General features: G+C 39.6%; 2 protein-coding genes across 4 annotated transcripts; one reads left to right on the top strand and one right to left on the bottom strand.

The window, feature by feature from the left end:
* Positions 1-13,258: 13,258 nt before the first annotated feature.
* LOC124776973 (BAG domain-containing protein Samui-like) lies at positions 13,259-25,584 on the bottom strand. Of its 2 annotated transcripts, none has more exons than XM_047252214.1 (2): positions 25,318-25,584; positions 13,259-15,800 (listed from the first exon to the last, which is right to left on the bottom strand). In XM_047252214.1, exons 1-2 carry the CDS (start codon positions 25,486-25,488, stop codon positions 13,710-13,712), a joined length of 2,262 nt encoding a protein of 753 aa, XP_047108170.1. In that variant the 5' UTR covers positions 25,489-25,584; the 3' UTR covers positions 13,259-13,709. The 2 variants fall into 2 exon arrangements, with proteins under 2 accessions (XP_047108170.1, XP_047108171.1); XM_047252215.1 differs by lacking the exon at positions 25,318-25,584 and adding an exon at positions 23,984-24,141.
* Positions 25,585-26,160: 576 nt separating this feature from the next.
* LOC124777055 (zinc finger protein 850-like) lies at positions 26,161-29,255 on the top strand. 2 transcript variants are annotated; one of them, XM_047252326.1, is made up of 2 exons: positions 26,161-26,458; positions 26,627-29,255. In XM_047252326.1, the coding sequence occupies exon 2, from the start codon at positions 26,670-26,672 to the stop codon at positions 28,542-28,544; it is 1,875 nt and encodes a 624-aa protein (XP_047108282.1). In that variant the 5' UTR covers positions 26,161-26,458; positions 26,627-26,669; the 3' UTR covers positions 28,545-29,255. The 2 variants fall into 2 exon arrangements, with proteins under 2 accessions (XP_047108282.1, XP_047108281.1); XM_047252325.1 differs by having other exon boundaries at positions 26,544-29,255.
* The last annotated feature ends 42,834 nt before the right edge of the window (positions 29,256-72,089 follow it).

Here is a 72,089-nt window from a genome sequence, read left to right as displayed (position 1 = left end):
TTTTCAGCACATCAGGGATATACCCCACTCTGCATAATATCAATGCCATACAAAACCACCCCCCAAAGATGCCAAACAACTTAGGTCCATGTTAAGTCAACTGAACTATTACAGAAAATTCATTCCTCGTGCAGCAGCTATTGCTGAACCATCACTTCACAAGAATATTAAATGGCATTGGTCCTCCACTTGCGACAAGCTTTTTGAGACCTCATGGCATACAGTCCTTCCCAGCCCATGCTGGTAGTGACCGATCTATCTGACTATGGCTTGGGGACCATTCTTCCTCACAAAATTCACATAAATGAGTGCCCAATTGCATTTGTTTCCAAGATGTTACTGCAGGTACAGTGAAATTACAGTCAACTCAATACGGAAGTCTTAGCTATCATTTTATCATTGAAGAATTTTCACAGTTATGTGTAACAGACAGCAATTTATCTTGTCAAGAGATCATACATCTCTGTTACCACTGTTCAACACCAATGCTAATACTGCAACCAGGACAGCACAGTGACTGCAGAGATGGGCGCTGTTCCTCTCGGGGTACTGCTATGATAGTCATTATCAGCCCACAGTGTTAGCACAGACATCTTATAAAGATTCTCAGTGGGGCAAGATCCCGAGTCTGATGTGACTTCTAAAGTCTGCTTTCACTCTGATGTTGAAGCCAAGGTATCAGTGGCCAGCTTTCCCATTGATGCCACAGTCATTGCCAGCCATTTGCCAGAGAAGCCAGTCCTCCAAGAAGTCATCCAATTAGTGAAAAATGGTTGGCTAGCACATCGCTTCACTTCAACAACTGTATGTTCAGGCCTACTGATACTGCTGATACGAGTTGTCCACTATGAATTGCATCCTCTTGCTCGAAGGAGATAATGGCCACAACAGAGTGGTCAGGGCGCACAAGCACTCGACATTCCTTCACGAAGGCTGCTAGGAAATTGTCCTTACTAAACAGCTGGCTTGCCACAATGTCTTCTTCAGAGGCACCAGTAAAGGTATAGAACGTATATTTGTGGTGTGCATGACATTTTAAAGCAAGCAGGCAACACCAGCTCATAGGTGTTTTCCTTCGCCTGATCTGACATCATCATGGTCTTGCATTCATCTAGATTTTACAGGGCCCTTTCTGAGCTACTTGTGGTTGATCATAATAGATGCTGACAGTGGTTTTCCATATGTTTCATAGATGCACTCAACATCATCAACAAAAACCATCCAGGCCTTATTTCATATTGTCTCAGTTGAAGAACTCCCAGAAACTACTATGGCAAATAGCAGCCCTAAGTTCACTTAAACAGAATTTCGTAGTTTTTGTGTGGAGAGTGACATAGCTCTGGTATTTTTGGTGCTGTTCCATCCCACATCCAACGGACTGGTAGAGAGGTTCATCCACACATTTAAAACTCAACCGGTAATATTGCTCCGACATCTGATGTCAAAAGAGTGCTCAGTTTATTTCTTGCCTTCTACTTCTTCTCTCCACAGTACAGAACCAGCTAGCTGCAAAATTCCACGGTCAACTGCATCAGTCACGATTGCCTATCATCCTTACCACCAATCTCCTGCCCCTCACACAGCACCCATGTCATCACTGCTGTGCTCTTCAGGATGCAATTTGGACACTAGTATTTTCAGTACCAACAATAGGTACTGGTTCATGTCACACATCTCTTGCATATAGTGATGACCGAAATCCAGCTGCCTGATGGCTCCTGTTGCAGAAATCATACCAACCAGAAGCGCCCCCAGAGGGTGTTGTCTGCCCAGATGGAAGAATTCCCACAATTCTTTGTTCCAGAGATGGCCCCCAAGGCAACCATGAGCACTGACCCCGACCACTGGCTGCCTCAATCACAGGTTCCACAGTCCGCAGGACCCAAGATCACAAGCCTTCTGGCAGGCCAGGCACCCATTCCCATGGATGTCGACAGCAGCCTCTCTGTTTTTCAACCAGCATACTGGCAGCAGCACCACCACACCATCACCTTCTGGCATGCCAAGCTGCTTCAAGCTCTCTTCAAAGGAGGGGAGGAGTGGTATGTTGGGCCTCATAGACATCCAGCCTAACAGCACTGCAACACATGTGACCCACTCCAAGAATCACAGGGGCTACAATGGCGAACAACACCACTGTATTCCAAGGGCATGCCTTGTGGACAGGCAGTGGCGGCAGGAGCAGCATCACTCCAAGAGGCCACTGTCTTCAGAAAAATCACTTGCTGGAAAATAGGTCTCACTGTATCCTGTTGCCAAATAGTATTTAGGCTGGCGTGCAGCTATGGCTACTCAGTTCTCAATGGACAAGCTCTCTGAGCTTTACCCTGACTGCTGCTGCAGTTCCTGAATCAGTAGCTCTCCTAAAATCATCTTGCGACCTGTTGTCCAATGCCATTCTATCTGCCTCGAGTCTTTACCTCTGATGCTTTGTGGAACCACCAGCAGTCATCCTCCAGCTAAGCCAAGACTTGGCCTTCACACCACAGACCTCTGGGACTTTGGTGCTTTGGCATAGCATAGTGTCTGTGTAAGTAAAAATAATCAGTTCCTCCTGAACCAATACTTTGACTGTAATAATTGTGATTCAGTTCGTGGCTGACGCCCAAGTGACTTAAGCATCTCACTCACTTCACAGACAGAGACATAATTATGAAATATTTCTTGTTTAGTTAATTACACTCTGAAGAAGTAGGATCGATGTTTTATGTTCATTTCGACACATTTGCTTTCAATCTGACATGGGACACTTCAAATCTTACATAGCAAAGACGAAACATCACACCAAATAATACGAGTCATTCTACGGTTGATGTATGCACAATCTTTTCTGCATGGTCGACTCTGTGGTGGTTCCCTACAGCCATGGGTTCTCACTCAGATAAGCCAGCCCTTAAAACCCCGGTCACAGTAAGAGCAAGAGGCGTAATCAACATCATCCTATTGTAAGAGCCATTTTGCAGCATTGATGATCTACATGGAAGGAGATTGGTGTTGCAACTCATCAGGGTGGCAGGGGTTGGGGGGTATGGAGGGTTCGTTCCTGCTCATGAAAAGTGAACTTTGGTGGTGCAGTGTGTAACTTGTCTGGTGCTAATCGCTGGCCTTGTGTAAGATAGAAAGTCTCAGTGCAGTACTGGTTTTAAGCACTGTTTTGCCTCTGACACCTCTCACTCTGGAAAAAGGTGCAAACACAACAAAAAATCCTCATCCAGCAATGACTCACTGACCTCCGCAATGGGGAAGTTCCAAGTGAAGGGTGTTATGCTATTGTATCGTACAGTTTCATAGGTGTATCATTGACAGCTCATAGCTGTAGCAGAGATTTGTGACAAAGTAGCTGTCTTCAGGATTGTGCTCACTCCAAAACCATGTTGATGAGGAGATACTGATGCGATTTTTTTTCTTTTTTTGAGAACATATAACCTGGAATTGTTCTGGGAGATATGAGCAAAACTAGTCTAGGTACCTCATTTGGGATGTTGTGGCTCTTGAAATGTGTTGCACATGGAGTTTTGATGTAACTAAGGCGCAGAAGATTTGCAAGTGCGACTCCCAAAACCGGCATGAAATCAGCATCAATGTGCCCTCTCTTGGCTATGGTTAGTATTCTGGTCCTCATCGAGTGCAAGCTGTCCTGCCACAGACAGCTGATGGTTCGGATTCCCATGAGTGGTGCATCATTGACCTGCACTGTCACTGCTGTATGCCATTGCGTCGTAGTAGTGGCACCTTTGTGTGAGTGCAAAACTCCGATCAGCCATGACCAGCCTTCATGAGAAATCATGGAAATGTGTATATGCAGGCAATTTACTTGGCCACATAACCCAGAGTGTGTCATCTAGCATAAGCAGAGGATCAGTTACTTCAAGCAGATGCCTCCAGAGCTGGAAGGACGTTCTGCCATACAGCCTCTCAGAATAAATCACCCACTATATCTGTTGATCAGGTTATGTGAACAAACATAGTCAGACGGCCTCTGCTGCTCTTGACTGGGCTAATGAATCATGTCACGCATTTGGAATGCATGGCCACAAACACTCCTTAAAAAGTTGGAAAATTTTGACATGTTTACGATGTCATGGCTAGACAGAAGAGTCTCTGCAGTAGCACACTCTGTCCATGAATGTTCCTGTTCAAACGGAGGTAACCCTGTTGGCAGGTGTTGTAGTGCCAAGTCGTCGTGGAAAACGTGTTCATATTGGGCTATATTATGTGATTCGACACGGATTGCGTTTAAAACCCCCTTCTTCAATCTCGGTGTGAGAGAAAAACCGAAATTCTGGTCCTACGGCCCAACCAGCTGAGTTTCACATGGCAAGAGAAATGGATTCATTTGTGTTGTTTGCAGTATGGAAGCATAAAGAGCTGGTTGTGGGGTATTGCCTTGATGCTATGGACTCAGAAACCAGAGTTGGTCACAGGAATACTGTCTTGTACTCGGTTAATCTTCTTGGTAAAGTCGATGAGATTAACAGATTGTGCCACACTGTTGGCAACATATACAGGAAGTACATTAAGTTATCACTAGATACGTCGTCTATCCCATATTGTTCACCATGTGCTGAGATCCATTAAGAATGTCACCCTGTAGGTGTTGTTCGATGGAATGATACGTTGTTCTGGTGGAGCACTCAATTGCACATTTTGGATGTAGCTGAAAAATTAGCATACTCGTTGCAGGTCACCACTGTAGGAAATCGGCGTGATCAGATAGCCAGAATAACACTTGCAGGGGAGAGGACGAACTTCTGATACTCAATTACTGTTAGTGTGGACAGCCATACAGACATGTCAGCATAAATCAGATATGAGGAACAGACTAAACCAGTCTTATATAGCGTAAATGAAAGATCACACCAAAGAAAACTAGTCACTCTAAGATTCATGCGTGCTCAATCGATTATCAGTCGGTTCAAAATCTCCACATTCTGTCAGTGAAAAATAAATGAATCTGATTATAAAGTTCTTAAATTATTGCTGATTTTGTATAAATTGTGATAAATATATTCCTGTGGACCACATTTGTCTGCCTTTATCTTGGAAAATGGGTTTGAAAACATAAACAATATATTTTATATCTCCAAGAATATTTCATCCTCTGACGAAATTTTTAAGCTTTCCTCGCGTCAGTTCAGCTGACTAACGCGCTGTTGTATGGTGTAAGTCGCAACACTGTGTGTCCATGGGCTTCAAATATTTTACGAATTTCAAATACTTTGTCTTTCAGTTTACGTTGTATAATTAAGCCAAATGATATTTCTCATTGACAAGTCAGCATCTACATTATTTTTAGATTCCATTTTAGCATTTCCCTTTTGTTCGAGAAGCTAGTTGGAGACTCGTTATGTTACATGTTTTGGTATGAAGCATTATCCATAATTATTTTGGATGGTAGTTTCGGAATTACTTTCCCCGAGCTCAATTCGAAATATTTTTGTCATTCATTTGTCTGTGCTAGTGCTCTGTTGTACAACCCACTTTGTAAATGAAATGTGTGCTCTGCAAAAAGCCAGCTTCAGATCCAATATTCACCACCACAATCCTGTTGCTTCCACTAACAATGTCCATGATGCCTAAACTCCAGAGCCCTGACAACATTTTCTGTAAGTAATGTTGTTGTCCACCCAAGTTTCGTATTCGGGACTTTCCGCCTTGCGCCCTTAATTTCTTTAGTTGTATTAAGAGTTTGCGTTGTCAGTCAGTTACTTCAGTCCTCTACCAGAGTCTATCTTTTATTTACAGATCTCTTCCAGATAAATCCCATTTCACCCACTGTGATGCTAAACAGCTTTCTGCCAAGAAAAATGGATTATTTGTTTTACAGCAAAAAGTTATTTGCCTAATGCCAACACTATTTTTTTTTTTTAGTAATGTAAAAGTGCTCCATCGTCTGTCGAATTACCAACTTCTAAAGTTCTCTAAAGTGGTGGGTTTCCTCCCAAAATTCTTAGGCCTCTTTCTGGTCAAGTGCAGTGAACTAAATGGTTTATTTCCATGTTCCTATTGCAGATAGGCTGCCTTTGTATAAATCGCAGACTTTTGATAGGCACTGTACATTGTAGACGACCTAACAGTCGGTAAACGCAAAAGCCTCTTCTTCGTACTTTGCACATGTAGAACACGCTATCCATCGATTCTGAGTAACATAAGCATATCACTAAATATACTAACTAAGCTAGCTGATGCAGGTAACTAAAATAACAAGAGAGAACGACGTCAATCACCGCAGGTTGTACTACACCACGATACAGGTAATGGGCAATTTTTTTTTTTTTTTTGTGCCCCTGTAGGGCAGTAGCAGCGGTTCTTCCCCCACCAAAAGCGCTTCTAGATTACCGACAGACTACAGGCCCACCGCACACGGAGCAACTGGTCGCTTGCGAATCACCTCCTGCGTTATTAAACGAGGCTCTGCAGACGGTGCGACTGCAGAGCGTCTCATCAATAAATCTCTTTCAACGAGTTATCAACCAATTGTCAGTGACGCGGCGTCCGTGTTGCCAAGCGATCTGAGTTGCGTCGTGTCGTCTACCACAGCTCTGTATTCGTTCCATTTGAAAATAACGAGCGGGTTTTGAACATTGGCTTTGAAAGGGTAATGGAAAAACATCCCACTTGCATGTTTATCGCCCCTCCTCCCACACAGAGAGACAGGAGGGTGGGAGACTGAAGAATTTCGGCATAACAATAATTTTTACTTACAGGTAGCATGTAACAGAGTTCAAAAATGCATTAAGCCTGGAATTAAAGGAGCGTGCGACTTATGTTATGCCTTCATTTCATTGCTTTTTGTTTCCTTTTTTTGGCATAGGATTTGCGATAAAAGTGCAATAAAGCATGACGCCGTTTATCGTTTCTTACTCGCTATGCAGGTAAAGTTAAATATTTTACTTTGTGAAAAATTTGTAAATTTCTAGTGCTGCATTCAGGCTCGCACAATCGGATATTTTCAGAAATAAATCTGCTTTCTTTTCCTAGTTAGTAAGTAATACTGCCACCCCTCACTATAAACAGCATTATTTGAAGCTCTACGTTTCGATTTTCCATCATCAGGCTTCTTACAGTCCGTACATTTGTTGTTCTATGCGCCTTGGCATTTCTCCAAAGTCCTCTTGTTGGCAAATAGTACCTTGCGTCCTATTTGGCGTTTTTATCAGGAACCAGCGTATTTCTGTCATAATATAGCACTTCACCTCTTGTCGAAAGTCACAGTGCGTAATCCTTAAGGTACCAATATTATGAATGTGTAACTCACCTTTTGAGTCCTGCATCACAGAATCGAATTTGATGTAGTTTGGTATGGGTATAGTTTGAACTCTGAGGAGGAACATAAAAAAAAGAGTACCTGAAAAAATTATATCAGTAGGCAGAAGTGAATAGTCGATAATAGTGAATCAAAGCAGCAAAGAATTTGTAATTTTTTTTTTTTTTTTTACAACAGGTTGCGTAGGCAATTAGAGTGATGCCAAATTGGAAAGTACAAAACCCACTCAAAAAGATCTCCACAAAAATCCGCGACGATATAAGCTTATTTTTACGGTTCGCCCCAAATAGTCATATATATATATATAATTTCTTTTGATTGCACCTGGCGCAGCGAATCCGAAAGAGACCACAAAGATGGTGATCAAGGGTGAACCCTAAAAGATAAACATATGTTCTTGAGAAATTTTTGTAGATATTTGAGATCTACCTATTAGGATGACATCAAATTATGTACCACATATTGATTAGGCAGCGTGTTGTTGCCGGCAAACTCTACTTACAAGTAACAGATTACATTTAAACGGCTGAATAAACTTTCATCAAACATTTTTCACATTTCTTATTAAACTAGCCTTCAAAATTACGCGAACGAAGCCGCAGATAAAAGGTAATTGAATATGTAGATAAATAGACACTTTCACTCATCGATGGAGAACTTTCGGAAAAGCTTGCAGGTGGTATACTGCTTACGTAGCAATGTGCAGCCATGCATTAAACACACCAACAGACAATTTTCAGACAACCTGTAGAAGAGTATTGCCATCTGTCTTTGTTCATACCTTACCTCGATCATTTGTTAAATGAAACATTCCCTAAAACTCAGCTACAAAGAATCGGATATCCACAAAAATTGTCGGAAAACTTTTGTGATGAAGATATTGAGCACGTTTTGCAAAGTCTTGAACAATACAAAGGCGACTGCTTTGTTATGCATCTTTGAAGGGAAAACCATAAATCTGGTAACATATGGTTGAACATATGAAAATATCTCTAGTAGATATCCATAAAACGGCAATGGCACATATTAGTTTTCTGTCAGTTGTTGGGCACCTTTCCCATCACAAGCAGCACTGTTAAGAGATCATTCTAACTTTAAGCCATGCCAAGAAGTACACTCCTGGAAATTGAAATAAGAACACCGTGAATTCATTGTCCCAGGAAGGGGAAACTTTATTGACACATTCCTGGGGTCAGATACATCACATGATCACACTGACAGAACCACAGGCACATAGACACAGGCAACAGAGCATGCACAATGTCGGCACTAGTACAGTGTATATCCACCTTTCGCAGCAACGCAGGCTGCTATTCTCCCATGGAGACGATCGTAGAGATGCTGGATGTAGTCCTGTGGAACGGCTTGCCATGCCATTTCCACCTGGCGCCTCAGTTGGACCAGCGTTCGTGCTGGACGTGCAGACCGCGTGAGACGACGCTTCATCCAGTCCCAAACATGCTCAATGGGGGACAGATCCGGAGATCTTGCTGGCCAGGGTAGTTGACTTACACCTTCTAGAGCACGTTGGGTGGCACGGGATACATGCGGACGTGCATTGTCCTGTTGGAACAGCAAGTTCCCTTGCCGGTCTAGGAATGGTAGAACGATGGGTTCGACGACGGTTTGGATGTACCGTGCACTATTCAGTGTCCCCTCGACGATCACCAGTGGTGTACGGCCAGTGTAGGAGATCGGTCCCCACACCATGATGTCGGGTGTTGGCCCTGTGTGCCTCGGTCGTATGCAGTCCTGATTGTGGCACTCACCTGCACGGCGCCAAACACGCATACGACCATCATTGGCACCAAGGCAGAAGCGACTCTCATCGCTGAAGACGACACGTCTCCATTCGTCCCTCCATTCACGCCTGTCGCGACACCACTGGAGGCGGGCTGCACGATGTTGGGGCGTGAGCGGAAGACGGCCTAACGGTGTGCGGGACCGTAGCCCAGCTTCATGGAGACGGTTGCGAATGGTCCTCGCCGATACCCCAGGAGCAACAGTGTCCCTAATTTGCTGGGAAGTGGCGGTGCGGTCCCCTACGGCACTGCGTAGGATCCTACGGTCTTGGCGTGCATCCGTGCGTCGCTGCGGTCCGGTCCCAGGTCGACGGGCACGTGCACCTTCCGCCGACCACTGGCGACAACATCGATGTACTGTGGAGACCTCACGCCCCACGTGTTGAGCAATTCGGCGGTACGTCCACCCGGCCTCCCGCATGTCCACTATACGCCCTCACTCAAAGTCCGTCAGCTGCACATACGGTTCACGTCCACGCTGTCGCGGCATGCTACCAGTGTTAAAGACTGCGACGGCAAACTGGCTGACACTGACGGCGGCGGTGCACAAATGCTGCGCAGCTAGCGCCATTCGACGGCCAACACCGCGGTTCCTGGTGTGTCCGCTGTGCCGTGCGTGTGATCATTGCTTGTACAGCCCTCTCGCAGTGTCCGGAGCAAGTATGGTGGGTCTGACACACCGGTGTCAATGTGTTCTTTTTTCCATTTCCAGGAGTGTATTTCCGCATCGGGTGACAGAAGCTCGTTAAAATGGCCTGGCACCGATGCATATCCATCAAGAAACTGCGTCAACGAACACAGAGAAAGTGTTGGATATCTTCCGAAGGAAACACGAGAAGAAACTTTCATTGCCTCACATGTGACAAACGTGTGTGTGTGTGTGTGTGTGTGTGTCGCAAAACGTATTCACCCTTCTAATCCTTGTGCGCCACTTTTCCCGCCCTACCAACGCCGCCTCACATGAATCTAAAGAAAATACATTGCTATGGGATACCTATAGTACTCAGACTGGACGGAGAATTTTCTGACAGGCAGAGAGCAGCACGTTATCCTGGCTGGAGAGTCATCTATGCTGAAGTAATATGTAGTGTCCTAATGGGAGTGTGAGGACTCTTGCCATTCGTATTATAAACTAATGCTGTTGGGGTACTTTTCTGTCCTACAATTTGCACACAGAATTTGTAAAAAGACATTTTTGTTATCAAAGCAATTGCAGCACCAAAATTTAATAGTTGAAACAAATTATTCAATAGTACTTACTGCCTAAAAGTAGGTAATGCTGTCATAAACCAGAAGTCCAGTTCGGAACAAGTCACTGCCAGAGGTGACTGAGCCACACAATTTACAATCCACAATTTTAAATCTGCTGTTCTGGTGCAGACAAATTCACCACCCTAATGACTTCAAGGCCAGAGGCATGACCCACTACAGCACCATTAAATGTCACATTGGGCTAAACATTGTACACAGCCTCCATCCTATGATGGCATTAACAGACAGACACAAATCAATGTGACTGGCACAAATTCAGATTAATGATTTTCAGGTGAGTTACTGATTATATAAAGCTTGTCACAAACATGTGACAACCAGTAAGATACCACAGTGTTCTATTTAAATTGGAGCAGGCATGCTAATGAAAAATTGTTCCCTACTATGTGCCATTTTTCCCACAGTTTCTATTTTCCACTAATACAAAAATACATAGTTTCTGTGCAAACTGGGCAGGGATGTCTGTAAGCATGTCAGCAGAATTGCTGTACCAAAATATGCAATGACTACGTCTCCTCACACTTGGCATAATCAGTTGCTCTTAACTACTTCAAACAATTCACAATACATTTGTGGGAATTTAGTATCTATGCCTCACTTCAAGCTTTTTTGTTGCTTTTACGAAACTATGGACAGTGTCCTTTACTCTTTAGTATCTTGTACTAATTTTTTTTAAACGTCTGCTGTAAATGATGATATGCTATTTTCAGGAAATGTCCATGAGAGCAACAGTCTTCAAACACATACTAAGTGAAAAATTCAAGCTGAAACATCTTTGTGATGGCAATAACTTAGTTATCTAAATTACTAGGAACTACAAAGAAAGTAGTTTGTGGAGAGATCATGCACACTACACAAAGCAAATTATCAGTCAGTGCTGAGGAGGGTAGCCTGATATCCACACCACTGAACAAAACCAAGTGTTCACCTCTGACAAGAGGCCAAAAACAGACCAAGAGCAAGAAGCTATGAACTACTGCCTAGTGTGAAACAATAGGCAGTTTAATGTATGCTCTACAAGTGTAAAGGCCATACCTAGCCTGCTTGATAAGCATTGTCAGCCACTTCCCCACACTTGCAGACAGTAAAAAATTTTAAGGTATTAACAGTACTACATTACTGTTTTCAAAAGAAGAAATATGCCATATAATTGGTTATTGTGGTGCAGATTGGACCTGATACTCCCAAGTCAGGACGTTGGCAGCTAGAGATTTGTTTAAATCCCACGAAGCAACGACACCCTTGCAAAGTAAGGAACAGCCAACAGTAGTCTTATTCAAATATGAGACAATATATAGTCTTGACTGTAGCATGTTAGGAAGGTCTATGGTTCTAAGATCTGACAGCGAGATTTGCTAAATTTAAGAAAGATGCTATCAAGCTACTGTGTGACACGACAATTTACTTGTCTAAGGCTATCGGCCACTATAGTTGCAGACACCTCATAAGACAAAAAATAGTCAGCTCAAGTCATTAGAGCACATACCTTCAGACCTAACACTGATATGTGATGGCACAGCCTTATCTGCCATCACCATACCACTGAAACACTATTACAGACAGAAGATTCATACTTACCTGATGTGTTCAAATGTGTGCTTTCAGTCACTGAAACCTACACCAGCAATAATCTCATCTCCACCTTCTGGTGGGTGTACCTCTCCTGGGAGGGATTTCCAGTTACAGCATATCCAAAAGTCTCTCTCCCTGCCCCCCCCCCCCCCAGGACTTTCTTCCTCCAGTATGTCCCCATTTAATGAAATCTATAAATAAAACCACTACCCCACCTCTTTTCTTTGACACATTCAATGTAAAAATCTGAAATTTATAAACAGAAATCTAATTTCCAATTACTCTAAACTCATTTTTGTTTTTCTCTGTATATTACTTTGTCAAAACTGGAGCATCCGTGATTGAGATTACAGTTTCCCCAATTATGCCATTGCTGAGAAGATGAAATAAATCATTGTAAACTTTTATTATTAATTATTACTGAGGAATTCTTTCCAAAATTACAATTTGCTTTCAGCAAGTGATTCATAATAAGGCTGCAACTATAGGTGAAGTACCCATCTTTCTGAAACTTTTATACGCAACATTGCTTTTATAAAGAAACATGAGTACACACCAGCTTGCAGTATATTGATACACAATAAGAACTTTCATATCACAGTGCCGGAGAACCAAAGGTAAGGGAGGTGGAACACACCATAAGCAAGGTGGTAATGTGCTCCTGCACTGTGTGCTAGTAGTGCATCAAAGTAACAGTACCTTGCTTATTGTGTGCTCACTTTATTGTAATGGTCATCTGACAGTAACACGGTTACAAGCTGCCAATTTGCTATCAATATTTTTATGTCAATACATTTTCACATATTGAAGTAGTGCTGCTCGAGGTTGGGCAGGGTGAATGTTTAAGTCCATTATAATATCTTTTACTGATACCTCTACCACTATTATATTTAGAACTTATTTTAGCAAAAACATAGTAGTACCACATTTATGTAGCTGCTGTCTTACATTTTAAACAAATAAAAATATTAATAATAATAATAATTATTATTATTCCACCTCTTCTGCATTTCAGTTCTGTAAATACTGATGACTACATATAGATTTGCTGATAAAGTCAATAGAACTGTAAATCACTAAATGTGGAGAATATCCACAATGTATTTCAATTTATAAATATGAAAATTTTCCCCTCAAGCAGTGACACTGAAAAAATTATATTAAAGCAATAATCATGTGAAGATTTTTTCCTACTAACAGTGGAGGACAGGTAGAGTTTGGACCGGGGTGCCAAGTCAATATGTCTAAACTACTGGCTTCACTTATAATGTATTATGGTGCGGAGTACTCCTAAACTTGGCCAAGGGAGGATGACTCAGGGAAAACTAATTTCATTACATATGGATACAAGAATTTTTACTATTTATTTACATTTAAATATTTGTACATATAATTATAAAAGTGCTATAGGCTTATTCAATGCTTAATTTACAGAGAAAATTTATAAGAACAAATATTCATTTCATACATAGTTTAAAAGTTTAGAAATTATCACAGCTCAAAGAAACTGATCCAGTTACAACAAAAACATCTGACATATCTTTGGCAAGATTATCCACATTATATACATCACTTAAAAGTATGAAGTGATTGAAGACACATTCAGTACCAAGGAACAACTGAAGTAGAAATAAAAACGGGTATCACTCACATCCATGAGACAACAGCACCAGAAATCAACATAAATAAATCTATACACATTAATGAGAATAATACTTTCCAACATTTTACATGTCTCTGCAGTCTTTATTAAAATACTCTTAAATAAGTTATTTTTTTAAAAAGTTCTCAAAAAATTAACTTTTTTGTGCTTCTTCTGAACTAGAAATTGTATCTGCCTTGCTACTAGAACCTTGTTTAGGATGTTTTTTGGATGGGGATTTCACTTTTTTACCAGTCTTCTTTTTCTTTGTATCAACTTCTGGTTTTGGATCCTTATCAGAGGTTAGTTCAGAACTGGCATTTTCTTTTGCCGATTCTTGCTGTGTTTCACCTAATTCTTCAGCTTTTGGAGGGTTTGTTATTTCCGACCCAGCTGGTATCGGTTCAATTTGCATCACAGATGTCTCATCTACAGTCTTTGGTTCAGCTTCTTTTGAATTCTCTGGTGTAGCACTAACATTTTCTTGCACTTCTGTCTCCTTCGTTGTCTGTGGTAAGCGTGGTTCTTTAACGTCACCTTCCTTCTGAACTTCCACATCTGTTTTTACTGCCACATCTTTCTGTGGAAGAGCCTCTGCCTCCATCTGTACCAGATCAGTCTGATTTGATGCAGGTGGTTCTACTTCCATATCACTTTTATCTATCTTCTCTGAAGGCTTCTCACTTGCAACCTGATTAGTTGATTCAGTCAATGGAGCCTCAGGTGTCACTACCATGTCCATTGTCAGCTGTGTATCAGCTGATTCTCCCTTATGTTCACCATTTTCATTTCTGTTAGTTTCAGTTACTTCTGCTGAAGGCTGAGATTCACCTTTTGTTTCTATCAGACTTGATTCTGTCTCTGACTGTTGTGTTGGTGCTGAGTGCTCAACATCCATTTTCTCAATATGTTCCTCAGTCTCTTTAACATCTGGCTCCATTTTCTCACCTGCATTTTCCAGCACTGGAGGCTCAGGCGCAACTATGTCAGCCTCCATCTCTTCTGCTGGATTTTCTTCTCTCAGTTCAGTTGTGTCACTATTATCTACTGACTGCATCCCTTCTGTGTCTTCTGAAACTGCATTTTCATTCTGTTCCTCTGGTGCTGGCACCTTAGATTCCAGAATACTGATACATTTCTGTATACTGCGTATTGCTTCCTTGCGTGCTTGCCTCACGTTTTCCTTACCCTCTGTATCAATATCATCTAGCTTTAATAAATTCCTTGTTAACATTTCATCAAGGTATATATACTGCTTATCTTTTCTGGAGGTTCCAGCAAAATTTTCCACCATTCTCTGAAGATTTTCCACATCCTTCTGGACAGCTTGGACACGATGAATTGGATCATTAGGCTGTGGAGGCTTTGCCTGCTGAGGCTTAGGTTGTTGTGATGGCTTCGGCATCTCCTTTGGTTGCTGTGCTGCTGGCTGCTGCATACTTGGAGCTGAATTCTGTTGAGAAAATATTGTTTCAGGTTTTGAGTGTGGTACATTCTGCTGTGGACGAGTATATTCTGTCCGTGCTGACTGTGGTGGAGAATAAAAACGCTGTTGTGGCTGGAACTGATGATGCGATGTGTACGTCTGTGGTTTTGAAAATGTCTGTTGAGGCTGTGGAGGAATCCTCTGTGAAAACACTTGTTCTGGAGGTGGTTCTTCAGAAGCCAGATTTTTAGGAAGAATAGGTTCATCTCTCCCTTCAACAAAAATAGGTATATGCCTCACATTGCTAGACGATTGCTGTGGTGACTGCGGTTTCTGAGGTGCAACAGGTGGTTTTCCTGGTGTTATGTTAACTCTGGAAACATATCTTTGAGGCTGAGGTGTTTGCTGAGGTTGATTTTGAGGCTGGGGTGGTTGCTGATTTCTAGCATCAGGAGGTGCAGACATGGAACGATGGCCACGATTCCCACCATCATCTCGACCAGCTTCTCCTTGCTGAGGGAAAGGGTTTCTGCCTCTGTTATCCTCTGGCTTTGGAGATGATGTGCCCATTTCACTTTCCACATTGCTGCCACTACTGCTGCTTCTTGCCTGTGTGTGTGGTTCAGCTTCACTTGACCCACGTCTATTCTGTCCCCAGGTGCCAGTATGTGATGGTGATCCACTCATTTCTCCAGCCCAAGGAGGACACCGAAGTTGGTCTGCAAATTCTGGATGTCGCTGTGCCAGATCATCTAGATGGGCACGAATATCCTGTCGTCCACTCCTGGGCATCATGTCGTCGTCAAACGGAAAGCCGGTCTGAAAGAAGCAACTCATAAATATTTGTAGTACTTAAACATGTGGGCGAATCTTACAGATACCTTGACTAGATTACATTAAGAATAAATCATTGCAAGTTACTAGCAGTGTTCAACAACACTCAACAGACATTACAACTACTTTATCATCAGATATTTAAAAACAATGATTTTTCATAGTTGTCCCCAAAACTACTAAATTTAAGGCTCTGGGCCCTGTTCCGTGTACCTGCAGCCTCTCAGGTGTCACTGATTGTGACATGACGGGAGTCCATAACAATAAACAGTATCTGTTACATGTATTGTATCCATTACTGATAGTCTACTTCCCAGCATTTCAAATCACAACCTTAACTACCGTAAAACTAAACACACTGATCTGCACGAAGTTTATTTTGGCTTATATTTCCTCCCAGAGATTGGAGCATTTGGATGTGACTCTAGTGTGCTATACTGCTTGGGAACATGAATGCAGGCATTATTAAGGTTCCAGTTGACCCACCTGACCACAAGGGAGGTGAACACAATTTGCATCAAGCACATCATAAACCCTTCACACCTGCATGTGCCATCCAAGAACAAGTAATGGGCTACTTGCTCTATTCCACCATCCCACACTGCTGGTCAGAGATTAGTGGCAGCCTGATCAGGGGATCAACATACCATGCATAGGCTGCCATGAACACCACAAACTGCTGCTTTTGGACTGGTGCATAACTGGAAAGCATGGATTGCTGATAGAGTCATACTGTGCTCAGTAATTAAACACAGTTCTGCAATACCCTGGATGAACATTATCTACAAGTATGGCAGCAACCGGGGGAAATGCCCCATTCCTCCAATGTTTAGGAGAGGCACAGATGTGTTACTTCTGGCATCAAATTTTGGGGAACTATTGAGGACAATACTCATCCCACATGGCACATGTGCCTACAAACACCTGCATGAAAAGACATTCCTTTGGCCCAGACCTGTCCCAAATAGAAAGTGTGAGATCAGCTTGGGCACTAACTGTCCCAGTGCCAGTATTCTGGCTATCAAGGACTAGTTAAAATTATTGGAGGCCAGCTTGCCTTAGTAGAGGCTAAAATGGCTCATGACACCCTTGTCAACAAAATCAATGCAGTCAGGCAAGAAAGACCACAAGATAGAGGGGTGGAGGATGCAACATCGCAGTGATAAGTGGCCACATACTACCCCAGTTCTTTGACACAATTTTGTAATCATCAAAATAATATAATCACACCCTCACAATCTGTGAAGTTTTCTTTCATTTTCTCCTCTCCTTATGGGTGCTAGACATTTCTTGTGGGACTGGGAATTTTTTTCATATTTTGCTCTATGCAGTAAAATATATTGAAGATACTACTGGTAAAATATGCATTCTATTTTCTTTTGTCCCACTACCTTTCTGGTCACACTCTCAGCTCCTCTGAATAGAACATCTCCACTTCCTAAGACATTGTCTAAGTGAATGCCTTTCACCATTTTACACAGAATGTGATATGACATGTAAAACAGATATACAATCAAACAATGTGCAATAGTTATCAGGTATCTAACATCTGTCTGAGGGCTGTAGGCTGTTTAGGGTGTACCTTGGTTTAAAACTTTCATATGGCATTTGTTTCTTTTTTCAAAGATTAAGAAAGACACAAGCAGAAAAGTTAAAATGTTCACACTGAGGTAAGTAGAATATAGCCTCTTGCTAAACCAAGCACACCATCTCCATTTACTCTCAAACATGACAACACAATCACCTGCTACTGGGAGCTCTGTATCCACCGCCATTATTTCACACAGACCCATCCGACTCCCTATCAAGATGTCTAACGCATACTTGTGTGGAGAATTATATCATGAGGAACCAATAGATGACTGAAATCCTGATAATTTCACCTGCAGGATTTGGCCAGTAAGTACAGGTCATATCTTGGTGTAAAATTCTTGAACCAAACTTACAAGATCACATGGGAACTGGATTTTTGTATTTTTTGTATTTACGGTGCATGAAGTTCAGAACAAATATCAATCCACCAAAGCAGTTACATGAAACTCCCATAAATTCTCAAGAAAATAGACTTTGATGTTTTCCGAAACCTGTAATTCCCTAAACTCAGGTAAATTTTCTGAAGAACGTTGTGGGTCTGTGGTAGAATGCTCACTCACTCACTATATGAGTGTTCTGGGTTTCATTCTCAAATGTTCCATTTTTTAAAGAAAGAGGCTTGTTCAACAAGCATTATGATGAAGTGCAAAATACATAAAGAGGGAAAAAATTAATTTGTAATGGTTTTGAATCGAAACAACCCTTAGTAACATTCTTTTACAAAAGATCAGTATTTTGGCAATGAAAACTGGATTTTCATGTGCAATACACAATTGGAAATACAATAGTGTGCATTTTCATAAATAAGACAATTAGGCAAGTGAATTAGCATATATTTCATGAGTTCTATTTTAAATGATCTAGGTATTCAAATTTAATGGAAAAAAGAAAAAAATAACTGAAATAAGGCTAACTAGCAATCTTAAGTCTTAAGCACTGCCCATATATCATTGAGGTGTTATTTTACACATCACAGAAATACTCTCAGAACATCCATTAATGAGTTATATCCAGGAATCAAACCAACATCCCCCATATGGCATGTTAACTTTCTACCACATGACAACTTGGACCTTGATTTTGGGGATTAAAGACACTTGGAAATGTCTATTTTCTCAAAAATTCTTTGCGAGTTGCATCACATTGTTCTGGCAGACATGCACACCATAAATATAAAAAAATTACAAAAATTAAATTTCTGAGTGCACTACTACTTAGTACCAATGCCCCAGATGCAATTCCAAGACTCTTTCCACAGTGTTACGAAGAATGTGTGTGTGTGTGTGTGTGTGTGTGTGTGTGTGTGTGTGTGTGTGTGTGTGTGTGTGGGCACGCGCGCTACTCACTCGCCAGTCTACACAAAACTAGTTTAATTCACACATTACATGCAAGTGACTGACCCAAATGGCATTAAACAGGTCATGAACCAGAACAATAGATACAGCACCAAAAATATGAAACATCTAGTGCAGCAATATTTCAGTTTCTTTTCATTCCATTAAATATATTGATAATTTTGTACACACAGGGTCTGTAAACAAGTAAAACATATTCCAAAGAGGGTAACAAAAACATTTAATGTTCCACAAAATGATCTGACATTATTTCTTACATTTTGTCGCACGATATTTCAATGGCACTTTAACATGTGTATGTAAAGTAAGCAGAAAGGAGTGTGCACTCACAGTAACTTAATAAAAGTCATGTAGACCAAAATTTAGATTAAGCCAATATCTGTCTTGTCAACATTTCAACTAGTTCCACCATGAATCACTAAAACAAAGCCTTTAAAAACCTCAACATTTATCTCAGTCATCATTTAGAATTCTAGCTTTTCTAACTGTTATCCAGTCAGTCACTGTCTAATTAGTTGGACGGATATGAGGCAACAGACACGCTATTTTGAGCTTTAGTTACTGTCTAATGTGTTATATTTGCTACAAATTTGGAAGACTAAGTATATGTTTCCAGAAGTAACGACTTGCATTCACAAGCTGACATACATACAATCATGTACGCAGTTTGAGGCTGGGGAGCACAATGACAGGGTTCTTTGATTTCATGAGCAACCATGACACATTAACAAGTCCTTGATGCCTTAGCTAAACAGTAAAGTGGTCCCTACATTGCCTGTTGCAGACGCTACTACTTAATCCTTTTTTTTATATGGGCAACAATTCTAACATAAATGGATGAAATACTAACAGAAAGTTTGTACTGTTCATTTTTTATTAAACCTCTATGTCCTATTACCAGTGAAATCTTTCAGCAAGCCATAGTTAGACAAGTCTGCTATAGCTTTAATGAGTCAGCCCAGGAAAATCTGAAGCAACTTCAGGATGCCACAGAAAACTAAAATGAAGGTGTCTGGGCAGGGATTTGACTGTGTATATACAAGTATTTCAATGCTACCGACTGGCATCCCTGGTCACACACTCGCCTGTATTTTAACTAAGTATTGGTATCCCCAAACATGTTGGTTTTAAGTAGGAATGTTCGAACATACCATAAACTCAAAAATATCTAACCACAACAGGAATATGGGATTTTCACTGGATATAAAATATAATTATGGAATGGGGCGGGGGCAGAGGGGAGGGGAGAGGGATGTAACATTTGACGTCTATAGGCTTTGCCAACACACAGCAAAACCATCTTCCAACCACACCTACCCTACAGGTCAGCCTGTCCCCTCAACATCCACATATTTTAAAAACAACCTATGACAACTTCACTGACCATAACAGAACATTCATCAATACCTTTAATACACCCTCACAGCACCAATTAACCTACTTTAATATTTTTCCACTAGAATCCATATGAATAATCAATGCTTTCAAATGAACACACATTTTAGAATGCAATGAATGTTAATAAGCAGCTTACAACATTCTGAGACAGTAGTATGTTCAGGATGTGAGACAGTACTGTTGCAGTAGACATTTCATAAAAAGGCAATATTTCCCTACAACACCCAATTGGGGTAGTATTCAAAACAAATTATTACTGCACAATTAAAAATGGCCTGTTCATGTAATTTAACTAACATAATGAATAATACACAATAAGGTTTCTGAATAATTTCTTTTATGCCACTTAGTCTAATAAAATTCTTTAAGATAATTTTTAAAGATAATGTGATCATCTCTTCATTCCAGATGCTACTTTTAACTTTTGTTGGAAACAGAAGCTGTGCCACAAAACTGCGCAAGTGCTTAGAATGCACATAATTTTCAGATACTGCAGACAACACTGCACACAAAAGTGCATTTCCCCCTTTTATAAATCCATTCATTCACTAGCAAGTGTGTTCAATTACTTTTTCCAACACCTTTGAACATTTTTTGCTCACACTAAAAACTTACAAAAGCTTGTAATAACATTTCTTGTGCTACAGAGTTTAACTGGTAACTGCACACACTCAGGACTTATGTTCCCATAACAGATCTGCAACCGTACTTCATTGTGTCCCTGAGAAGCACAACTTCACTGGGTAACATTGCGTTACACCCTATTTGGGCATTTTATCAATAAGAGAAACAATAGTTTTTATCAACTATACCAAAAATTATCAGAAATACACAATGACGACACTTCCCACCAATCTGTATTACTACCAATGATTGCTTCACTAAGTTCACTATGAAAAACATAGTTATATAGAGGACCAACCTGACAAGTATTCCCTTTAATTGCCCAGAATGTTCTCCAAACCAATTGCGAAAAATCGTTGCACAATGACATAGCGGATCATCATCCATAAAAATTCCATCTTTGTTTCGGAACATTTCAGTCTATGAATGGTTGCAAATGGTCGATGATTGGTGAAAATGGACCAGAGGACCAGTTCATTCCACGTAAACACAGTGCACACAATTATGGAGCCACCACCAGTTTGCACAGCATCTCATGACAACCTGGATCCATGTCTTTGCGGGGTCTGTGCCACACTAATCCTACCATCAATTCTCACCAACTGAAATCTTGACTCATCAGACCAGGCCACCATTTTCCAGTTGTCTAAGGACCAAATAATATGGCCACAAGCCCAAGAGAGGCACTGCAGGTGATATGCTGGTAGCACAGGCAATCACATCGATCGTTTGGTGCTACAGCCCATTAATGGCAAATTTCACCAAACTGTCCTGATGGTTACATTTATCATATGTTCCACATTTATTTCTGTGGTTATTCCATGCAGTGTTGTTAGTCTGTTAGTACTGGTAACTCTAGAGGAATACTGTTGCTCTCTGTCATGTGAATGCCATTGACCATTGCATTGTCCGTGGCAAGAGGTAATACCTGAAATTTGGTATGCTTGGCACACACTAACCACTCCAGATCTCAGAATATTGAATCCCATAATGATTTCGGAAACGGAATGTCCTGTACACCCAGCTCCAACTATCTTCCGCGTGCAAAGTCTGAAGTCCATTCGTGTGGCCATAATCAAGTCTTACACTTTTTTCATGTGAATCACCCAAGTACAAATGAAAGCTCCGCCAATGCACTTCCCTTTTATACCTTATGTAAGCGATATTACCATCGCCTCTGTGTGCGTATCGCCATCACATGCCTTGCCACATCGGTGTATGTAGAGTGTATGCACTTAATATGAATCTAAATACTTTAATGTGTAATGGTAAGACTTACTAACCAGAAGGTACTTTCAGAGAGTACAATTGCAAGTGGTAATTCCCAGCCTTCTTTCAGACTTATCCACACATTTATAGGAGAATTTACAATTTAATGTGGCATCTGTACAAGAATGCAAATTGTCATAATTTTACATTAACAATTCAATGCTGCAAGTGAAACAACTGGCAATTAGGTCAAATAAACAATAAGTGATAAGTTCATTGACAGACTGGAATCAAATTCCATACCTCTGGATTGACAGCCTTACTTCTACTAGCCAATCTGTCACATTTGTCAATAATGCAATACAGCATTTCTGAATTTACCTGGTAGAAATAAGCATCCATGAATAACAATTGTCAAATCTTAAGCAGACATTGCTAATGATGTAGACCTTCTGGTTAGGCTACACATTTCTCAGTCATCACAATTTTTTTATTTCATATTGACATTTGTTTGTGTGGGAGTGGAGAGTGGTCAAAGGCCCTAATACACTGAAACGACGTATAGCAAAATGTTTCAAATGTGTCATGAGCAATAGAAAATCATCCTAGAAGCACCCTATTAAGGGCTACACAAATTTGAAGAAAAAATTTTATATAAAAATTCCTCAGAATTCCAAGAGTCAAGAGGAAGATGGTGTCAAGAAGCTCGCAATAAATTAATGGCGAGTGGAATTGGGGGTGGGGGGTGGGGGTGGGCAACATACCCCAATGACTTTTCTTCCCTCTCAGCTAAGGTATTTAACAGCCATAAGCAGTAGTTCAACAGCGGTTTTTAAAACATCAGTAATTTTTATGGAATAATATTCATGTAATTACCACGTGCTGAAATATTAAGTATTATAAAATTTGTGATTTATAATACTCAATAAAATTAAGTTTCTTTCCTAGCTTAACAGCCACAGAATTCCCCGAGAACTCCAGGTTTTCCAAAAGAATCGCTGCCCTGGCTATTGCAGCTTATACTCTTTAACTCAAATGACTCCATAAACTCAATCTCAAGATGAAATCTGGGCATTCCTAAAATGCAATATGGAGAAAAAGAAATTCCATGCCATTTCAGTACGCCGTAACACCTTACACGTTGCAAACAGTAAAAACTTGTGTGTCGTATATACCAATAACTTGCTTTCATTGTTTTAAATGGGGGTAAATTCCTTCTTTTTAGGAAGTGGACTTCCAGTTCTATTATAAGGTTTAAATACATTAACACTTCGACTGACAAACCATAATGTAGACAGTACTTTGCTGAAAAACTTGAGCCTTTGATAAATAAGTTATCAACATTGTTTCCTTTCATGAAGCACAATGCTAAGAGAGAGGGGAGGAAAAAAAAAACACACCAAAGCAATGAGTGGTGAGTCCTTTTCAGCTGCTCAAATTGCACTCAACTTTCCATGTCATTTTGCCATTCTTTGACAATGTTGTAGACAGTACATTACTGTTACTTTGGATCTTCAGTTCAGGAAAGTGTTACGCCCTATAACACCATGTGAATTGGTCTCAACATACTGAACCACATTAGCTCAAAACAATTTTCAAGCTATTTGAATCTTACCCCATTTTCTATGTACACAAATTTTAACAACAATCTTATCAACATAACCTGTAACAATGTTTATTTCAACATACGGTGATACCTATGCAGCACAATTCATTATAATTAGAACCACAATTTCACCTAACCGAACTACAACTGTTGTTATGTTTGGTAATCCTAGGTCACTTGCCCCTTAGATGTATAATTATACCACAGCATTTCAATTTCCTCCTTAACCTAACACACACACACACACACACACACACACACACACACACACAAGCCGATAGTACAAGGGAAAAAGATCTCATTAAATCTTGCTGTTCAAAAATAAACGGCCGGTGATAGCCAGAAAGGTGAAACGTACAAGAAACCTGTTATTTTTACCTCACCTGCATGTAAGTAACAGGTCCACGAGAACTCTGCGATTCCATCGTTATACCAACGGAGCACACGTTTAATACACCACTCCAGTATCTGTAACGCTACTGCGACGACCGCAAGGCAAACCGGACTTAAATACAAGGGCTGCTGACTCAGCAGCCACGGCCATTTGGGGCTATTTCAGTTGAACGATGCGCCAACTACGTCACAAGCAAAGTCTGTGGGTGTGATACGTGAATAGCTTGCCCTCCCCACACGTGTTGAAGCCTGGAATATTCCCCAACTCCCAACAATCTCTGAACCAACTGACCAAAACATAACTACTAGTAATGTAAATCACCACAAAAATGTGCACAAACCATACATACATCTGAAACAGCGAGGTCGGGCTGAAACTCAACATTTCCTTCCCAAAGTGTCACGTCATACTTACAAGAGAACCCTAATATTGTATCGCTGATTCTGATAATGCCCCGTGAAAGATTAACCGAAGTTGACTACTGTCAACGTATCTATAAAAACAATTTCTTTCCTATGACAAATTGGTACACTACTAATTTCTTCTTTCTAGAGCGTCTCTTCAACCAAAACAGGCAGAAAACTATCATCAGGTCTCCCGTAAATCACCTGTGCGTAACAGCAACACACCGTTCGTGAAAACGGAAACAAATAATTTCACCGAATGTCACACGATTTCGCTTGACTAAACGTAGGGCTACTACTAAAAAGGTTTTTTGTGGTTAAGTATGCACACCAGGAAACAAAAAAACGCCATGATATATCTAAAATTTGTTTCTGCAAACCGATATCTAACAGCACTCTCAAATGCTGGAAAAGTCCATGTCACAACAAGACATTTGCAAAAAAAGACATGCGGCTTACATCCACAGCAACTCAACGAACTCCCTCATTCCTTACTGTTGACGTATCACTATAACTGCGAGAATTCCAGTACAACTTCTAGCGGAGCGGAAAAAAACGTTTTGCAACTGACATTTTTTTCCGGGTTGTGTAGCACCGAAGTGTTTATATGTGGTATCAAGTACTTTATTTCCGCAGAAAGTTTCAGAGTATACTGAAGAGCAACACTGCCGGCTACTTCCAAAACAAGAAAGTGGAATTACGCCAGTCGTTAAATCCATATAACCCATATAATGCACTTTAGTATTAAAACCTACATAACGCTTACTTGGATATACGGTTGCCTTAACTTTGCAAATGGGGTCACACTTACTTTACGCCAACCTCCTTTACAGTTAAGTAGGTAAACAAATTGTGATTGAACACACGGTATCTTATAAACAACATGTGTTGATACAATTGTTGATATAAGCACACTTACCCTAGAAGAGAAAGATCCCGACGGGTGAACAGATCCCCAATTTGGAGCAGTATCAAAGAACATCTTCCGCTCTTGGTCAATATGATTTTTTAATTCGTTGATTAAATCATCACCAGATTTACCACGAAGCCGTTCACTGAGTCTCGGTTTGTCACGAAACGAAAATGACATACTAAGAGATACCTTGGCGAGGCTGAATATATACACTCAGATCTGCCACCCACAAACCACCAGAACATTCTCCCACGACAAGCTCGAATCCACCAATAAGCGACGCGGTACGGTGCATCTCGTGTCGAAACGTATACGATAATCGATGCCTGAGAACAGTGGCGTAGTTTCTAGAAACATCGAGATCTTTCAGATGTTCAAAACCCAAACTAGTACAATAACATGAAAATATACCACATTTTCCTAAAGTAAATAAAACCATTGAATTTCGTAAAGCAAAATGCGGTTGTAAATCATTTCTCTTACCCAATAACGTAACATTTTGTAATAACTTTGAATTGATCTAATTGTTTACCGACCTGTGAATAAAGCCAACGTAATTTATTTTTGCAAAAATAAGAGAATGATAAACGTTTTGCTACCTGAGATTGTGTTACTAACAGATCTGCTCATGACATATGCGAAGTATGATAAACTATGTTTTCTAAAAAAAAAAATAAAGATGCTTAATTCCACGCGTTAGATTTTTTATGTACTATAAAAAACTTTTGTTCAAGTTTTTTTAATTATTTTCTACTCTGGAATGTATAGAATGCATTGTTGTTGTATCTATGGAATCTTCGTAGTAAAATATCTTCAGCGAGAGCAATTGGTGAGAAACAATGAAAAAATTGAGCGCGTAATTTGTTTTCGTGAAGTCTAAAATTTCAGTGCGTGGTAAAGATAAATTCTTGGTCAATTTTGTATGTGCTACTTCCAGTTATTTTTTGGCTTGTACCGCGTAAAACCTCTATCACTACGGTACTATTACCGTTGAAAGTAAATACGTCGTTTCATTCGAAAACTTAAGAGTCGGCGTAATTAATTAGCCTTATAAATGTGGTAACTTGATTTATCATTGCGAATAATTGAATGAAACTACAGACTTTTCATGGAGGCGGCCCCTCACACGGACTGTGGAGATAGTAAGGTACTATTTCATATATTTAATGTAGGTGCTGTTGTGAAACTATCACTCAAATCTAATACCTCCGTAAATTATATTTCCTTCATAGATGCCTCTATTGAAAGGAACGACAGCAAATTATATTTGTCATATTTGTCGGCAATCTCATGAAAATCTCATAACTCTTCACAGGCACCATGTGTCTGCTCATACCTCAGAGGAACTTTCCTTCGCCATGATTGCCTTAAATGGTTGGACATTTACGAGCAGTGACGGAAAAGTGATTGAAGGTAGTGTAGATTCTGTAACTCACGACGGAATATGTGGTGAAAATGACTCCACGGCGACGGAAACGGTGAAACAATCCGATGAATGTCTATCAGACATTTCATTACCAGCGACATCCTTGGCTGATGACGGTCCAGTCAATTTAGTTCCTTTCTACAACGAAAACTCTCCTTTTAAATTATCAGATGTACCATTGGATATGAGCATTTTACATGACAGTGGTAGCGTTAGTGAAAGAAGTGTGAAGCCAGCAAAGAGTGCACAGCCACTGTATGGTGGAAATAATTTAAATGTACCCGTGATGCTTCAAGACAAACAAAGGACTGCGGTAAGTGGTATAAATGAACGATGTGATCACTCAGCTTCTGCATTCTCGAGTGATGATTTCAGTGGTTCTGAAACTGAAACTGATATAGAGGTTAATGGAAGTGGACGATTATTCGATAGTGACTATGATATCAAGATAGATATTTTTGATGAATATGAAGACCTAGAAATAGAAGAAGGTAGCAGACCTCTTAGCCCAACCAGAAATGAGGATAGTATCAACAATTTGACAGTTGCTGAAAATAGCAGTATGGAATGCAGTAGTAGATGCGTTTTAGGAGCGGCAAGTTCCCAGAATAAAGTGGTGAAGAAAGAATGCATAAATGACTCTTTAGCTTGTGTTACAGAAGACCTGAATAATACTTTTGAAAATGAAATTATGCCCTGTACAAGTGATAAGAATTGCACGTTGGCATGTACAGATACACATTCTCACAAAAATAATCAGTCTGTATTTGATGACACAAACAAAGTGAATGATAAATGCAGTGAGATTACAGCCTCAGATCACAATGTTGTGGAGTTTTCAAAAACACTTACCTGCAGTGCAGAGTACAATGATTCAGCTGATTTGGGTAACAGTGTGGACTGTCACAAGGGAAACCGTACTCTACAAGAGGTATTTGTACCTTTGGTAGAAACTGGCAGTGCAGAATACAGGCATGGTATCTGTGGTATTGCTGTAACAAACATGTCAACGGTTGATGAACTGAGCTCCCTGCACAGAAATTCAAGCCCCCTATGTAAAATATCTGAAAAGGAAGAACTCTTAGAAAACAGCAAAATTTATTGTGGGGTTAAATCTGTCTGTAACCCAGCACCTAAAATGAAAATTGAAAGACTTGATCCAAATAGTCTCACTGTTTGTACTTCTGCTTCAGAAATTATTTCCAACCAAATAATCAGAAAAGACACTGTTCCAGTTTACAGGTGTGCAATTACATGTGTTACGCGCTCAGGTGGTTTCTTTAAAGCAAAAGTTGATCCAGGTCCTTTGAAAGATGCAACCATTAGTAAAGTAGCAGAAAGGCGTTTCTTTTGTGAATCTTGTGGTAAGGGTTATAAAAAGAAATCGCATCTCGAAAGGCATTTGCGAGCTCATACTGGAGAGCGCCCATTTCAGTGTTCGTACTGTACCAAACGATTTGCTGTAAGATCGATATTGAAACAGCATGTCCGCATCCATACAGGTGAGAAACCATACTGTTGTTCGGTTTGCCTACAGCGCTTTCCCCAAAAATCTGGCTTGATGACACATATGATGCTCCACACTGGGAAACCATTCAAATGTGATCTATGTGAGAAATCATTTGTGTCAAACCACAAGCTGTTGCAACATTTAAAATCACATGAAAGCCAAAATATTTATTCCTGCTCAGAGTGCAAAACAAAGTTTTTCACAGAAGGAGCATTGCGGGAACATGGGAAGATACACAGTGAAGCAAAGCTTGAGCGTCCTGCATGGCAAGTGGATTTTTTGCAAAAAGATTTCTGATTTGTTGAAACATCTGTAACATAACCTGACTGAAGTTGTTTGTTTCTTGTGTTTTATGTGTGATGTGTGTTGAAAACAATGGTAAGGTCAGAAAATTTATATTAGGCCTATTATTTGTTAAAAATGTGTCATTTTTGTATATCTAATGAAATGTTACTATCTACTACTCTGTTTCTGATTGCCTGGGAACATGTGCACTGTGCAGCAGTGAGTTGTTTACTTTCAGTGCTGTCTTTCGCAGTTTGTTATATGGTATTGATTTTAGGGAATCTGCTTGGTTGCATTTACTTTGTAAAATATGTTTTTGCCCTTGTACATTTATTTTCTTTTTAATATTTTGAATATGTTATTTTGTTGCAGATGTGTATCACAATTGTTTTTTTTCCCCCACTATAGTGATGTCTATGTTAAACATCTTTGAAACCTAGAAAAGAAATATAAAATTAAATTTCTGAATGTGAACAAACTGAGTGGTACTTGTCTTCAAAATAAGTCTATATTGTGATATGTATTGTATATTGTTTCATTTAAACCAAGCAGTGTGTCTACGTGAGATCTGTGGGCCAATTCATATCTTAGATATGTTTGTTGCACATGGAATTTGTTCATGTATTCTTTAATGAAGAATGTGATTTTTCTTATCTGTGATCATTACTGTGCGAAGATGTTATTCTTCTTGTAAATGTATTTTTTGAAAACCTCTTTATCAATTCTTAGCCTCTTAATAAAACAGGTAGCTGACTTTCATATGTACGCAAAATATTTACCACTACCCCCCAAGTCCCACAGCTGGCTTGCCATCCTTGTGTGTGTGTGTGTGTGTGTGTGTGTGTGTGTGTGTGTGTGTGTGTGTGTGTGTGTGTGGCGCGCGCTCGCCAAGTGGAAGTTCCTTCACACCTTCTTCTGCCTGGAAGCATGATGAATGTTATGTGTGCATGATATTGATTAATTTGTCCTTAGATGTTTTTGCATAATGATTTTCTACTTGTCAAATAATTATAGAAATAGTGGCATGTAATAACAAGCATATTTGTCTTAGATACTAACTTCACTGAAACAAATTACATCCATATTTACAATAATAGCTACATTACACCACTAATCTATTTTCGCTTTATCACTCTTCTTTACTTGCCAGTGTTCCTTCAGCAAGATCCAGTATATATTAATGTGTCAAAAACAGAAGAACAACAGCAGAAATCCTCTTTTGTAAATTATACAGTAAAATCTAGTCTTCTGCTATCTGTATGTAAATAAATGTGGAAAAATATGCTGGGGATTTGCATAAGTCTGTTGACAACATTTTCAGCAGGAGTGTTAAAACATTTCTCAAGAAGAAATGTTTTATTATTATTTTATTTTTCTCATTCTATCACTTGATATCAAATGGTATTTCATTGTGAAGTACGATTTTAGTATGGCCCAGGTCTTTCAGTGGGTTTACCTTGTATTCATTGCTTTACACATTATAACTATGATAGTCTACATTTGTTTGTTAATCTCCATTGTTCACTCTGATTAACAGAATTCCCCTGTGTGTGTGTGTGTGTGTGTGTGTGTGTGTGTGTGTGTGTGTGTAGGGAAGATGCTGTAATTATACGTAACTTTGTGAACTGGGGTTTGTGAACTGTGGAGAATTGTGGTATATAAGTCAAATCTCTCACTTCCTGTAATAAAAAAAATTGCTTCAAACCATTTGTTGGTTTTACTCCAAAATATTATTCTACAAGTTTCAAGAGAAGATCTATATTCAGGAAATGCCAAAAGGTTTTATGTGTGGGTGGGGGGGGATGGGGGGGGAGGCATTTTTTGTGTTACGCTGTTGCCTTCTTTGAATGTCAGCATTGGAGTATGAGCATTATGAAAATGAAATGATTTTGATTTTTATTGATCCCATAAGTTAACATTTCTACATCTTACATATGTGTCCTTGTAACATAGGACATGTCATTATGCTTACATTCTAGACAATGTGTATATAATAGGTTACACAGTAAAAACATATAATAGATTACACAGTATATGCATTTTTTGTTGTTGTGGTCTTCAGTCCTGAGACTGGTTTGATGCAGCTCTCCATGCTACTCTATCCTGTGCAAGCTTCTTCATCTCCCAGTACTTACTGCATCCTACATCCTTCTGAATCTGCTCAGTTTATTCATCTCTTTGTCTCCCTCTATGATTTTTACCCTCCACGCTGCCCTCCAATGCTAAATTTGTGATCCCTTGATGCCTCAGAACATGTCCTACCAACCGATCCCTTCATCTTGTCAAGTTGTGCCACAAACTCCTCTTCTCCCCAATTCTATTCAATACCTCCTCATTAGTTACGTGATCTACCCATCTAATCTTCAGCATTCTTCTGTAGCACCACATTTCGAAAGCTTCTATTCTCTTCTTGTCCAAACTATTTATCATCCATGTTTCACTTCCATACATGCCTACATTCCACACAAATACTTTCAGAAACAACTTCCTGACACTTAAATCTATACTCAATGTTAACAAATTTCTCTTCTTCAGAAACGCTTTCCTTGCCATTGCCAGTCTACATTTTGTATCTTCTCTACTTCGACCATCAGCAGTTATTTTGCTCACCAAATAGCAAAATTCCTTTATTACTTTAAGTGTCTCATTTCCTAATCTAATTCCCTCAGCATCACCCGACTTAATTTGACTACATTCCATTATCCTCGTTTTGCTTTTGTTGATGTTCATATTATATCTTCCTTTCAAGACACTGTCCATTCCGTACAACTGCTCTTCCAAGTCCTTTGCAGTCTCTGACAGAATTACAATGTCATCGGTGAACCTCAAAGTTTTTATTTCTTCTCCATGGATTTTAATACCTACTCCGAATTTTTCTTTTGTTTCCTGTACTGCTTGCTCAATATACAGATTGAATAACATTGGGCAGAGGCTACAACCCTGTCTCATTCCCTTCCCAACCACTGCTTCCCTTTCATGCCCCTCGACTCTTATAACTGCCATCTGGTTTCTGTACAAATTGTAAATAGCCTTTTGCTCCCTGTATTTTATCCCTGCAACCTTTAGAATTTGAAAGAGAGTATTCCAGTCAACATTGTCAAAAGCTTTCTCTAAGTCTGCAAATGCTAGAAATGTAGGTTTGCCTTTCCTTAATTTTTCTTCTAAGATAAGTCGTAAGGTCAGTATTGCCTCACGTGTTCCAGTGTTTCTACGGAATCCAAACTGATCTTCCCTGAGGTCGGCTTCTACCAGTTTTTCAATTCGTCTGTAAAGAATTCGTGTTAGTATTTTGCAGCTGTGACTTATTAAACTGATAGTTCAGTAATTTTCACATCTGTCAACACCTGCTTTCTTTGGGTTTGGAATTATTATATTCTTCTTGCAGTCTGAGGGTATTTCGCTTGTCTTATACATCTTGCTCACCAGTTGGTAGAGTTTTGTCAGGACTGGCCCTCCCAATGCCGTCAGTAGTTCTAATGGAATGTTGTCTACTCCTGGGGCCTTGTTTTGACTCAGGTCTTTCAGTGCTCTGTCATACTCTTCACACAGTATCATATCTCCCATTTCATCTTCATCTACATCCTCTTCCGTTTCCACAATACTGTCGTCAAGTACATCGCCCTTGTATAGACCCTCTATACACTCCTTCCACCTTTCTGCTTCCCCTTCTTTGCTTGGAACTGGGTTTCCATCTGAGCTCTTGATATTCATACAAGTGGTTCTCTTCCCTCCAAAGGTCTCTTTAATTTTCCTGTAGGCAGTATCTATCTTACCCCTAGTGAGATAAGCCTCTACATCCTTACATTTGTCCTCTAGCCATCCCTGCTTAGCCATTTTGCACTTCCTATTGATCTCATTTTTGAGACGTTTGTATTCCTTTTTGCCTGCTTCATGTACTGCATTTTTATATAGTCTCCTTTTATCAATTAAATTCAATATTTCTTCTGTTATCCAAGGAATTCTACTAGCCCTTGTGAGGGCTAGTATGTGCATAATGTTACATAATGCACAATGATTTACAATATGTACACCAGAGCTAAAAAATATAATTTCGCAACAACATTATCTTATGTTGTACATGAGTAGTTTTAGTACTAGTTTACTTTCTAATTCTAGTTTCTCATAATGTGGTACATGAAATTTATGACTCTCAGGACGAACTGTTACTTACTGTCTGCTCATGTACTCAGCCACACTATAGAATTCTTCTTCTATTGGAAACTTTTTTAGGGTTGCAGGTAATATCATCTCAGTTTTGAGGTTTTGTAGGCCTCTTTGCAATGCTTCTAATAACTTGATACTGAAGGATTGAGGTCATTTTTCGAAAATGTGGAGTCTTTGTGAAATGCACCATAATTGTTTCCTGTTTCTTGTGTTATGTGGATGAACAGTCTCATTGGTTCCAGTTTTGTAGGATCTCCTAATGCATCACAGTAGTCTTGAATATATACAGTGATGGACATGTCAAAATATTAAGATCTTTGAAACAGTTTCTACAAGATTCTTTTTGCTTCATTTTCGATTTAATTCGAATGGCTTTCTTCTGTAGTATGAATATTCTTTTCCTTCCATTCATTGAATTCCCCCATTCTCTGATTTCATATTGCTTGTATGGTTCAAAGAGTCCATGAAAAACTGTGATGCTTCTCTTAAGCTACACATTTGATCTACGAACTTGTGTCTGGAAATGGACAGTGTTTGCAGCAACTATGAGTCGTCTTGGAACACAATACAGAGCTGTATCATATCCATGTCACAACGGGTGTTCAAAGTGACCTGCGTGGTAGTGGTTGTCATGCAGGATACACATAATTGTACTTTGCCCTACACCATATTTGGGGGGCCACTTTCCTGGAGTTTGCGCTAGTGTCTGTCTCAATATCCCGTAGAACTCTGTCCTCCAGATCTCGTGTACACACAGTCCACAGCCTCCATGCATGTTCATCTTTCTGAAAGAACTCATGATCATACAAATGCCCAAAAAGGGCAGGTTGTGTGATGTGGTTGGTGTCCGTGAGGGTACTTGTGGTAGAGCTGTGCTGCCTCGTGACCGTTTCCATCTGCGTAGCCATATGCAAACACCATCTCAGTTTGTTCGCTACATGAATACCAGACCATTCTGCTGCTTGCAGTGCACTGCATCAGTCATACAGCCTGCAATGCATGAGGAACACGTGGCACTCGTCAGAGAAAAGTTCTTTCATCAGTGCCATCTACCACGGTAACAATGCATTTCCAGACATGTTCATAGGACCTTTCCTCCTCTATTTCCAGTCAGGAATCTGTCCCTGCAGTTTGTTGGTTTTATTACTAATCACCCCCCCCCCCCCCCTCTCTCTCTCTCTCTCTCTCTCTCTCTCTCTCTCTCTCTCTCTCTCTCTGTGTGTGTGTGTGTGTGTGTGTGTGTGTGTGTGTGTGTGTGTGTGTGTGTGTTTTTGTCATTTGACTGGTTTGATGCGACCTGCCATGAATTACTCTCCTGCGCCAACTTCATCTCCTAAGAGCACTTGCAACCTACATTCTCTATTATTAGCTGGCTATATCCCAATCTCTACCTTCAGTTACAGTTTTTGTCTTCTACAGCTCCCTCTAGTACCATGAGGTTATTCTGTGATGTCCTAACATTCGTCCTACCATCCGTTCCTTTCTTCTTAGTGTTTTCCATGTATTCCTTTCCTCGCGCCGACTCTGCAGGGAACCTCCTCATTCCTTACCATATCAGTCCACCTGATTTTCAACATTCTTTTGTAGTACCACATCTCAAATCCTTCGATCTCTTCTTTTCCAGTTTTCCCACAGTCCATGTTTCACTGCAATACGTTGCTGTGCTTCAAACATACATTCTCAGAAACTTTTTCCTCAAATTAAGGCCAATGTATGATACCAGTAGACTTATCTTGGTTAGGAATGCCCTTTTTGCCAGTGCTAGTGTGCTTTTTGTATCGTCCTCGCTCCATCCATCACGTGTTATTTTGCTGCCTAGATAGCAGAATTCCTTAATTTCACCTACTTCGTGGTGACCAATCCTGCTATTAAGTTTCTCACTGTTCTCATTTCTGCTACTTCTCATTACTTTAGTCCTCCTTCAATTTATCCTCGATCCATATTCTATAATCATTAGATGCTTCAGTCCTTCAGCAGATCCAGTAATTCTTCAAATGGCTCTAAGAACTATGGGATTTAACATCTGAGGTCATCAGTCCCCTATACTTAGAACTACTTAAACCTAACTAACCTAAGGACATCACACACATCCACGCCCGAGGCAGGAGTCGAACCTGCAACTGTAGCAGCAGTACGATTCTGGACTGAAGTGCCTAGAACCGATCGGCCACAGCGGCCGGCAGTAACTCTTCATTTTCACTCAGGACTGCAATGTCATCAGCGAATCTTATCATTGATAACCTTTCACCTTGAATTTTAATTACACTCTTGAACCACTGAACCACTTTTTATTTCCATCATTGAATCTTCAGTGCATAGATTGAACAATAGGGGCGAAAGACTCTATCCCTGCCTTACACCCTTTTTAATCCGAGCACTGTGTTCTTGGTCTTCCTCTTATTGGTCCCTCGTGGGTCTTGTACATACTGTATATGCTTATTCTTTCCTTATAGCTTATCCCTATTTTTCTCAGAATTTCAAACATCTTGCACCATTTGACAGCATTGACAAATCCTATGAACATGTCTTGATTCTTCTTTAGCCTTGTTTCCGCTATCAGGCTCAACATCAAAAAAGTGCATCTCTGGTGCCTTTACCTTTCCTAAAGCCAAACTGATTGCCATCTAATATATCCTCAGTTTTCTTTTCCATTCTTCTATATATTATTCTTGTCAGCAACTTGAATGATTGAGCTGTTAAGTTAATTGTTTTTTGACACTTCCTACCAGTGGTTTTAGAAATTCTGATAAAATGTTATCTGTACCTCTCCCTTATTCTATTCTAAGTTTTTCAAAGCTCTTTTAAATTCTGACTGTAATACTTAATCCTCTATCTCATTTATATTAACTATTTCTTCTTCTGTCACATCATCAGACAAGTCTTTCCCCTCATAGAGTCATTCAGTGTACTCTTTCGATCTATCTGCTCTCTCCTCAGCTTTTGACAGTGGAACTCCCATTGCAATTGTAATGTTATCACCCTTGCTTTTAATTTCACCTAAGCTTGTTTTGACTTTTTTATACGCCGGGTCAGTCCTTCCGACAATCATTGCTTTTTCAATTTCTTCCCATTTTTCATGTAGCCGTTTCATTCCCTAAACATTCTTGTACTTACTCCTTTCATCGGTCATTTGAAGTATTACTTCTGTTACCCACTGTTTCTGCACAGTTACCTTCTTTGTACCTACATCTTTCTTTCCAATTTCTGATTGCCCATCTTAGAGATTACCATTCTTTTTCAACTGAACTGCGTATCACAGTATCTATAACCCCAGAGAACTTGAAGCATATCTCCTCATTCCGTAGTAGTTCTATATCCCACATCTTTTGTGTTTTGATTCTTCCTGACTAGTTTCTTAAAAACTTCAGCCTTCTCTTCATCACTACTAATTTGTGATTCTGGGTACGCCTTACAACGCAGTATCTGATTTCAGAATCTCTGCCTGGCCAAGATGTAATCTAACTGAAATCCTGTCATATCTCCCAGTCTTTTACAATTGTACTTTTGTTCTCTTGTGATTCTTGAACATAGTACTTGCTATTACTAGCTGGAATGCATTGCAGAACTCAATTAGTCTTTCCCTCTCTCATTCCTTCTACCAATCCCATATTGTCCTGTAACCCTTTCTTCTGCTCCTTCTCCTACAACATATTCCAGTCCTCAACTATTAGATTTTCATCTTGCTTCATATACTGAATTACCTTTTCAGTATACTTTGTCTACCTCTTCATATTCTGAACAGCATTCCTTGCCCAGTGGCTGCAGTGTATTCACTGCAGAGCTGGTGGCCGTCTCTCGTGCACTACAGTATATCCATTCATCGGAGAATCGTTTCTTCTGTGTACTGACTCCTTGAGCAAGCTGTTTAACAGTGCTACCCTTGCCATCCTTTGGTAGTGTGCATCCAGGAGTCCATCTATGCCCTGGACCAGACCCATCGTTCAGTGGTGTTTGTGTGGACCCCAGGACATGTTGGCATCCCAGGCAATGATCTTGCCAACAGGCTACGCGGAAACTGCTTCTGGAGATGGCCATCTCTGAACCTGACCTGCATTCTGATTAATGCCGTAGGGTCTTTCGGCTTTGGGAGACAAAATGGCATAACAGTACACACAACAAACTGTGTGTCATTAAGGAGACTACGAATGTGTGGAAGACTTCCAAGCAGGCCTCTCACAGGGAATCAGTTGTCCTCTGCTGGCTCTGCATTGGCCACGCTTGGGCGACCCATGGTTACTTCCTGCACCGTGCAGACCCGCCTGGGTGTCAGTGCAGTGCCCAGTTGGCACTGGCCCGTATTCTGGTGCACTGTCCCACTTTGACTGCCCAGTGACGAAATCTTGGGTTACAGGACTGGTTGCCACTACTTTTACCGGCTGATTTAGTTTTACGTTTTATTGATGAGGTTGTGTCTTATCATTTGATCTACGTTTTAGCACATGTCTTTTGTCCCTCTGTGTCCTCCTCCCTAGAGCTTGTGGGGTGGAGGTTTTAATGTGTTGCAGAGTGTCTGGCTTCTCCTTTTTTGTTCTGATGGTCAGCTAGCCATGGTAATCGGCTTTGTTGTTTTAATCTCTTCATCCTGTTTCTTGCATTTCTGTCCCCTTTTGTCCATTTACATGTTTGTTGCCCTTCATCGTTCTTGTGGTTTTTCCTTTCATTCCGTTATGAGTTGTAATCTTGTTTGTTTTATTCTCACACTTGTGGCATTGTTTTATTTGGAACAAGGGACTGATGACCTCATAGTTTGGTCTCTTTCATCTTTGGCTTGTGACATCAGCATGCGTATCTGAACCATCATTATTGGTGTTGGTTTGCTGTGAATTCTGATGGGAATAATGCTATCACTGAACTGTTCAGTTACTCACTCTCTCCCCTAACTTCCTATTCATAATGAATCCTACTTCAATTGTACCATTTTTGCTGCTGTTGATATTACCCTATACTCATCTCACTAGAAATCCTTGTCTTCTTTCCATTTCACTACCCTGACCTACACTATATCTACATTGAGCTTTAGCATTTCCCTTTTCAGATTTTCTAGCTTCCCTATCACATTCAAACTTCTAACATTCCATGCCCCACCTCTTAGAATGCCATCCTTTTATTGGTTATTCAATCTTTTTCATGGTCACCTCCCCCTTGGCAGTCCTGTGCCAGAGATCTGAATGGGGGGCTGTTCCAGAATCTTTGGCCAATGGAGAGATCATCATGACACTTTTTCAGTTATAGGCTGCATGTCCTGTGGATACACATTGTGTGTCTTTAATGCAGTGGTTTCCATTGCCGCTGCATCCTCATTCCATTGATCACAGCTGATTCTTCCACATTTTATCGGCTGTTTCCCACCCCAAGGGCGAGAGAGTGCCTGAACATTCATCTGCTCCTATGCCCTCTTTGACAAGGCCATTAGCTGAATGAGGGTTACTTCTTGTGCTGGAAGTCTTTTGGCCACCTTTGCTGATGATTCTTATTCAAAATTTAAGTGATGACGGGGCTCGATTCCAGGACTGAGGATGTTTTGATTACTAATCAAATGCATTACACTTAGACCATGGGTGCACTGGAGAAGGGCATAAACACCCATAATAAAGGAGAGTCTGAAAATGGTAGCGCTAGATATTTGAGAGCTATGGTATGTTGAGTAGATTTAGCAATTTAAGACAATCCAAAAAATGGCTGCACTTTAAGCAGTGACTTGTGGGTCTCCAAGAACATGTATCACTGTGGTAACCAAGAAACCTCACTAATATTTTAATATGGCATCATCAGTAAGATATTAAAGCCACGCATGTTGCTCAGTTATTTTGGCATGGCCATCTGAATCAATGTAAATCAATATTGTCTCTTGAGCATATTCTGATGTCTGGGCTACATAGGTATCAAATAAGAGTTGCTAATTGTAAGCGAACCATTAGGTTACTACATGTAAAACATATACCAAATACTCAAGATTACTATGCTTTTAAAGTTGCAATGATCATGCTTTCCCTTCACAAGTTTCTCTTTGTTTATTATGGTATAGTATTTTAAGTGTCACACTGTTAATGCCTCAACTGAAGGAACTTTGCCATGTTGCCTGGGTAAAGGTTTGACAAACCCTGAGTTACTCAACTGAAGGCTGGTCATCATCAACAATCCTTTCTTATTGTAGACTGCAGACATACTTCAGAGATCAACATTTAGCATGACAGTGGGACATTATTTGTCATTGGGAACAGGGATTATGTGTCATTGTTTGGACTGTGACTTTGGTACAGATATAAAAATCCTTTGGCACAGCCCATACTGAGTAGCCTTTGAAACACCTACCGCATCCAAGTTGTATTAAGACTCTTCAGATATTCAGAGCCTATCCCCAGTCAGCCTATATATCCATAGCATCTGGTTGGACACCTGTGGAGATCACTGACACGTCAATGTTGAAATGTGCAACATCCTTAAAAACTTATCAAGCGAGATAACACACTGGACTCGCATTCGGGAGGACAACAGTTCAAACCCGTGTCCGGCCATCCTGATTTAGGTTTTCCATGATTTCCGTAAATTGCTTCAGGCAAATGCCGGGACGGTTACTCTGAAAGGGCAGGGCTGACTTCCTTCCCCACCCTTCCCTAATCTGATGGGACTGATGACCTTGTAGATTGGTCCCCTCCAAATCTATCAATCTACCTTAAAAACTTGAAATTCATCATCTTCTTCCGACTTCACCCTGCAGTTGATCGTGCCAGACTTGCTCCATTTCAGTGACTCAAGGAAATGCTAATATTTAGCCTCTAAATACAGTTAGTAGTATTTTGGAAACAAATGTTAGTTTTTCACATGATGTATTACTGTATAACATTTTTTCCTCTTATGTCTACATATTCTCAATATAAGTCTTTATATCTCTCTCTGTGTGGTCAGTTTAGCAAGCCCTTGTGTAGATCATTGCAGATGTATCTTTTATTGTTTTGTTGAGTACTGAGGACCACATCCCAATTTCAGTTCTTTTTAATCTGTTGTTTCCTCTTCCTTCCTTACCATATAATTTCAGCCTTTCAGTGTTTCTTTCTCCTCTTGCTCATCCGCTTTGAACTAGTTTTCTTTTCCATCTTGTAATCATACCATCTGTGATACCTTTGTTTTGAAACTGTCTTATCTATTGTTTGGGTTATATTGTGCTGTTTCTTTTTAAATGTTTGTTAAAATTAGCTTTTTGTTGACTCCTTTCACCATGGATATATGATGATTTGGTAAATCTGTTAGCATCCACTCTATACAAATGAGATGGCCACTCTTCATGCAGTTCAGATGTCTTTTTTATTGTTATATTCATGATCATCATTAGGATTACAACATTCTTCTGCAAAGTTAACAAATTCTATGTACATAAATCTCAGATTTCTGCACTTACAGTGATCACATGTATCTAACCAATCTTCATTTCAACTAATTGACTGGCATCTAGGCCTATTACTGTTGTACCCTACCTCAATTGTACTTGTACGGATTATAGCATCGTAAATGATATATTCCTGACAATTTAAAGCAAGTGTTGTCATTCTGTATCATAGTACTAACATATTAGAATACCAAGAGATACTACATATCCAGCCCCCCCCCCCCCCCCCCCAAGTTACCAGTCAACAACCCATTGTGATGCATTGTTTTGTTATGTTACAGACCATAATGAGGGGCAAGCTAAACAGAATAGGATAGCCTTACACATTAAGGATAAAATGTCCAATGTAAAATTTAATGCTGCCAATTCATTTTACCCCTAATTCTCCATTTTATCTTTAATTGATTTCTGACCTCAGAATTAGACAAAATGTGAACATTTTTGCTGTTTCCATGTATTAGGGTTGTTGCAGTTATAGTACACAAGTATAATTTAAATTTAAAAACAAAATTTTCAGAAAATGTAAAGAAAAAGCGTTTTTATTATCAGCAGAGGCACACAAAAAAGAACTTGAATATAGTAGTTCAGCTTATTCTTCAGATTACTCAGAAAGATGCAGTTACATGTTCTGAGTACTGCAGTCTAGTAGGTGACTAGTTCTCACGGGTGATGAGAATAGGATCTGAGTGTGTGAGGAGGAGGGAGAGTTAGAGAGAGAGAGAGAGAGAGAGAGAGAGAGAGAGAGAGAGAGAGAGAGAGAGAGAGAGAGGACAGCAGCAGATATGTACATAGCAGTAGAGAAAGCAAACCCTGGTGTAGGTGGGGATAATAATGGGAGAGTGGGTGGCTGTTCATAAGTTCATAAACCTAATTAAGTAGGAGGGAGTCGGATAGAACATTATTGAGGATAAATAGATTGGGAGGGGGAGGGTAGTCCAGTGATACGTGTAGGACAGAAAGGGAGATATTGCTATTAGGTGATCTGTAGGACTAAACTAAAGGTAACTGGCTGTGAAATAGTCATTGCAGTTCACCATGGGCTCAGGAGCCTTCACAAGTGGCGTAGTCTTTCCAGGCATATGATATATCAGGGATAGGACTACAATAAGCTGCACCGAGATGACAAGTTTCATACTGATGTGACTCTTAACAAAGACTTGAAAGATGGTTGGCACGAGGGTGGACCAGTATATTTAGCAGGTGGATGGGTGATGGAATACCACCTAGGGGAATTGCCAGAAGGCATATATCCTGAAATGCAGAATGTTCTCCGCAACATGGTATTCTTTGACTTGACCGACTCAGAAATACGTTGATTGATCGATATGCTTCCAGCTGCTAGCCTTGTGGATCATATGTCTGTGAAAGCACTAGCAGCACTCATTTATTGTGTTCCAGAGATCCCACCAAAGTGGAGAATCTACTGTGATCCAATAACAAAAGACAAGCAATTCGTAGGAACTTAATCTGTGCACTGTATTAACAATTAACTGTTAGTACAGTGCTTAAAGGATGATGACCTTTAGCCAGCTAAATTTAAAGTAATAAATTAGATAGAATGCTGCCACTTTGAAGAAAACTGCTACAACCTCAGTTACATTTAAACTTGTTGTATATCTCCTTGCCATGTATCTAACAGAACTGCCCAATCCTTGAATCAAAATATTCAGGTAATTCGTAGGCGTGTTTAACAGGGCACAGTTTTAATTTTTGATTTTAATTGGTTGGTATTCCCAATTTCTTGCATAATGTTAGATGGGGACTTGCGCCAGAGTACACAACCCCACTCTCAGGCAGTCTACATGAAAATTAAAATATATTGTGATTGTGTAGATCACAGTTTAGTTGGAAGTCACTTTGATTATAGCAGCAAAACCTATTAATGCATAAATGAGCTGGTTGGCAAAGCTTATAGGTGACAGCATAGGTGGGGTTGGTGGGATCACTCATGGGAAAATTCCTACAGTAGTGGGTGTTGGAGCTGCACCTTTTTTAGATTGAAGTCAGCTGATAGGTATTCCTGCTTAAGGGAAGTCTCTCTAACAAAGGAACCACTTTTGACAAAGCTTAGGTATCTGAGTAATGAGGGAATTAGTATATTTCATCAAAATATACAAGGTATTAGAGATAAAGTTAGTAAACTGCTTATAGATCTTGACTCTGAAATTATTGATATATCTGAACACTTCTTAAATAAGGAGATAATTCAGAAGCTTCCTTTACCAGGATACAGGTTGGCTGGCAGCTTTTCGAGGAGCTCTTTGCGGTGTGGGGGAGTAGCCATGTATGTGAAAAATGGCATCCCATTTGAGTCAATTGATGTTTCAAAGTACTGCACTGAAAATGTGTTTGAATGTTGTGCAGGTGTGGTTAAATTTAACAGAGCTAAACTTCTAACTGTTGTTATTTATAGATCCCCAGACTCCGATTTCACAACACTTTTGCTAAAGCTAGAGGAGGTTCTTGGTTCACTTTATAGGAAATACAAAAAGTTAGTTATATGTGGTGACTTCAATATTAATTGTATAAGTGATTGTGCAAGGAAGGGGATGCTGGTAGACCTCCTTAATTCATATAATCTTATGCAAACCGTATTCTTTCCAACGAGAGTGCAAGGGAACAGTAGAACAACCATAGACAACATTTTTGTTCATTCCTCATTACTAGAAGGGCATTCTGTTAGCAAAAAGGTGAATAACCTTTCAGATCATGATGCACAAATTTTAACTTTAAAAGATTTTTGTGCTGCAACACGTGTTAAATATAGTCATCAACTGTTTAGGTAAGCTGATCCAGTTTCTGTAGAGACCTTTGTAAACCTTATCAAGGAACAAGAGTGGCAAGATGTTTATAGCGCTGATACAGTAGACGATAAATACAATGCTTTTCTCAAGACTTTTCTCATGCTCTTTGAAAGTTGCTTTCCGTTAGAACGTTCAAAACAGGGTACTAGCACAAACAGGCAGCCTGGGTGGCTGACTAGAGGGATAAGAATATCTTGTAGAACAAAGTGGCAATTATATCAAAACGTTAGAAACAGTCAAAATCTAAATGCAGCAGCCCATTACAAACAGTATTTTAAGGTGCTTAAAAATGTTATTAGGAAGGCAAAAAGTATGTGGTATGCAGATAGAATAGCTAAGTCTCAGGATAAATTTAAAACCATATGGTCAGTCGTAAAGGAAGTGGCTGGTCTGCGGAGACAGGTCGAGGATATAGAATCAGTGCGTAATGGGAATGTTCGTGTTACTGATAAGTCGCATATATGTACAGTATTTAATAATCACTTTCTGAATATAGCAGGTGAACTAAGTAGAAACCTAGTCCCAACAGGGAATCATATAGCGCTCTTAGAAAAAAGTGTTCCGAGACTGTTACCTGAAATGCTCCTCCGTGATACTGACAAGAGGGAGATTGAGTTAATAATTAAATCACTAAAGACCAAGAACTCTCATGGATATGACGGGGTATCTAGCAGAATACTGAAGTATTGTTCTATGTATGTTAGTACTTAGCCATATCTGTAACTTTTCCTTTAGGAGTGCTCGGTTTCCTGACCGATTAAAGTACTCGGTAGTGAAGCCACTTTATAAAAAGGGAGATAGGGATAATGTTGACAATTTTAGACCTATTTCTATGCCATCGGTGTTTGCTAAAGTTATCGAGAAGGTTGTATATACAAGGTTACTGGAGCATTTAAATTCACATAATTTGCTGTCAAATGTTCAGTTTGGTTTTAGAAATGGTTTAACAACTGAAAATGCTATATTCTCTTTTCTCTGTGAGGTTTTGGACGGATTAAATAAAAGGTTGCAAATGCTAGGTGTTTTCTTTGATTTAACAAAGGCTTTTGACTGTGTTGACCACAAAATGTTACTGCAGAAGTTGGACCATTATGGAGTAAGGGGAGTAGCTTACAATTGGTTTGCCTCTTACTTTAAGAACAGAAAGCAGAAGGTAATTCTCCGCAATATTGAGAGTGGTTGTGATGTTCAGTCCCAATGGGGCACTGTTAAGTGGGGCGTTCCCCAAGGGTCGGTGCTGGGGCCACTGCTGTTTCTTATTTATATAAATGATATGCCTTCTAGTATTATAGGCGATTCAAAAATATATTTGTTTGCTGATGACACCAGCTTGATAGTGAAGGATCTTGTGTGTAATATTGAAACAGTATCAAATAACGTAGTTCATGAAATAAGTTCGTGGTTTGTGGAAAATAATTTGATGCTAAATCACAGTAAGACTCAGTTTTTACAGTTTCTAACTCACAATTCAACAAGAACCAGTATTTTGATCAGACAGAATGGGCATATTATAAGCGAGACGGAGCAGTTAAAGTTCCTAGGCGTTCGGATAGATAGTAAGCTGTTGTGGAAAGCCCATGTTCGGGATCTTGTTCAGAAACTAAATGCTGCTTTATTTACCATTAGAACAGTATCTGAAATACGAAAAGTAGTCTACTTCGCATATTTTCATATGCTTATGTCGTATGGTATTATTTTTTGGGGTAATTCTTCTGATTCAAAAAGGGTATTTTTGGCTCAAAAACGGGCTGTTCGAGCTATATGTGGTGTAAGTTCGAGAACCTCTTGTCAACCCCTATTCAATAGTCTGGGAATTCTGACATTGCCCTCACAGTATATATTTTCTTTAATGTCATTTGTTGTTAGCAATATTAGCCTATTCCCAAGAGTTAGCAGCTTTCACTCAGTTAATACTAGGCAGGAATCCAATCTGCATGTGGAATGCACTTCCTTGACTCTTGTGAAGAAAGGAGTGCAGTATTCTGCTGCATCCATTTTCAATAAGCTACCACAAGAACTCAAAAATCTTAGCAGTAGCCCAAACTCTTTAAGTCTAAACTGAAGAGTTTCCTCATGGCTCACTCCTTCTATTCTGTCGAGGAGCTCCTGGAAGAGCTAAAAAATTAAGCAAATTCCAGTGTTACATTGTTGATTTTCTTTATTTAAATTTACAACTTGTCACCTGAATATGTTTTTTTATATTTCATTTTATCTGTTTCTAACACCGTGTTATAATTTCATGTATTGACTCGTTCCATGACCATGGAGACTTCTCCTTAATTTGGTCCCACGGAACAATAAATAAACAAAAAAAAAATAAAAAAAAGAGTGTAATAATCCAATATGTTTAAGAAGTCCTATGTAAGGTGTTTAGTTATCTACAATACAATAAAGACCTGGCCCATTTATCCAGCCAGTTGTGTGTAGTCCACTATGTTACTCATCTCAGCCACACTGATAGAAGAAATTGGTGACTGTTTACACATATGGGGTAACACATTGTCTGCCAGTGGCCACAGCAGAATCACATGCCTTATTATTCTGTGTGGCTGCTGGCAGTCACATTAGAGCCCCGCTCGTGCCATAACAGTGCACTCGGTGGCCTGGCGGTGAAACGTCCATCTCTATGTGTGTGGCATACAATGTGTTACAGAGATGATCATTCTCATTCTGTTCAACATTTTTATAGTTTAGTGACATGTACATGTGACAATCTGTATACAGCAGAGGCATGACACTTTGTTGGTACACAAGATAACAGACCCTACTGAGGTCATGTAAGCATGGCTGTGTACAGGATTATAATCAGATTTTGAATGTTAATGGGATTTCAATATTTTCTAGATCGGCATTGTTTGTAATCATCATAAAGGTTTTACACTTGACAGACCCATCATTGATGTAGATTTGCACAGTATGTAAATAATCTTTATTGTGTTATTAACATAGGTATACATCCATTTATTGTTTATCTTCTGTATGAGATGCCACTGATGGAAAAGCTTTGTGTCGAGATACCACTCTAGCCAGTAAATACTTTTGAGACACATTTTATGGTGTATCACAAGATGTCCTTTGTCAAACATACAAGTTGGAGCACCCACCATACAAGTTTTCAAATCTGCAATTTAGTTTGAAACCCAATATTATCAAACTTTTTCATTGATAAGCTTTGGTCTAGCACCGAATCAAATGCTTATCTGGCGCTAAAGAAATACTCCAGCCGCTTTTGTGCATTAGCCTTAATCCATGACTCAGTATTTCATGTGAGGAAGATGTGAATTGGAAATTCATACCGGTTGTCTTGGAGGAGGTCATTCTGTTTGAGGTACTTTACTGCTTTTCTTGATTAAATAGAGTAGTTTGTGGTTGAAGAGTTATGTAACAACTTTGCATTGAAAATATGAGTCTCACAACATGAAACACTAACAGGGTGGATGTGATGTGACCTGGGATGGGGGAATGGGCTACTGTGGGTTGGCTGCATAGAAATGTAGGTTTAGAATGTCCCATTTTTTTGGACATCAAAAATTGTAGATCTGTTGGAGAAATTGGTTGACATAGTTTGTGCAAATTTAGCAGAATAGGAGATGTGCTGCCTACCCCAGGGTACAGTCTTCTAACTGCTTAATACATTTGCATAGATTACTACAGGATAGTGTTTGAGCATCCATTTGTGGTATATGGGTTCATGATAAGTTCTGCTGTAACTGCCTTTCAGCATAAAGGTAGGCAAGAGCACATCATCTGAAAAAAGCACTGTGGTATTCAAACTATTCTTTTGAGCCATGATGGCTTTGGAAGGGGGGGGGGGGGATTCAAACACAAGTGTGAGTGAAAGGAAACACGGAAATCAGTGGATGTATTATGCTTATTTGAACAGTTCTGAAATTAAACAAATACATCTGGATTGGAGCATGGTAATATTGTGCTGTGGCAATCATCAGTCGAAAGACTGGTGTGATACAGCTCACCACACTAGACTGTAATATGCAATCTCATCACGTCTGCTTAACTCCTACAGCCATAATGAACCTGTATTAAAGTCTTGGTCTCTCTCCTCAAGTTTTACCAATAATACTTCCATCCATTACCGAAATGACTATTCCTTTGTAAGGATGGGTCCTATCAACCTATCCCTTCTTTTAAGTAAACTGTGCCATAAATCTCATTTCTCCCCCAGTTCAGGTCAGTGTCTCTTCATTAGGTACTTGAGCTACTTGTCTAATCTTCAGCACTTTTCTGTAGCACCATATTACAAAAGTGTATGTTCAGCTTATACAGGATAATATACACTGAAGAGCCAAAGAAACTGGTACACCTGCCTAATATCGTGCAGAAGTGCCTCAACACTATGTGGCATCAACTTGACTAATGTCTGACCTAGTGCTGGAGGGAATTGACACCATGTATCCTGCATGGCTGTCCATAAATCTGTAAGAGCATGAAGGGTAGAGATCTCTTCTGAACAGCGTGCTGAAAGGCATCCAAGATATGCTCAATAATGTCTTATTGTCAACATGCTCAGCAACTAGGTTTCAATAATAAAAATAGTAAGTGAGCAACTTAGCCACAGTGCTTAGTATAAATTTGGTGGAAGAACCTGAGAAGACAATTACATAGCAGAAAGTGGAGTATTGATGAAATATTTCGCTGCTTCAAACATATTCCTTCAGTTTGTTGAGTCCATTTACCCATTCGAGTCATTCCATGTCAAATCAACACAGATGTCAATGTAAACCTCTTCAATTTTCATAAAATTTGTTGTGTTCCCCGCACATGACAAGAGAATGAAAAATATCAAATTACAGAATTTTAACACAAGTAAGATAAGAATAATGGCCATTAAAAGTTCTAAAAAGTGCAGAAAATTTGACAAACACTGCTGATGTAAACAACTGTAACTTTTGTTCTAATAAATATAGAACAGTGAACTGCGTAATTTTGGAAAGGTCTTAAAACAAGCTCTTCAATTATATGCAGTTTTGTCATTTTGAAGAATGTACATGATTAAGTTCAGTGACCTTGACCTTCGACCTGCAAAAAGAAAGGTCATGTGTCTTCCGTTTGCAAATCCGACCGCATACATGATCTTCATGAACATGACACTGATTCTGATTCTGTGTTGTCTGTCAATTGCACTTCTTCCCTTTCAGGGAAGTTATTCCTCACTGTCCAAATCCTTGGTCGAGATGTTCGCATGCAAGTGGATACCGGTTCTGCTGCCACTATAATTAATTCTCAGACGTATCTTGAGTTGGGTTCTCCACTCCTGTGACCTGTCACTTGGCAATTATGGGCGTACAATAAACAGAAGATTTCTCTCTTGGGACAGTTTAATGCTGAGGTATCTTACAAATCTGTCGTTCGCACTGTTCCCATATTTGTGGTCGATCAGAGCAACGCAGAAAATCTTTTTGGTTTCGATGCCTTTCGCATTTTTGGGTTCTCCATAGATTGTCTCTGATGCTATTCCTTATGCTCAACTGGATTCCTTGTCGACGACATTTTCATCCCTTTTTTTCTCCTGGGTTAGGCCGTGCAAACGACTTTGAAGCTCATATCATGCTCAAACCCACTGCTCGGCCTAAGTTTTTTCGGGCTCGGCCCATTCCTGTGGCCCTTCGTGATTGGGTAAAACGGGAGTTGGATCGTCTCACTACTTCAGGGGTCTTGCTTCCTGTCACTTCCAGTGAGTGGTCCTCTCTTGTCGTTGTCATTGCTAAGCCAAATGGTGATATTCGTCTCTGTGGCGATTTCAAAGCCACTGTAAATGCTCAATGTCTCATCGACACTTACCCTATGCCCCATCCTGAAGAACTGTTCACTAAACTTGCTCGAGGCCAGTATTTTTCTAAAATTGACCTGTCAGAAGGTTATCATCAACTTCCTCTCGATGCTGCTTCCCGGCAGTTTCTGGTCCTTAACACACCTTTCGGCCTCTATCAATACCAACGCTTGCCATTTGTAGTTGCTAGCGCCCCTGCTCTCTTTCAGCGATTCTTGGAACAATTATTGCTCCCTGTCCCTGGGTGTATCAATTACATGGACGACATTGTTGTTACTGGCTCCACCACTGAAGAACATCTTCAAAATCTCCGCACACTTTTTCATGTCTTACAGACTGCTGGTCTTAAGTGTAATCTTCAGAAATCACAATTTTTTCAGACATCTATTACGTACTTGGGGTTTCAACTCTCTCGGGATGGTATTCGTCCGCTTCAGCAAACTGTCGCTGCGATCGATGCCCTTCCTCGCCCTACATCAGTTCAGGAACTGCAGGCCTTCTTGGGGAAAATAGCATACTATCACAAGTTTTTACTATCTGCAGCTTCGATGGCTCAGCCGTTGTATCGCCTGTTGCATAAAAACATGCCTTTTCACTGGTCCGCGTCAGACGTATCTTCAGTTGGGTTCTCCACTCCTGTCACCTGTCACTCGGCAATTACAGGTGTACAATAAACAGAAGACTATGCTGAAACAGGCCCCGTGCCTGGCTACTTATCGACGTGGCCAACATCTTGTTCTTGCCACAGGCGCCTCTCAATACGGAGTCGGTGCAGTCCTTGCGCACCGTTTTTCTGACAGTTTGGAACAACCCATTGCTTATGCCTCCAAAACGCTCACAGATGCCCAACAAAAGTATTCTCAAATTGAGAAAGAAGCTTTGGCCATTATTTATGCTCTTCATAAGTTTGGAGTTTTTCTCTATGGCTCCAAATTTCATCTTGTTACGGATCACAAACCACTTGTTTCATCCATCAACATCACTTCCCAACAAGGCTGCACACCGCCTCCAGCGTTGGGCTCTTTACTTGTCTCATTTCAATTATGAGATTCATTTCCGGCCAACGGCTCAACATGCAAATGCTGATGCTCTGTCTCGCCTTCCCATGGGTCCTGATCAGGCATTTGATAGGGACGAACTTTTGTGTTTCCACCTGGATGTTGCCGAGCAGCGGGTTGTGGACGGGTTCCCCATCACTGGGGACAGGCTGGCGGCTGCTACGGGTTCTGACCCTACCCTCTCCCAGGTTTTACGCTGTATTCAGAAGGGTTGGCCAGATCGCCCGTCCGCTAAGACTTCTGATCCGTTGCGGAATTACTACGCTTTGCGCTACCGCCTCACAGCTAGGAATGGTGTTATCCTCCTCTCCACTGACAATGCTTCGCCACATGTTGTGGTACCTGCGTCTTTGCGTGCTTCGGTCTTGCGCCTCCTTCACCAATGGCACTGGGGTGTGTCTCACACAAAATCTCTGGCGCGCCATCATGTGTACTCGCCTGGCATCGACTCTGAAATAGCACACATGGTCGCTGCCTGCGGCCCTTGTGCGTCACAGGCCACTGCCCCGAAGTCATCTTTGTCACTGTGGCCTTCACCTGAGAAGCCCTGGGAGCCCATTCATGCTGACTTTGTGGGACCCTTTTTGGGTACTTATTGGCTCCTCGTAATTGACGCCTACTCTAACTTTCCTTTCATTGTCCGTTGTACGTCGCCTACCTCCGTGGCAACCACCAGTGCTCTCGCTCGCATTTTTTCTTTGGAAGGCCTCCCCTCTACTCTTGTTACTGATAATGGTCTGCAATTTGCCTCTTCTGAATTTGCGGATTTTTGTGCTCGTCACGGCGTTATGCATGTCATGGCGCTGCCGTTCCATCCACAATCCAACGGTGAGGCTGAACGACTGGTCCGCACATTTAAGGCTCAGATGCGGAAACTTCTGACTTCTTCTGCTGCTGATGATGCGCTCCTCCAGTTTCTGGCGTCTTACCGTTTCACCCCCATGGGCGACCACAGCCCGGCTGAGCTCTTACATGGCCGACAGCCCTGCACGCTACTTCATCTTCTGCGGCCTTCCACCTCCCGGCTGCGGGTGCCTTCACTTGGCCAGTTCACTGCCGACGACCTCGTCTGGGTACAGGGATATGGCAGGCGGCCAAAATGGAGCCGGGACCGCATCTTAAGACACTGTGGCTGACGCCTGTATGAAATCCAGACGGACACGGGTGTTGCAGTGCGTCATTCGGACCAGCTTCGGCCTCGTGTGCCGGCAACGCCTGTTCCGAACGCAGCTACACCACCTTTGGCTCTACCTGACGCTCGGGATCTTGGCATCTCTCAATACTCACAACGCAGCCCTCTTACCGTCATCGCGATGCCAGCACAGGAACAGACGCCACCAGGAGACATGCCCATGCAGGAAGCGGATGACCATCCTCTGTCAGAGCAAATCTACTCGCCTCCTCCTCCAACGGACGCCGACACATCGCCCATGTCTCCTGTCATATCAACTGGACTTGCCGCAACGGGCAGATTGGTGCATGGGGCCCCAGCAGATTCGACCCCTACGTCTACTGTCATCTCGACCCGTTATCATCGGGGACACTTCCGTCCGTACGGGAAGCCTCCTCCTCGAGACTTTACGGCGAGTCAAACAACGCCTATGGACGTTAGCCATCTCCAGGACACCTCCGTCAAGACCAGTGCAACAATTTCAATGGGGGGGGGGGGGGGGGGAAGTGTTGTGACTCGCCGATCATTCAAAGCGCCGCCGCGCAATTACGCGTGTCCTCTACGTGCGGTGCTGTCTGCCAGCCATGCAGCAGCTGCGCCACCTAAGTGGCCATCCAAGCAGTGGCTGCTAGACTGGGACTCAGTGCTCATTCAAATGCTAACGTGTACACATGTCTTGCTTGTCAACTTACTCTGTGACTTATATGTGTTGTGTCGTTCTGAAATATATGTGTTAAACTTGACGTTATAACAGTTAGAGCTGCATTTGATTTAACTATAGTGGAATTTAGTCTGCCAGCTTCTTTGTATTCTAACAATATTAACAACAGTACTGCTACCACACTAAGGAATGGTTACATGATGGTCAGGCCTTTGATTTTCATCAGTAGCCTACTTCTTATTTCCTTGTGACAATGCAGTAAATTTCAGTAAATGTGTATCACAGTTGTTTCCATTCATGCTAAACTGGATATCTGGTTGAAAAGTGGAGTTTGAAAGGGAAACAGGGTGTAACAAATTCACAAGTAAGTGTAGTGTTAACACGTCATTCAGCTTCTAGTGATGTGTGTAAGACCACAATGTGTTGTCTGTGGCAACATTCTTGCTAGCAGTAGACTGAAACCTCTGCTTAAACACCGTTAAGATACTAAACATCTGACCCACGTAAACAAATCTGCTGGTGGTGATTTTTACCCAAACAGCTAATGAGTGGTTTGTGTTTGCTGCAGATACTGGCAGTGAGAATGCTATTGAAGCATCTTACTGCATTAGCTATAGAACTGCTAAAACTGCAAAACCTCATGCAATAGCTGAAGATTTAGTGCAGCCATGTACAAATGTAGTACAGTGCACTCTCGAAAAATCTTTCACAAAAAAAAGCCAATATGGTACCATTGTCCAACAATATGATTAACATGTCAAATTATGTCTAAAATGAAATTTTGGAAAGAGTTCGTGCCAGTTCTTTTGCGATTCAATTTGGTAAATCGACTGATGTTGCCAGTCTAGCCATTTTGTGGCTTTTTGTCCATTATATTAACTGGGGGGGGGGGGGGGAGTTTCTGTAGAAGAGGAGCTACTATTCTTGAGACACTTAAAACAGAGAACTATGGGAGGACACAAATGTAAGTTAACAGGTGAATACTTTTGTGAAAATTCAATAGACAGGATTCATTTTGTAAGCATTTGTTCAGGTGTCGCAAGATGTATGACAGGGTGTTATTCTAGATTTGTTGCCAAAGTGAAATGGATAACACCGAACACTTCTTGGACACACTGTTGCATTCATAGACAGGCTCTTGTTTCTTAATGCATCCCCTGTGGACTGAAACTGTGCTGGACTATGCAATGCAAATAATTTTATCAAGGCTCACCCTACAAATTCCCATCTCATTGTGAGGAAATGGGAAGCATTTATAAGTGGTTATTGTCTCACACTGAAGTTAAGTGTCTATCTCGAGGTAAAACTGTTTCCAGATTGTATGAGCTTAAAGATAAAGTTTACTTTTTTTTTTCATAAAGCAAAGTGCAAGGAAGATGAAATCTGGCTTCCAACTTTAGCTTATTTGACAGACATTTTCTCAAAAATTAATAGTTTAAACTTCTGTCTCCAGGGGTCAAATATAAACATTTATATTGTTTAAGACTGTGTCAAATCATTCATTAAAAAAACTTAATTTTTGGAAAACTTGTTCCAGTAGGAATCAAGACTTCTTGGTGGAAAATCATCTTTCTTTGGACAAAAATGTCAAGAACATGCTTAAAGAATATTTGAAAGAAAAACCTACAGAGAATATTTCCTTGCTTTGTCAAATAACAACAATTGTATTCACAATCCCTTCGAAGAGTCAACAATTTTAGAATCCACATTAAGTGTAAATGAAAAAGAGCAGCTTCTTGAAATTTCCACTGATTTTCGATTACAGAAAAGTCAGAAATCATTGTCATTGATTGGTTTTTGGTTATGTCTAAAAGGAGTTTCCAGTGTTAGCAAATAAAGCCATGGCAGCTTTATTACCCATCTCATCCATATATTTATGCAAAAAGACATTTTCTTCATGTACCTATTTCAAAAATAAATACTGAAACAGACTTTGTACCGAAACTGATTTGAGACTTTATTTAACTTCCATGGTTCCTGGCTTCAAAGCTCTGTGCCATCGAAAGTGACACATCCTTCTCACTGAATTCCAAGGAAGACACGAGTACCAGTTGCCACTTTTACTTAGCCCCTTCGTGATCAGAGGAATCTGTCTGACTTTGTGCCGCTATGGAATATTTACGCTCGTTGTGAACCTTAGGCTAGGTAACAGTATTGTGTGCTGTAACAGTAAGTAGCAATGTGAATACAATGTTGATCGATTGATAATATTATTTACAAAAATGAGTGAAGAGGCTGTACAGTCCGCAGAAACAAAGGTGACACTAGGTGCAGTGGCTGAAGGGAGCAATTGTAAAGGCATTTCTCATTTGCTGTCAGTCCCATCAGTCACTGTGCCAAGTGTCAACATATTTTGTGCGAACAGTACCTGCTCCTTCTAGCAACTCAGCATCAACTTTTGTGTCACTTCTACAATTCATTACTTGTCCGCTTCTTTTATATGCTGTAAGTTGGCTGCTCTGTGAGAGGGAGGTAGGTCTTGTCTTTGGTGTCAACATGCTACAAGCCATTCGCAAGTTTCTGCTCCCTACATCTTCAGCTCAGAGGCCAAGTAAACCTGCATGATCATTATAATTACAATGAAAACTTGTATTTATTATTGTAACTAGGCCTGCACATTGTGTAACTTTTATGTAATAACTAGAGTAACTTTAGGTTTTAACGAATAAGGGTTAAGCTAATTTAAGGTTATTAAATCTTTTGCTAGGAATTAAATTTTATGCATATTTACTGCATGTGTTTTTAAAAGTCAGTGGTTCAACCAACTAAGATCATTGCAGAAGGGATTCGGTAAAGGTTAGGAACCACTGACACAGACCACTTGTAATCTTACCGTCTCTCAGATCTCCAGTTGATTTTCACTCTTCTAAATAATTGATTTGTTTCATAAGCTTCAAGAGGAGTAAGATATACAAATAACTTTTTTACTTATCTTCATTTACTTGTAGTTCGCTCCAGTTCATCATGTCTAGGGGTTGACTCTTGAGGCTGAAATTTTTTACTTTGAAGGTTCCAAATGACTTTATAACTGATGAAGATATGCCTGTCTTTCTCTTGAATTTTATTATCATTATTTTTTTTACATTTTTCTATACCACACTGTCTTTTGAACAGAAATTTAGATTGTTATTGCCAAACATAAAAACACGTCCGACTCCATCAGATGCATGTCCACACTAAATCATTCTGCAGTACTAACTGTATTCCAAAGACTTTACAGATTTTGTTGACAAATGAATTTTCACCAATTTATATCATTATTTTATAAATGAATCCAGAAATAAATTTAATAATTAGCATCAGATTGTACAATTAATGATAGGAATTTTAAGTATGCCAGATATTTCATAATTTCAAATGTTTCTCAAAGAAAAGTAATTTTAACTGTACATGCATAGTTAATACATATCGATTGTAATGTAATAAAGTAATTTCTTTTTATACATTATGGACTGAAATATAATACATCGTATACAAAATCATATGAAATGCTTATAGCTGAGCTGAGATAATATTAAACTATACAGGAGTTGAAAATATTTTTGGTATTGATTACTTCTGTTAGAGAAAGGTAACGTTAGAGGAGAGTGTTCCTTTACAATGTCTCCCTCACAAAATTTGGAAACAGTGTGTTTACAGTATTTTGTGACAGACTATAAGGTTTGCCAAACAGTGTACAAATTGATGCCAAAAGAAAGATACAGCTGTATAGAAGTAGCTGATACATCACATACTACAGAAAATATAAGGAAAAAAATCTACTATACAAGTCATATATTAATATTAATTCTTTCATTAGCATTAACACGTCTCCTGTTCTTTGTATATAAAGAAAATGGTTTATCAGTAAGTACAACAGCTGTACCATAATTCCTGTCACCTTTAACTCCAATTGAACAGGTACGATAACAAATAATGTCTCTATCATAATAAGACTCCAAACTGTCCGTTCTGCCAATGTATGGTTGCTGCAAGCAGGCAAGATATCTGGCCTCCTCTTGTGTTGGAGATCCTATGGCACTCACAAGCGGTCTCAACAGGACCTGTGGTTTACATACAGTTACATTAAAAACTCAGTAAAACTGAGGGAGATTAACATCAGCTCAAGTGATATTCTTGTGAGCTTCGATGCAGTGTCATTGTTTACCATGGTGCCTGTAAACGAAGCTATTTCATATATAGCAGATATTTTTCTGACTGACATAGTAGCTTTATTTAAACACTGCCTGATGACAACTTATTTCCAGTACAACATCGAGTTTTACGAACAGATCGACGGGGTGGCGATGGGAAGCCCTCTCAGCCCAGCTGTTGCCAATTTATTTATGGAGATCTTCAAACAGCGAGCGCTGGAGACAAAGAACACTCATATGGATCGATACCTCCACAAGGTATCCTAGGCAAAAAAGAGGTGTCATGAAAACCTTGGTGGACAGAGCCAACAAAATCTGCGAGCCGGCTTACTTACAAGATGAAATAAATCACTTATGGTCAGCCTTCATGAAAACGGATATACCAGCAAGGAAATTGATCAAGCCCTCCATCAAAGAAGAAAAGAAGCTAGAAGTCCAGAGCAACAACAGTCATCTACTGGAAAAGTTTTCCTACCGTTCATTAATAAAGTCACAGACTGTATTGGGAAAGTTCTGGCCAAGTATGGGATTGAAACAATCTTCAGACCCACCAAGAATATTAAGGAATATTTAAGAACTGCAAAAGACACCCGACACCCCCTAGCAACATCTGGGGTATACAAAATTCCATGCAGTTGTGGACAAGTATATATTGGAACAACAAAAAGAAGTGTAAACACCCGCTTAGCCAAACATAAAAGAAATTATTGATTAGGACACATCGAAAAATCGGACATAGCTGAGCATGTTTTTTGAGATGGGCACCACAAAATTAAATTTAATGAGACAAGCGTTCTAGCACAAACATCCCATTAACATGCGTGCATGTATAGAGAAGCAATAGAGATTCACAAACACCATAATAATTTAAATAGAAAAGATGAAGTTTTAAAGTTAGACAAAATATGGATGTCGATGTCGTGCCAGCAGAATAACAATTGATTACTCTTAATTGAGAATGATGACGCCGTCCAAAGATAGGCATACCGTTGGCATCACGTGACGAATGTTGGTGCCCTCTATGCGCTCTATAAATGCGAGAGTACCTAGAGCCTCAGTGGCAGTAGCTGGACGACCTCAGAAGATGACTCCCACAGATGGAGACGAAACGTTAAGTGGAAATTTTATACATCGACCATGGTCTCTCAGCCCGGAAGTTTCAACTGAAGACAACACCGGCCGTGAAAGCCTACATTGTATGATTAACCATGTATTGCTCCTCAAAAAGCTTGAGCAATACAGAATTCAAGGCACTACTCTCAGTTGGTTCTGGAACTATCTGAATCAAAGGAGACAGTTTGTTGAAATCAGGAACTCTAACGAACCTATATCCCACAGGTTAAAAATCCTTGGTACAATTATGGTGCTCCACAGGACCCTGTTCTTGTTTTGTTCTCTTACACTGTTCATAAATGATCTTTCAGAATACACACCCAAAGGAAATTCATTCATGTATGCAGACAACACAAATACACTGAGACCTGGCAGCAAGGTCATACTCCAAGTAGTAGTCCAGCAAAGCACTATCCACATGCAGTCTTAGCCAGAGGCAAACGGGCTATTGTTAACTACACAAAAACAATAAGCATGAGGCACTGAAGACCTTGCTGTCGTGCGCCCAAAATCCCCTCCCTCAATAAGCATGAGCTTTGAAACAAAAAAAAAATGTCACTCCATCCAGTTCATATGTACTTGGTGGAAACAATACCTGCACAAAGAGCCCATAAACGAAATCCTCAATCACCGCTCCTATGACACAAGAGACAGAAGTCATTTATGATAACACTACACAATAAAAATTACATGAAAACACTGTTTAGTATATGGAAATCAAAATAAAAAGAACTCAAGAGAATCAGATCAATAATAGAAATGAAAGCCAGACTGTAACAGCTTTTATTTCACCATTGCTTCTGTTTGGTTAAAGAATTTTTAGAGACAGTTATAACATGAAATTCATTTATTTTTATCTCCACCACATAACTTACACAGAAATATTAAGGTTATGTGTCATAATCAAGATGAAGCTATATTTTTCAGTCATTAAAATTTGTAATTTCCTTATATTAGTTCATCTTGTAGGTAGCAGTATCACTCCTTCACTTATGTTGTGACGAAGCAAGCTGGGATACTATTACTTCCCCTCTTGTTTTGCCATGTGCCTCCTTAAAATTCATTTTTTCATTTTTGAACTTTTAATTACACTTAACATCCATGAGTATAATCTGCATTTTCGTAAAAGAGCATGGTTGGCCCTCAGTTTTAAAGAATATAACACCAGATCCAATTTTGTGCTTAGTTTTATGTATGTAATTGATTTTCTAATTTATTTTGACTATTACTAGTTAGTATCTTTCATTATATGGCAAAATTAGTAATTGTTTCATAACTTAAATTCCATTGTTGACACATTAATAAACATATATTCTGCAATAATTATTAACATTTGGAAGAAGAATGCTAGTAATCTTAAAGTATTTATTTGACTATATTCGAAAACTTGTTACAAAGGCCAGCCCTTAATTAATTTCAAAGTAATTAACAGTTTTTTTCAAAAACATTGTTTGCATGACTATATTTGTTACTTTCATGATTTAAACAAATAATTCGGCCTAACTGTTGTAGTAGAAGAAACTGTTAAAAGGAACCAATTTTTCGATGTATTCAGGTAGTTTAACGAGTTAAGTTGTAATTGTAATTTCTGTAAATCAAACATCGAACAATGTGTAGTGTCAGGGCCTATTAATGTGAGCATATACAAGGGCCCGATTTTTGGTCACGAGACAGTCAGTCCACAGCTGAGTTTCAGATGAGGAACCTGTGCTGGTTAGAACAACAACAATGCATCAACGTAATAGTGTAATAAATGTTACACGGTTAGGCTGTGTGTCAAAACAGTGACAGTGTCTGCTCCATATGTATGTTTCTATTCTTCAAGAACTGTGAACTTCGTGGTTAGGCTTTTTCTGCTCGTAGATGTTCAACAGTAAATTATTGTAGCAGTATGTGGATGGTTCACCAGCTAACTATTAATGAGGCTGATAGGAAATTAGGCCACATATAACTGTGTATTATTGAGGGGCGGAGGGGGAAGGGGTTGTGAAAAGTGAAAGTAAAAGACTGTGAAAAGCAACTGCACATCTGTTGGCTACATCATTTACAGTAGACAGTACTGCACGTCCACCCCCTATTTTTTCAGCCAGTACGTCAACACTGAGGACAACAAACGAAGAGATAAAGCAGGCGAACTATCACAATGTGTGAGTTCACTTTCACTAGAGTATGTATAATTGATATATTATGTTGCATATGTAAAAGTGTGTGTGTGTGTGTGTGTGTGTGTGTGTGTGTGTGTGTGTGTGTGTGTGTGTGTGTGTGTGTGTAGGAATCTAGAAAATTGTTTCTATACCGGGTGATTACAATTAAACTTTCCCTATTTAACACGTTGTAACAGGGAACCTAATTACCATAAGAGTACCAGATCTAGTAACATTAATATCAAGGACATGGGGAAGAGAAATAATTCAGAATCAATTCAACTGAAACACTTTTAATGTTGTGCTACAGTACATCATACCATTACATACTGGTGCCATTATTGCTACAAAAGGGGCTCAATATGGCACCCATCAGTGCCCAGAAGAGTCTGAAAGTGCAGGACTGCATTCTGCACAGCAGAATGAAGCATGTCCATATGTGTGCTCTCTTGATATGATGCACTTCAGATCAGCACGTGTGAATGTTCCCCTGGTAAACCCTGTCTTCTAGGTAGCCCCACAACCAGAAATCATGAGGAGTGAGATCAGATGATTGTGCCGGCCAAGCATTTAGAAATGATTGGCTGATAATTTGATTGTTTCCAAATGTGTTTTGGAGAAGCAGGTGGACTTCACAAGCAATATGCGGTGGGGCCCCTATCTTGCATAGAAACTGTTGAGTTCAATGCATCTCTCTCCTGTAGGGTGGGTATGATGTACTGGCGAAGCATATCGCATTAATTCTAACCAGTCACACTGTACTTCTTCGGTCCTTGAGTACCAACCTGTTCAAAAAAGAATGAGCCAATGATAAACATAGCTGTGAAGTCATACTATACTGTGACACATTCACCATAGAGAGGAACTTCATGCACAGTGACTGGAGGTGAAGATCCCCCCACCAGCAATTCTGTGTGTTTGCCTCACTCATCAGAGAAAAAAATGAGCTTCATCTGTCCTTAGTATGGTGCAGAGCCAGCCCTTATCAACTTCAATCCTCACGAGAAAGTGGAGAGTGAAGTCAACATGTCGTCGTGCATCCTGTGGTGCAAGCTGCTATACGATATGGATCTTGTATGGATACCATTTGAGAACAGTTCAAAGCACCTTCCCTACAGTGGACCATGAGATGTTCAACTGTCATGACACAGCATGTGCACTGCCTGATGATCAGGAATTTGCATGCAGCATTGTCTGCCTTAGCAACAGCGATTTCATCAACCACCTGTGGTGCAACTGGTCATCGGCCTCTTCCCGGAATGATGCCCAGTTCTCCAGCTGATTCAAATGTCTTCATCATGCTGCGCACAGCAAGTGGAGAAAGAGGACCCTTTCATAATACTTCCAGCTGGCGATATTCATGAAGTGCAGCTGCTGCATTACTGTTATTTTGATAGTAGAGCTTCACCAATAATCCCCTGCTACTTTTGTCATAGCTCGTGTTGATATTTCAACAAGTGCACTACAACTTGTCAGGTGGGTGAGACTATGAATTACAATGGCAGATCATGGCATGTGGTGGCCGTAGTTGGAACTGGAAGATGGTGCTGTGATGCATGGAAATCATACACCCCATACTCTGGACACTAATGCTAACAAGTTTGGTACTCATATAGTAAATAGTTTCCATGTTATAATGTGTTACATAGAGAAAGTTTAATCATAACTACCCAATACATCACATATGTATGTACCCAAAAATGTGTGTATATTTGCAAAAACCCACATTATGCACATGATCAGTGGTTGATTAATACAGATTGTCATATTGCTCCCGTGTGGGCGATGAACACACGAGTAGACTAATTACAGTACACACAGAGGAATTTAAGCAGTCAGACATCCAAAACTCCAACATGAATGAATCGGGAAGAAACCCCATTATGTGGTACAGTTGGACTCACCATTTGGCATGCACTTCACATTGGTCTATGGAATATAGATCCAGATGTATACTATTGTCTCATGGAACTACCTTCTGGGGCAATGCAACTAAGGTAAACCTTTTTTCAGCAAAAACAGCTGGAAGTCTCTTCAGAGATATCCAAAATCTTACTCTCATTTTCCATTACATTTACTTCATAATGATGTTTGTTACTAATAACAGAAATCAGTTTTAGCTGAATTGTGATTTCCAAAACTAATGTATAGAACGTAAAATTATTTCCTTGTAGCTTTTGCTTCCTTGTCCTGACTTTGTATTTATGGTGTCCTTTCAACATTACAGTTGAATACTTTTAAATTTAGAAGATCATTAAAACACGATTTATTTTTTCCAAAAGTTATCTGAGTGTTTATTACATATTGAAGAGCCAGATATACCTGATAGCTCAATGACAGGTAGTAATGTTTGTTGTGAAGTGGCCTCTATTCATACAGATCATGCATAAGTATTGTCCCATCATGATTATCAAAGTGATCATATAAGTATTAAGATAGCAACTGGAGATAAACAGCTGCTATAACAGAAATGGGGAAGCACAAGCTCTTAACAACAAGCAGCTTTCCAATTAATTTTACTTAAGTTAGCACTGCATTTGGCAATAGATAACAATTAATTCATTTTGTTAATGAATATCTTGATTCATCGTGTATCATGAAGGTTCTGCTAACGATGGGAACCACAGAACACTAGGACTGCATGGCATGAATTCTTGGTCCATTTGTACAGATGGCTTCTTCATATGGCAACAAAATGTCAGTTGGCTTTCATTTGTTGCACTGATGTGCTGGAATATCAAAGGTTACTATTAATGCATACCCCTCCCCCCTTTTCTGTTTTTTTTTCCAACCTCTTCTTTTTATGTATTCGTCGCTTTATAGTCTTTTATTTTATCTCACTCCACTAGTTTATATTTAGTTACACACCTTTATTCTATCAATGGTAGTTGTCCAGTGCTTCCTAATTAATGATTCATGTCACGAACAGCCCAATCAAGGTGGTCCCGTACATTCTCGATTGAGTTTATAACTGGAGAGCTTGGTGGCCAGAGGGGTATGGTAAACTCATTCTGGAGATCTTTGAACCACACACGTATCCTCTGAGTTGTGTGACATGTTGCATTATCCTGCTAGTAGATGCCATCGTGCCAGGGAAATAAATTACATGTAGTTGTGGTCGTAGTCCCCAAGGATATACCCATACTTGTGTTGATCCATTGTGCATTCCAGAATAATGAAATCACCCATGGAATGCCATGAAAACATTCCCTAGACATTAACACTCCCTTCTCCTGCCTGGACCCTTCCGATGATTGTCGCAGGCATTACATGCCAATGGCCATCTGTCTGATAGAGCATAAAATGTGAATCATCTGTAAAGGCCACCCATCACCACTCAGCAGATGTTCAGTTGCAGTACTGCCATGCAAATCCCAGGCTTTGTTGCCAATGAACAGCAGTCAGCATGAGAGCATGAACCAGGTGGTGTCTGCTGTGGAGACCTACACACAGTAATGTTTGCTGAACAGTCATTGAGGAGATACTGTTGATAGCCCCTTGGTGCACATTGGTAATCAGTTGCATGTCTATTCACCCATACACATCTCTGCATCAGTCATTCACCCCTGTCATCTATGGCCCATGGTGCACCACAGCTTTCTTGGCACCGGTTTTGGATAGCATCATTTTGTTATGCTCAGTATACTTTAACCATGTTGGCACACAAACACTTTACAAAGTTAAGCCATTTTGGAAAAGATTTCACACTTGGCCTGAAAGCTAATTATCGTGCCCTTTCAGATATCAGATAAATCACTTCATTTCTGGATTACATCAACAACTGCACTGTTTTCCACATCCTTCATTTTATATAACTTCCACTGCTAGTGCTACCACCTACCATCTGTTAGTGATTATTGCACATTAAAACATCAAATCAAAACACATTCAGTCACCTATATTTCAAATTTTATTTTACTTATGTGACCAGTTTCAGCGTCACACTACACCATCTTTAGGTCCCTTGATCTACATGTAAGAAGAATCCAATGTCATGTGCAATCGAAACAGGGGCAAGTTTCCAGTAACCGGTATCCATAGGATACCTTTTTAACAACTTGACTTCTTCATTCATGAACTGTGCACTCCACGGAGTCTGCAATTGATGAACAGAGGGATGGCATTGCTAAAAAAGCGGTGTATGGGTACTGGTTACTGAATGCTGCCCCTATTTTGATTGCACATGAGATTGGCTTCTTCCTACATGTTGGTCAGAAACTCTAAAGATGGTGTAGTATAATGCAGAGACTTGTTACAAAAGTAAAATAAAATTTGAAATGAAGATGGTGAAGTTTGAGGTTTTATATTGACCAGTCAAAGTCTGTCAACCAACCTGTATAAAGATGGGCTTCTAGAGACTGCCATTAATGTCAATCATAGGTGATGACATTAATGTGAATGGATTGTGTATCGCCAACTACAGTAATCAAGTGTTACAAAATTGGTGCAAAGTAAAATTTTGTAACACAAATGACATGTATAAAAACAAATTTAGAGGAGCAGCTTGAACACTGGATACAGTCTTACATAGAATAAAAAATAAAAAGAAATTTTAAAAAATGATTGTAATAGGCCTAACTCATAGGCATGATTTAACAGACTGATCTTCTGTAAATAAGGAGATCCAGAAAGTCAATACCGTCTACAAAAAAATCTGCGTATCTAAGAATAATGCTTTGTTTTTTGACACAATTAATTTGAAGAGAATGCGCATCCTCAAACATGAAATGCACTTAAATAAGAAATATGAATCCTATTAATGTAAAACACTTGATGTGTTAATGAAAATTACCTTCATAAACATGAAATATAGGAGCCAATCAAATTAGAGCCATCAGAAGATCCAGACAGGAGAGACTACACTCAAGAAAGCCACCAGTAACTGCTTCCTGGTGGTAAGCCTACTCTTTCCAGCAGGTATGACAGAAGCAGCAGTTTTAAATGGCACAACTTGCATATCTTCGAGAAACGAGGAAGAAACAATTTAAGTAGTAGTATCATTATACTCGGCAGCAACGACGTCAACTACAACAGCTGCTTCAGTAGCAATAGAAGAACCAGGATGCAGTATGTGGGCAAAAGGAGATCGATGTGCACTTCTCAGATTGTAAGATGAGAAACAGTGGGGTGGTAATGGGAGTGACAATGTTATCGCAAGCAGAGGAGGAATTGGTGGCTACAGCAGCAGTAGCGTTAACAGCAGCATCATAATTTTCAGCAGAAGAAGTACAATGTACCCTAGTCCTCAGTACATGTGGGTCCCTCTTATCCAGTGATGTGAGTGACTGCCAACCCCCCCCCCCCCCCCCCCCCCCCCATTTTTCTTTAATTCCCAAATCTATCCCCTCTCTTGTCCTCCAAAAACTAGGTAGTAAATCACTTTTACTTTTACATGTGTCCATTGGTAGTACTGTACATTTAATTTCCTGAAAGCAAGCATTGGCTAGCAATTCTGTGTCCTAATTTATTAATTTTCTGGACTGTATTTTCCTTTGATGTGGTAGCAGAACCAGTGTAGCAGTGGGAGTTATGGAAGGCTCTGCTTTCTTGTCATCTGAAATGTTTTATATATAGGAAAGAAGCAAGAAGAAGCTCCTAAGATAAGTAACTTTAATTGTTTGACAGCCTTCCAATGAAATTTTCAAACAATAAGGAACAAAGTGCAACAGAAATTGAACTGTAGGTTGTAAAGAACTTCATTATCTGAACACTGATGGAAAGGCTCTGAAATTTAATAATTCGATTTACTTTCTTATGAACTAACACATTACTTGGAAGATAAGTAAAGAGAAGTAGAGGCTCATGTATTTAGATTAAGAGATGACTTAATAACTATTTCATAAATGTAACATGAACCATGGACCTTGGCGTTGGTGGGGAGGCTTGCGTGCCTCAGCGATACAGATAGCCGTACCGTAGGTGCAACCACAACGGAGGGGTATCTGTTGAGAGGCCAGACAAACGTGTGGTTCCTGAAGAGGGGCAGCAGCCTTTTCAGTAGTTGCAAAGGCAACAGTCTGGATGATTGACTGATCTGGCCTTGTAACAATAACCAAAACGGCCTTGCTGTGCTGGTACTGCGAACGGCTGAAAGCAAGGGGAAACTACAGCCGTAATTTTTCCCGAGGGCATGCAGCTTTACTGTATGATTACATGATGATGGCGTCCTCTTGGGTAAAATATTCCGGAGGTAAAATAGTCCCCCATTCGGATCTCCGGGCGGGGACTACTCAAGAGGATGTCGTTATCAGGAGAAAGAAAACTGCCGTTCTACGGATCGGAGCGTGGAATGTCAGATCCCTTAATCGGGCAGGTAGGTTAGAAAATTTAAAAAGGGAAATGGATGGGTTGAAGTTAGATATAGTGGGAATTAGTGAAATTCGGTGGCAGGAGGAACAAGACTTCTGGTCAGGTAACTACAGGGTTATAAACACAAAATCAAATAGGGGTAATGCAGGAGTAGGTTTAATAATGAATAGGAAAATAGGAATGCGGGTAAGCTACTACAAACAGCATAGTGAACGCATTATTGTGGCCAAGATAGATATGAAGCCCACACCTACTACAGTAGTACAAGTTTATATGCCAACTAGCTCTGCAGACGACAAAGAAATTGAAGAAATGTATGATGAAATAAAAGAAATTATTCAGATTGTGAAGGGAGACGAAAATTTAATAGTCATGGGTGACTGGAATTCGAGTGTAGGAAAAGGGAGAGAAGGAAACATCGTAGGTGAATATGGATTGGGGGACAGAAATGAAAGAGGAAGCCGCCTGGTAGAATTTTGCACAGAGCACAACATAATCATAACTAACACTTGGTTTAAGAATCATGAAAGAAGGTTGTATACATGGAAGAACCCTGGAGATACTAAAAGGTATCAGATAGATTATATAATGGTAAGACAGAGATTTAGGAACCAGGTTTTAAATTGTAAGACATTTCCAGGGGCAGATGTGGACTCTGACCACAATCTATTGGTTATGACCTGTAGATTAAAACTGAAGAAACTGCAAAAAGGCGGGAATTTAAGGAGATGGGACCTGGATAAACTAAAAGAACCGGAGGTTGTACAGAGATTCAGGGAGAGCATAAGGGAGCAATTGACAGGAATGGGGGAAATAAATACAGTAGAAGAAGAATGGGTAGCTTTGAGGGATGAAGTAGTGAAGGCAGCAGAGGATCAAGTAGGTAAAAAGGCGAGGGCTAGTAGAAATCCTTGGGTAACAGAAGAAATATTGAATTTAATTGATGAAAGGAGAAAATATAAAAATGCAGTAAGTGAAACAGGCAAAAAGGAATACAAACATCTCAAAAATGAGATCGACAGGAAGTGCAAAATGGCTAAGCAGGGATGGCTAGAGGACAAATGTAAGGATGTAGAGGCCTATCTCACTAGGGGTAAGATAGATACTGCCTACAGGAAAATTAAAGAGACCTTTGGAGATAAGAGAACGACTTGTATGAATATCAAGAGCTCAGATGGAAACCCACTTCTAAGCAAACAAGGGAAAGCAGAAAGGTGGAAGGAGCATATAGAGGGTCTATACAAGGGCGATGTGCTTGAGGACAATATTATGGAAATGGAAGAGGATGTAGATGAAGATGAAATGGGAGATACGATACTGCGTGAAGAGTTTGACAGAGCACTGAAAGACCTGAGTCAAAACAAGGCTCCCGGAGTAGACAATATTCCATTGGAACTACTGACGGCCGTGGGAGAGCCAGTCCTGACAAAACTCTACCATCTGGTGAGCAAGATGTATGAAACAGGCGAAATACCCTCAGACTTCAAGAAGAATATAATAATTCCAATCCCAAAGAAAGCAGGTGTTGACAGATGTGAAAATTACCGAACTATCAGCTTAATAAGTCACAGCTGCAAAATACTAACACGAATTCTTTACAGACGAATGGAAAAACTAGTAGAAGCCAACCTCGGGGAAGATCAGTTTGGATTCCGTAGAAACACTGGAACACGTGAGGCAATACTGACCTTACGACTTATCTTAGAAGAAAGATTAAGGAAAGGCAAACCTACGTTTCTAGCATTTGTAGACTTAGAGAAAGCTTTTGACAATGTTGACTGGAATACTCTCTTTCAAATTCTAAAGGTGGCAGGGGTAAAATACAGGGAGCGAAAGGCTATTTACAATTTGTACAGAAACCAGATGGCAGTTATAAGAGTCGAGGGACATGAAAGGGAAGCAGTGGTTGGGAAGGGAGTAAGACAGGGTTGTAGCCTCTCCCCGATGTTGTTCAATCTGTATATTGAGCAAGCAGTAAAGGAAACAAAAGAGAAATTCGGAGTAGGTATTAAAATTCATGGAGAAGAAATAAAAACTTTGAGGTTCGCCGATGACATTGTAATTCTGTCAGAGACAGCAAAGGACTTGGAAGAGCAGTTGAATGGAATGGACAGTGCCTTGAAAGGAGGATATAAGATGAACATCAATAAAAGCAAAACAAGGATAATGGAATGTAGTCTAATTAAGTCGGGTGATGCTGAGGGAATTAGATTAGGAAATGAGAGACTTAAAGTAGTAAAGGAGTTTTGCTATTTGGGGAGCAAAATAACTGATGATGGTCGAAGTAGAGAGGATATAAAATGTAGGCTGGCAATGGCAAGGAAAGCGTTTCTGAAGAAGAGAAATTTGTTAACATCCAGTATTGATTTAAGTGTCAGGAAGTCATTTCTGAAAGTATTTGTATGGAGTGTAGCCATGTATGGAAGTGAAACATGGACGATAAATAGTTTGGACAAGAAGAGAATAGAAGCTTTCGAAATGTGGTGCTACAGAAGAATGCTGAAGATTAGATGGGTAGATCACATAACTAATGAGGAAGTATTGAATAGGATTGGGGAGAAGAGAAGTTTGTGGCACAACTTGACCAGAAGAAGGGATCGGTTGGTAGGACATGTTCTGAGGCATCAAGGGATCACCAATTTAGTATTGGAGGGCAGCGTGGAGGGTAAAAATCATAGAGGGAGACCAAGAGATGAATACACTAAGCAGATTCAGAAGGATGTAGGTTGCAGTAGGTACTGGGAGATGAAAAAGCTTGCACAGGATAGAGTAGCAGGGAGAGCTGCATCAAACCAGTCTCAGGACTGAAGACCACAACAACAACAACAACAAATGTAACACAGAAACTACTACAACAGACCTCCAATAGAAAACAGAAACAGGGAAAAAAGTCTCAAGCAAATCAATTTTCCTATACCCAACAAATACAGAAGTAGTCCAGCTTACAATAAAAAGTCTCAAAACAAAATACTCTGCAGGCGTAGATAATATTTATTATAAAAAAAATGTGGGGACCTTATCTCACCTATGTAACCAATCTTTTGCTACAGGAACTTTTCCTTCACATTTGAAAATAGCAAAAGTAAAGCCATTGTACAAGAAAGGAAACAAAGATGATAATTCCAACTACAGACCATTGGCATTTTTGTCTGTTTTCGCAAAAACATTAGAAAGGCTCTTCAATAAGAGGCTAACAGACTTCTTAGAGAATAATGGAATTCTGTCAGAATCTCAGCATGGATTTAGAGTAAACTGTTCAAACAAATCAGCAGTTCACTCTTTTCTATTTGAGGTGCTATCAGCATTAGACAACAAAAATCTTACCATGAGCATATTTTTAGATTTGTCAAAGGCATTTGACACTATAAATCTTGATAAATTGCTATATAATCTAGAAAATCTTGGCATCTGAGGAATAACTAACAACTGGCTTAGCTCTTACAGGGAAATAGATCAGGAAAGGGATAATGTCATTATGAAATATAATTCCAAGCTACTGACTGTTAAATATGGTATGCCACAAGGATCAGTAATAGGTCCTGTTCTGTTCTTACTCTGTGTAAATGACCTAAACATAAACAATGACAGCAGTAAAATATTTCAATTTGCTAATGATACAGGCGTTGTAATTACAGGAAACTTAGAAGAAACCCTTGTAAAAAACATAAGAAAAGCCACTGACAGGCTAACATGTTACTTTGATAACAACGACTTAATAATAAACACTGGAAAAACTATAGCTATGGATGTATGCAAACACAAACAAAAAATCTGATATCACCCAATGTAGAACTATATGGACAGACAATTACCAAAATAGCCTGTACCAAATTGAAATGGAAAGTACATGTTGAGCAAATGAACAAAAAATTAAGTACTTCTTGTTTTGTATTGTGGACATTAAAAAACTGTACCAGCTACAACACTCTTCAGTGTGTATGTTATGCAGTCATACAATCTCACCTCCGGTATGGGATTATGTTCTGGGGAAATTCTGGAGATGGCATCAAAACATAAGAATAATGGAGGGGGTTGATAATTGCAAATCATGTAGACCATTATTTCAAAAAAGGATGATCCTGCCTCTTCCTTGTATTTAAAACTTAAAAAAGACCACTCATCACTCAGAATTATGCAATGCACAGCTATGACCCAAGACAAAAATTGGATGTACATGTTCAAAGTGCCAACACGAAGTTATTTCAAAACAGTCTTATACATCCTGGTATCAAACTATACAATGTGTTACCAGATACCATTAAACACATATAGGACATTGGTCACTTCAGATCTAAATTGAAGACATACTGAGTTGATCACTGCTTTTACACAGTAAATGAATGTCTACAAAAATAAATTTTTCTGTGTTAACCCAGTGTAGTCTCATACAGAAGAAAATTTGTATATTATCTCCTTAGATATAGCATAGCTACATTTATTTAAGTATTCATCATTAATTGATATATTAATGTGTATTTTATGTACAAAGTTATAAGTAAACATAAAATTGTTAATATTAACATAAAAATCCAAATCTTGCACATTGTCTGTCTGTAGATGAAATAATATCTCTGAGTCAAGAAAAACATTTAGAGTTATCAGTGGTAGAGATAAAAGAACAAAACACACTTAAAAACTGATTATACTGTATGTAGATCTCATGATGGTGATGCCAATATCTTTTTTGCAAAATGAATGCAAAACAAGCCATGTAGTCCTAAGATATACATTCTTTTTGTAGAGACTTGAATGTTAATATGATGAATGTGGATGAAGTCAGTAACAGGTTCTTGAATATTTTAAACAGTTATTGTATAACATAACTGGTAGCAAGTGCAACGGGAATAACCAAACATTCATTTTCATTATTGACAGATACTAACAGACACGGGAAAAAAAAAGTGTCTTGAAGTAGCATCACATGGAAATCATTGAAATTGGACAGGTTAATTTTGATTTATCAAGCTAATATGGTAGTACTACAGAACCAGTAATAACATAGGGGAGTAGCTATATGTGCAAAAACTGGAGTTAAGCCCCTGGCCATGCTGCAATAGTGTATCAGGAAACATACAAGTTTCTAGTACTAACATTTTACAGACTGTCAACAAGAAGCTTTATAAATCAACTAGAGACAGTTTTAATAAGGTCATGCAGACTTAACCACAGTTTTTGGACACTTCAAAATTGATTTTCTGTATGGTAGAATTGATGAAGGATGGATAGAGTTTTGATGTCCAGCTTTGGATTATTTGGCACAGAAAAATTCCCTTTGAGGAATGAAAGACATAATGCAAGAGCCATTGACAGTTGGTTTTTAGATCCAATAACCTGTAGTAATTCAATAGTCAATTTTTTTATCAAAAAATATAGGTTGCTTACCTATCATAAAGAAGACATGTCAAGTTGCAGACAGGCATGATTAAAAGACACACACATGTAGCTTTCGGCCACAGCTGTCTACAACTTGACATACCTTCGTTATGGTAAGTATCAATCTATCTTTTCCTACATTGTTGATATTGCTACCTGTAGTTTTCATTGTTTAATTCTTTATCAGAGCAGGACAAGCAAATGTGACAGGTTGATAGTACATTTTAAAGAAACAGCCTCCATTGGCTGCTTCAGCCTGTTTGAGTAAAATCAGATCAACATCCCTAAAGCCTCTCCTTAATTATGGGACTTATGGACCACAATGTGTGAGTGAATGAATAACAAGGTACTTAACTACATGGATTGCAAACAGTTTTTAGTTGGGATGCAATGAAGATTATCTAGCACTGTTTATCTCTTGTGAAATGTGTTATTTCGCTTTTATCCAATACTCTATTGGTTAACAAATGTGTCACCTTCTTTAATCCTGCTATACACTTTTATGGATGCGCCATACTATCGATATGCCTCATTCAACCTACATCCAGTGCGGTTACTGGGAGTGATGAAAATTCACAGGATCATTAACCTTAATGAACTATACATAATTAATTTTGTGTTGCAGTAAATTCAGTAAGTGTTAATAAATAACTTTGTGCTCTAACATTATTTATTTATTTATGACCATGGACCATTCTGTACAATGGTATTGGACACATCATGTTTACATGAAGTTTGAAAAATTGTAAGTTTCAAAATTACATAACTACAAACATATATCAGTAAAATGACAGGTTTCTTCAAAAATAGCCTCTAGAATACAAGCATTTTTTAAAAAAGGACATTGATATATGTTCATAATTACCAAAGATTAAAGTCACATTATGCTTTCCAAAAGTTTTTATGTGTTTGCACAGTTACATATGAAACACTACATTTTTTTTTTAATTTATTTAATTTTTTTTCTTCAAGTTAATCTTTAACACTGTACAGACAAGTTTTAACCAAGTCAAATATTAGTTGTTTTTTTTTTTTTTGGAAAACAGACATATTTTCTATTACCTTTACATAGTTTGGCAAACTATTGTATAGAAGGCAAGGCCTCCTGCTTTTATGGGCTCTTTATTGGTTAATATGAAGTGATTTCCTTGAATATGGCAATCATTTTTATTTCTTATGTTATAGTTATGGATATCTCTGTTTAACAATACAGCATGGTTGCCTTTTACATAAATGATTGTTTAATATATATTTAAAGTTATGTTATTGTTAATGTGTTTAGTTCCCTGAATTTATTTATGAAGGAACCTCTAGGAGATAATTTTACTACACATCTTACAGCCTTCTTTTGTGGCTTTCATACTCTTTGAATGCGCACAGTTGCAGAATTTCCCTAGACCAGTATACCACATGAAATTTGTGAATGAACTAGTCCATAGTACATTGCTAGCAGTG

This window comes from Schistocerca piceifrons, chromosome 2 (assembly GCF_021461385.2).
Source record: "Schistocerca piceifrons isolate TAMUIC-IGC-003096 chromosome 2, iqSchPice1.1, whole genome shotgun sequence".
Lineage (NCBI taxonomy): Eukaryota > Metazoa > Arthropoda > Insecta > Orthoptera > Acrididae > Schistocerca > Schistocerca piceifrons.
Note: the sequence above shows the minus strand (reverse complement) of the source record. Positions and strands in the feature narration are given on the sequence as shown.

Coding starts and splice junctions, on each gene's coding strand:
- LOC124776973 (XM_047252214.1), bottom strand. CDS start 25,488: ATGTCATTTTCGTTTCGTGACAAACCGAGACTCAGTGAACGGCTTCGT. Junction 15,801..25,317: donor CGGGATCTTTCTCTTCTAGG/GTAAGTGTGCTT, acceptor TGCTTCTTTCAG/ACCGGCTTTCCGTTTGACGA.
- LOC124777055 (XM_047252325.1), top strand. CDS start 26,420: ATGGAGGCGGCCCCTCACACGGACTGTGGAGATAGTAAG. Junction 26,459..26,543: donor CGGACTGTGGAGATAGTAAG/GTACTATTTCAT, acceptor TTTCCTTCATAG/ATGCCTCTATTGAAAGGAAC.